At 39.8% G+C, this 72,089-nt stretch overlaps 1 protein-coding gene across 1 annotated transcript; it reads left to right on the forward strand.

The window, feature by feature from the left end:
- Positions 1-5,754: 5,754 nt before the first annotated feature.
- Positions 5,755-54,725, forward strand: LIX1 (limb and CNS expressed 1; the record flags this gene model as incomplete). The annotated part of the gene is made up of 6 exons (XM_080941584.1): positions 5,755-5,836; positions 25,743-25,906; positions 42,734-42,874; positions 45,069-45,164; positions 52,918-52,995; positions 54,438-54,725. The coding sequence occupies 6 exons, from the start codon at positions 5,755-5,757 to the stop codon at positions 54,723-54,725; spliced, it is 849 nt and encodes a 282-aa protein (XP_080797710.1).
- Positions 54,726-72,089: the final 17,364 nt, after the last annotated feature.

Consider the following 72,089-nt stretch of genomic DNA (forward strand, 5'->3'; position numbering starts at 1 on the left):
TACAAAGCTCAAGTGCAAGTGGATCAAAGATCTCCACATAAAACCAGGTACACTGAAACTATTAGAAAAAAAGTGGGGAAAATCTTACAACTCATAGGTACAGGGGGAATTCTCCTGAACAGAACACCAATGGCTTGTGCTCTAAGATCAAGAGTCAACAAATGGGACTTAATGAGATTGCAAATTTTCTGTAAGGCTAAGGACACTGTCAAGAAAACAAAAGGGCAGCCGACAGATTGGGAAAGGATCTTGACAAATCCCACATCTGATAAAGTTTAATATCCAATGTATACAAAGAACTCAAGATTTTGATGCCAGAGAATCAAACAATCCTATTAAAAAATAGGATACAGAGCTAAGTAAAGAATTCTCAATTGAGGAATATCGAATGGCTGAGAAGCATCAGGGAAATGCAAATCAAAACAGCCCTGAGATTCCACCTCACACCAGTCAGAATGGCTAAGATCAAAAACTCAGATGACAGCAGATGCTGATGAGGACGTGGAGAAGGAGGAACACTCCTCCACTGTTAGTGGGGTTATAAACTGGTACAACCACTCTGGAAATTAGTCTGTCCCTTCCTCAGAAAATTGGACATAGCTGAAGACCCAGTTATTCCACTTCTGGGCATATACCCCAAAGATGCTTCAACATATAATAAGGACACATGTTCCACCATTTTCACAGCAGCCTTATTTATAATAGCCAGAAGCTGGAAAGAACCCAGATGTCCCTCAGTAGATGAATGGATACAGAAATTTTGGCATATTTATACAATGGTGTACTACTCAGCTATCAGAAACAATGATTTTATGAAATTCCTATACAAATGAGTGGATCTAGAGAATATCATCCTGAGTGAAGTAACCTAGTCACAAAAGAAAAGTCATAATATGCAGTCACTTATAATTGGATACTAGCCTCAGAAAGCGCTGAATACCCCAGAAACAACTCACAGACCATATGAAGGTCAAAAGAAAAAAGAAAAAAAAAAAAAAAATGGTTGAAAAGTGAAAGCCTCTGTTTTTCTTAGAAAAAAAAAAAAATAAGTGTATAGCACCATCTCAGAGTGTGGTACACCTAGACCTTGAATCATCAAGAATTCAAGAGCTAAGAATATAGCCTTTGGCAATTCTTGGTATTTAAAAACCATTATGTTTAATCTTTACACACCAAGAAAACATTGTCTATTTCCATGTTACATTTTGTTCTACATGTACTTTATGTTCATTGTAACTAGTAAGATTTCAATGCATACTCTCAAACCTTTTAAAAAAAAATCAAGTACTGACAAAAATATACGCATATAGTTTTATGCAAAAATGCTTTTAAAAATCTGTACATATTGCTCTGCTTTTTTAAAATAAAGTTGAAGAAAAAGAAAATATAAACTACTGATAAAAAGAAGTGTGTATGTTAGTTAGTACAGCCTTACTGTTTGGAGCTGCTTAGACAATGCTGGCCACCTTCTCCAGAATGGAGCATATTGTTGGCGCAAGGAGAAGCTTTCTTTTTCACTTTTACCTAATCGGTGACCCACTGGTTCATTCAGTGTTTTCTAAATTCCAGTTGGTAGCCCTCACCCACATACCATTCTTATAAGCGTATAATGACTTTTTATTTAACAATAAGCATGCTACGAGCAAAGTGTTTTCCTTGCGTTCCATGTGTCCCTCTGGAAGCTTGGGATGCATTATTTCACTGAAGGCAAACTCTTTTACCTTACCGTTGGGTTCTGAGTTTCCATCACTGAGCATGGCAGTTGGATGCCATTTATTATCCTTTAATTAGTGCCCCCACAGTGTTTGTTAGAACATCATTTTCTTTACTGTAGTCTCTTACCTCGTTTCCATATTTTAATTATGCCTTTGGCATCGCCTTCAGGTAGTACATGCTCACAGTGAAAGCTGTGAGCTTTGTAGACCCATGGCTCAGGGCACCTTTGGCTCTTGCATCTCTATTAGTTGCTTTTACATCAAAGAAAGTAAAGAAACAACACAGTAGTTTTTCTGTTTGCCAATAACAGAAGCTTGACCTAAGGATTTCCTGTTTGGCTTTTGAGATAGGGTTTCTCTGTGTAGCCCTGGCTGTCCTAGAACTAGCGCTGTAGACCAGACAGAAACCTACCTGCCTCTACCTCCTGAGTCCTGGAATTAATGGCAAGTGCCACCACCACTCAGTAGACCTAAGACATTTTTATGAGCATTTAAAGAAGAATGGATAAGCAGATGCTTATAAAAACTTATATCGAAAGATTAGACTTAATGAGGAAACAGTGCTAACTGTGATGTTGTGTATTCACCTTTATTGAAATTACTGTTTTCATTTATTATATGAGAATCATAAGAAGCTATAATGTTTCTTTGAACTGTCTTGGTAAGCTTGCTCTGATGATCTTGTGGATATGGTCATAGTTTTCTTACAAATTTCTATGTTGCTCTGGCAGTGAACATCTTTATTGTATTGATTTTGGTTGTGTCTATTACAGATGAATGGTTAGGTTCAATGAGACTAGAAGTGAACTTCTGAATATCAGTCTACCTTTTGTGAAATGAATATATGACTTTCTATATGTCTAGAAAATCTGTGTTAATATTTGTGTTTATATATAAAACCATAGAATCTTAGGTTTTAGAACTTAAAGGGAATATTCAGATTAACTCCCTGATTTTATGCATGAGAAATGTAAACTCAGAGATGAATCACTTTTCACAGTTAGATGACAAAAATATGATCCTAGGCCTTATTGAACCCACATTTACTGTTCCTTCTACCATGCTATTTTTAGGGTTTCTATTTGAATATTTCTGTTTTCCAGAGTCTCCAGGCTTAAGTTCCAGCATCCACAGGTATCAGGTACACGTGTGGTGCAGATACACATACAGGCATGACACCAATACACACAAAACAAACAAATGAAATGTCTTAAAGAACTATTACACTCCATTTAAATCTACAGGAAGAGCCCATCCGTACACTGATTGAGCTCCAGGCATCCATCCTTTCTAACTTTTCTGTTTCCTATTGTCAGTGTCACTCTTTGGGGAAACCTATATTATCTGTCCTGGTTCTATATTGGGAACATTGATTGTCTTGGTTTTCAATACTGTGTTACACTCAAAGTACTTACATTCATTGTACTATGTGTCTAATCGTTGTGCAACAGTTTTTATTTTCATCCACCAAGTTATTCAGATTGTTTTTGAAATTAAGAATGACTTTTCCCAAGATAAAAAAATAAATTTTAAATCCTTGGACTATAGACAGTAACACTCATATTTTCCTGGCCTGAAATTATTTCTCAATAGTAGGTTGGTTGTCTGGCCTTTGCAAGTCTCTGGGTTTGGACTTCAGCAACATACAGATACACACACACACACACACACACACACACACACACACATGCACATTCACACCCGCACCTGTTCACAATTTGATGCAGGCCATATACAGTATACTTTGTGACCCAATTTAAGTCTCTCTACATCAGGTTCAAGCATACATATTAAATATACACAGACCTATGTATCATTTCAGTTCATGTTTTTGTATGGAACAATCCTGAATTTCTTCTTTGGGTGGCCTATATTCCCAGCGGGTATTTGCCAGGGGATAGTCATTACAATAACATTTATTATTGCTGCTACCTTTTTCTTTTCTGTTTTTTATTAACCCCACCCTTCTAAAATTAGCTGAAAAAGTTGATCACATGAAAGACATTCTATTTATACAGTCTTTAAAGAATTAGTTTCATAATAATGGAATGTGAAAATTGGAAGGAACATAAGAAAGCAGCCTGTGGTGTGTTCTGTGTAAAAAAGCCTTTAAATGAAGCAAAGAATTCCTTCACAGCTCCTTGACAACTGTAGAGTACAGCCATGAAAGTCAGGTAATTTATTTCTTCTGACACTTATTATTCAAGTGTGATGTGTGATCACATGACATGTTTGTCTCTTATGAAAGTATTATTTTACACATAATTATGGACGCTGTAGAGAGCATAGATCCGAAGGAGTCTGTTTCACTGAGTTCTTTTAGTAACTTTCTACTAAAGGGTTTTTTTTATTGCTTTTTGCTCTTACTCACTAGAAATCCTTGTCACTGTTGTTGTTGCTGCTGTTGTTTTTGATGGTGGTGGTGGTCCTAGTGGTGGTGGTGGTGTCTGTGGTGTATGCAGGTATGTATGCAGGGGCATTCCAGAGGACGGTGGTAGATGATTTCCTTCTATCACTCTCCACCTTAGTTTTTGAAACAGCATCTTTTAGGGAATAAGAAACCACCAATTCCTGTTGCAGTAAATATTAAAAGCTGGTGTAACCTTTTATCCCTTGCTTTGCTGATTCATGCGGGGGTCACCTGGTACTACAGGATCTCTAATTTGGCACTCCAAGCCACCTCTAAGAACTCAGGTGCAGTTCACTCCACCACCTCTGCTGCTTCTGTTCCAAGTGGATACCCAGGTGTGTTCCTTTCCTCCACCGCCTGGTACAAACATGACTCACATCCATTAACTTATCAAACAGGTTTATATGTTAAATTCTCAATTCATAAACCTTCTACAAAATAAGTTTACAACCAGTGGACAAAGATATAAACTACGCATCCAGAAATGCTAATTAGGCCATAGAAACCCTTAAAAATAATTATAACAACCTCATCAAACTAGAGATGTACCAAGAGAAACATACACATTGGCTTCCATGTTACTTCCAGAATCTGCCTACTACCTCCTCTTTGGCTCCTCCAGCCTCTTTCCCCGCCTACCTTTCCACTGTCCAATCATGCATTGCCTTAGCATAAACCTACAAATTTCTGCTAAATTGACTGGTAGACAGGTCCTGGGATCTACCTGTCTCAGCTTTCCTGCCCTAGTGTTACCTGTACATGCATCCATGTACATGTAGCCATGCCTTGCTTTTACATACATGCTGGGGGGATTTTAACTAAGTTCTCTTGGTCTTTCAAGAGCCCTCACACACTGAGCCATTTCTCCAGACCCTCACCCTGAAATTTTTAACAGAACAAATTATGAGTGACTGGTATCAGGATTAATTAAAGTCAATCTTTGGAATGATTTGTCTTGGAGCATAACAGAAAGAGAAATATGGCCAGTCAAACTATAAAGTAGTCCACTGGCTATTGCTTGTTACTGCTCACTAGAAGTGACTATCATGTAGAGAGGGTTCTGACTTCAGACATAACGCATAATCTAACTCCAATCATAATCTTTATAGCACGTCTTTTCCAAAGGGGAATTTAGATTATGTTGGTTGTAGTGGTTATTCAATGAAGGCCATTCCAATCCTTCCTTTGTAATGTAGGAAACTGCAGGAAGATGCTTCTTGAGTCCATATTCCAGGGGCAGCACATTTAAAGATGGAAGGCTATAAGAAATGCCCAAATGGGAAAAGCAGCACAGCATCCAGGCAAAATCTGGCTGAAAAAGAGATCTGCTCTCACGATTAGTGAGTTTCCCCAGCCCGCCTGTAGGTGGGTGTGTTTAACAGAACGAAGCCATGGGAACGGGCCTGTCAGCCAGCCTTTCAGGCTAATTAGCTCAGCATACAACAAAGATAAGTGAGCCTGAGAGGAGGCCCTGAGGGTCTTTAGATTCTGGGAAATGTCTGATTGGCAGATGTTAAAAGGGATTCTTTGGTAATCCCGAGCATCAATGAGCTGCACAAATTCAGTCCAGAGCTGGAAGAATTCAGGCATGAGGAGACTGTGCAGGAGGCTTGCACAGGCGGACCCGAGATGGACAGAACCTTGGACTCTCTGAGACACATCATTGCCCAAGCCTTGCCTCACAGAGACCCGGCTTTGGTCTTCAAAGACTGTAAGTACTGAAGGGAAAAAAAAAGACAAAAAAACACCCCCCCCCCCCCCCCCGTTTTCCGACTTTTTAGAAAATAGTCCTAAGTGTCTAGTCACATCCTATTGAACTACGATTTCTCCTAGATCTTTGTAGTCGTGTGCTGTGGGCTAAGCGGTATTTAAATTGTTCCCAACTTCAGTCAGGAGCATGATTTCATCTCACCTACTTCCACAAGACTCTGGGCTATTTTGCCAAGACAGTACCGTGTAGATGATTCCTTTTCTGAAGTCTAAAACCTGCCAAGTCTTAATGAACTTTTCCAGATGCCTTTTAAATAAAACAAAGCTGACTGGAACTCAGTGAAAACTAAAAATAACTTGGAAATGATAATAAAAATGTACTGCTTGTTTTTAATCTAGTTAATCTTCCACAACATAACTACTCGTATAAGTCAGGTACTGTTCTTTATCTGAAATTATTCGTAGCAAACAAAATTTAATTTTAACCACCGAGCTCCTAAATTTTAATAACAAATTATAATGCCAATAAAATGAGATGCCTTCTAACTTCAGCCTCATTCCCCACGTCCCCATCCCAACCCCGCATGGCATGGCAAAGTTATTTTTAAATCTTTTTTCTCAAATGATTATGAGAAATAATTCAGCCAACCTCTACAATTCCAGCCATACTATTAAACCATTTGTCATATAAGTTCGCTTCTGGAACCAATTTGATTTCTCGCTGCCGCAAAACAGACAATCTTCATAGTGTATCTTATCTACAGTGGGTGTCGGATTACAAAGGGCTTCTGAAATAGAATTGCTCTTTGGGTCTGCCCAAAAGGTGAAAATGCGTATGGAATGGTTTTAGCCTGCAATACGTTACAGCTTTCCTCCTTGTGACTCTAGTGATGTGTGTCTCCATCAAAGTATCAGTGGTTTGGATTTTTGCTTTCTGATTAGTGAATAACGGTCTTTCCCAGATGTCCTGCAGCTTATATTTCTCATATGTGTGATGAAAGAGAGAGAGAGAGAGAGAGAGAGAGAGAGAGAGAGGGAGGGAGGGAGGGAGGGAGGGAAGGGGGAGGGAGGGAGGGAGGGAGGGAAGGAGGGAGGGAGGGAAGGAGGGAGGGAGGGAGTGTAGCCTCTTTATTCTATAAAATTTCCCTCTTAGAAATTAAATTGTACCCAATCTGTCTGCCAAGGCATAAAATAAAAGCTACTTTCTTTCTTAATTAAAAAAAAAAAAATCCTTCAAGCATTTGTCAATAGGGATAATAAAAGTCACTCTGTCCTCAAGCTTAGCCTGGAGTGTCCTCTGGTTTGGTGTGTTTCTCTCAGTGAAAGAGAAGGAAAGAATGTCTTTCTCCTTCAATGCATTCAATTCTTAGTGAAAGGTAAAAGGCTTTGGCATGTCCGGAGCTTTGGATAAAGTGTAAGAACTCACATCTAGAATTTGGAGGGCAGAAGCAGTAACAGGAAATGGAGGGAAAAGTTCAAACCTGAGGCTGTATGGTCCAGTTTTTAAGCTGAACTAATTTCTTCCAATTGCACAGTTTACAAGAGAGACTAGGAGTTTTTAAAGGAGCCATGTCACCATTTTTTTTTTTTTTTTTTTTTTTTTTTTTTTTTTTTTTTTGCAAGAATGCTCTAATTTTGCTGTTGCTTTCTTCTGAGACCCTTGTAATCCACACAGAATTTTTTTCACACGGAAAACCTGTGTCATATGTCATATAGTCCATTCATTAACAACAAAGATCCCAGCATTGGCATTGTCACTGCAGACTTACTGTGGGATGAACCACTTGTTCTACAGCTGCTCGGCTCAGGGAGTGTCATCGTGAGAATGTTAGGTCCTCCCTCTCCTTTCCGGCTTCTCTAACCTGGAAATAAAATGACTAAGTGACAAATGTCTCTCCTCATCTCCGTGGAAGAGTAGAAACGGGTTCACTTTCTGAGTCAGGACATCAGATGCCTGTCTGAGGATCAAGCCATATATTGGCAACCCTGGTTGCCACACAAGTCAGTCTGGCTCATGAACTTTATTACTTTGGCACAACCTAAAAATGCTGCCACCAGCCTTAATGGCAGTTCTTAAAAGTCTTCTTCCTGTCCCCTATAGCTCATTCCAGGCTCCTCCCCTACCGCCACCCATCTTGTCTCCGCCAGGAGGAGCACATAAAAAGAATTGCTTCCTTGCTTTCCTGGAAGATGAAAAGGGACTTAGAGAAATGATAAAACGCAACTCAAGTGAACAAAGGCGTATTAAAAAGAAACTGCCGTGTTGTTTCTGAGCTTCTCTTCTGTGGATGCAAAGGGGTGTTTCCTTTACTCTTGGGACACACAGTACAAAGAGCAAAAATTGGCCTCCTGAGTCATTCATCACCGTCGGCTGGCTTTTGATTTGCTTACAAACAAGCAGCAGTGGGTAAATTTTCTCTTCAAGTTGATTAGGAAAAGCACTCTGAGAGTTTTCTAGTCTAAGACAGAACCATGTGGTAACAGTTACATTTGCTTAAGGAAATAATGTTGAACGCCTGGCTCAGCCTTCAGATGGCGTTTTACAATATGTTCAGTCTGGCATAGTTTAGATAAGCTGTTCACCTATGATGACTGCGTATTTTTAAAGGTATTGTTTTCTTTTTTAAAAGGAAAGGAATCACACAGCATTTTTCTTTACTTCCTAACGGACATTCAAATGAAAGAAGTCTGGGATAAGGTGGGCTCCCAATATAAAGTTTGCTTCCCAAGGCTGGCCTGAAGCCGATCCCCATAACAGGAGCATCTCTGCCACAGGCAGCACTGGATAGCTCCACGCGGCCGGCCAGCATCTGTTTGCAGACTGTGGCCAATGCCCATGCTTCCTTCTTCTCTGAGCTCTCTGCAGTCCAGTTTCATTCCCTGGGTTATGAGCCACATGCAAGGATGAGCTGTCTTAAGAGCAGCCCCTGTCCTGTCCTGTCCTGTCCTGTCCTGTGGAGCCTGTACTGCTATTTGTCTGCTACTGTTTGATCATTCCTTGGCTTTCTCAAAAGAAACTACTGCATGATTTCAAGATGGCTGTTTAGCAGAGACCAGGCACTACTTTTTCACATTACAAAAGGAAAAGATAGTTACCTACCTAACTGTAGAGTGCTACTTCATTCGTTTTATAGAAATTAGGTTGGTAAGTCCTCATCGTATGACAGAAACATTTATTCTTCATAGCAAGTGAGTAAATGTAGATGGTATTGTAGGTGCTGTTGCTATAAGGGACAGAAGCAAATTAACCAAGATCCCACTGTAGCAGGAACAGGAGGCTAGATACAAAGACTTTCTTCCAGCTCCTTACCTTTGGTCTCTCACTATGTGACACTGCCTCTTAGACCTGCCAGCTACCATATAATCAGGGCTGTAAGAGGAAGCAGAGAGGAGAGACAAATGAGCTTCTCTCAGAGGTGGAGGAGCCTAATAAGTAACTGGATGTGAATAGGGTAGAACAGAAATGCAGACGTGGGGGCGAGACGCCATTTGGCCAAAGGTGCACGGGTTGAATGGGAGCTGACTAGAAGAAGCAAGCTGAATCTTGTTGACACAAGAACTGGAGTTAGCTGTGCCCTTCCACTATGCAGAAGGGTGTGGCCTTATGTGTCCTGGGACAAAGCACAGATGGCATTTGCTGGATCTGTGTATATTGTGATACTTACACTAGGAGAACTCTAGCTTCTATCATTAGGAAACCATTGGCCAGCACGGGCAAGATGTAAGGTTAGCGAATGGTAAATGTGTCTCTGGAAAGAAGTTATTTGCCCTAACTGAAAACCAAGTCAAAACAGCTTTATCCAAGAGATAGTTAAAAGTTGTCTTGATTGTCATTTCAGCTACTCGAATTAGTAAGTGACAGATTAGCTATACAAAGTTATATGTTAGATTCCATGGGTATTTTTTTCCACACTCTATGAAGAAAAGGTAAGATGGAGTCTTTGCTAAATGTTGCTCAGTTAGATGCAAATTTCTCACATATTTGAGGTACATTAACTTTTTTTTTTTTTTTTTTTTTTGAAAAAACATTTCTCTGCATGGGAGGTTTTATATATATCAGATAGGTGAATACTTAACTTCAAAGAGCACATTTCTCCCCTTTGGAAAACTCAGACCAGACTACAAGGCTATTAAAAACATCTTAGTAATCATGAATCTGGCAGTATATAGCCTGGGAGAACAAAAACTCTCTCAAGTCAAGTATTTTTCCCACTCCATTCTCTTTAGTGTAGTTACTTGAAATCTATAAATTTCATGATACATTTATAGCTTTCACATTTCTCAGGGAGAAGTGGATGTGAGACACGTGTACCCTGCACACGCCTCAGTGTGCTCCGCTGTATAAACCGCCCTAAAGAAGAACACCATTTCAGTCCAGAACAATGATTCCATCTTAATTGCAATAGAGGAAATGTTGATACTTTTAGCATTAATCTAGAAATGCATGTTTTATGGAAGCCTGTTCAAAGGCCAATGTTATTTTATTTGTAACAGGATACAATGACGTTTATTTGAATTCATACTGATAAAATGCAAACATCAGCTCAGCTATCAGCAGTATAAAAAAATGTTCTCTTTATCTTTTGTCAGCAAATGCTCATTTGACAGTTTAAATATTGAAAGACAGGCCAAGGAGAAATTATTTCAAAGTCTTTTAAAGAGGGGAGTAACTTCTCAGTCACGTAAAGGCCTAATACTTTTTCCCTCATATATAAATACATTTAACAGGTCAAAATAAAATATGATAGACACTTATCCCATGGGACCTCTTCACAGGCTGATGCCCCATCTCACCACAGGCTTTTATTTTATTTTATTTTATTTAACAGTTGAGATTTGTTAGCTCGAACTCAATTTTAACAACTTCTGAAACGCATGTGCTAAGTTACAGCCCATAATAGGATACAGCTGCCCAAGGGTGAGGTTCGAAGTTATGATCTTTCTGTTTAAATGATATGGTTTTACTGATTATGTGCTACAGATTGATTTAAGGAATGTTAGACAACTTTAGAAGCCTTTCATAAAGGAATTTTTATTTAATATATTTCATATTCAAGTTTTAACCCCAGAGGCCTTTATTTCTTTCCCTCCATGTTCAAATGCCCATGTAAGTTTAGGCTGAAAAGGTATTTAAAACAAGTTCCATTTTAAAGGCAAAAGAATCCCATTGAAAATTTGAAGCTCACGGAAGAGACAATGGCTTCGTCCCGCAGTTCTCTGGAGTCAATGGAATGTTACGGTTCTAATTTCTTGTTGGCTTCATTTTTGTTCACTAATGCGGTGATAATCAGTTGGTCCCTACTTTGTCTCATATGAGCAGCTGTGAGAGCCCATCACTAGCCTACAACTCTGTTGGTACTTGTGGCTTATGCTTTTTCACCTGCATTTCTTGACTATGCTTCTGAACTATCTGTTATAATTTCCCCAGGGTGGTTTTGTCCATAACTTAGTCGTCAGTCCCAGGGCAGAGACGGACCCTGTATTTTTGTCATATGCCAGATGCCTTCTACAAGTCCAGGTACTTGGAAGGTATATGGCGGACATATTTAAACTACTGCTTGGCTAATTTTTCTTTCCTCGTGAAAGGGGAAGGGTTTTCCCATTGTCAAGTGTTCTCCTTAATCATGAAATAAACTTCTCTGCACTATTCTAAGCCTTCCTCAACTGACACAGTTTCGGAGAATAACTACATTTAGGAATAAGCTGACATAAAAATAGGCAGGAGAGATCATGAAAGAAGAGACCCTAGAGACCAAAAGGCACTTGGGGCAGTGCAGCCAGGAAGCTAGCCTCAGATTCATCCCACAGTATCAGAATTTACCATTCCTACACTCATCTTCAGAGTGCGACTCCTGCTATGGGTTACTAGAACATTCTTCTTATGGCCCAACTTTATTTGTGTCTTATACACTGACCCTATGGCAGATACTAAAAAAGCACTCTTTAAATTACTATTTCCAGGGAAATGCATTATATTCCTAAAACCATGTTTTTACAGATTTGGTTTTTTGTTTTTTGTTTTTGTAAAACTAAATTATGTGTCTGATCTTCAGCTGGCTATGCCACAATAGTGCTCCCCCCAAGTGTGTTATATACAGTGCCAGTCAATGCCCCATACAACATGGGGGAAGATAGATGCCCATGGTTGGTAAATAGATCACAGCTATGCAGCTTTTAAAATTGGATGACATCATCTGGTCCATGCTAAACATGTAAAACACACATGTGGACTCTACCAGGCAGCTGCTGCTGTTGTGATACAAACAATTTAACTGGCCTTTGTGGGTTCCTTTTGTTCCTTCATACATTCTCTTTTCCCTGTGTCCGAACAAATATATATATAACATTAATGCCATTTAACTTTTCTAATAAAAGAATTTACAGTTCAGTCTTTTTAAATTCTGAAGGTGAAAAGAAATGTCCACCCACCCCCACAGGGAAAACGAAGAAGGATATTACTTTTATTTTATTTTATTTTATTTTTGTAGACCTCCTGAAAGGTCAACTATGTAAAACAACTGAAAGGATTTCCACTCCTTCAGAGAAATGTTTGGGGTAGGGGGATGGAAGTGGAAAAAAAAAAAAAAAAAAAAAGAAAGAAAAGAAAAACCAAACAAAAGCCAGCCAGCCTTCCAGCCGCTGAAGGAGCTGGGGCACAGCCCTTGAAGAACGCCCCTGCTGGGAACAGAGAAGACTCCCGCTCTCTGTCCCACTGGGCCAGAGCAGCTGCCTTAAAAGAACTTTTACCTAAGTGGAACAGGGCCAAGGCTCACCTTTGGCTGCGGGACACAGAGGCAATGTCCACAGGAGCTCAGTGGCCTGGCCGAAGTTGAAGGGATGGATCACTGTAGATGCCTGGGCAGCTGTGATGGCTGATCAGTTTCTGGGACCCAGCCAGGTCCAGCACAAGACTCAGAGGCACCCAATTTTTTCCCCAATATATTGTGCATGCATTATAAATTAATATATCGCGAATTTGCCTTTTGCATTATTTGAGAGTCCTTTTCCTGTTTTTCCTTAATAAAATTAGAAAATCACACTAATAAGAACAAGTTGTTGGAATAATAAATACTATTTAACATTATGTAAAATGTCACCTGTTAACAGGTTTTTTTTTTAATTAAAGGTGATATTAAAATATCATAAGCATAAATCCATCTGTTTAAAAGCAGAGAATCAATCTGAAAATACATTATCTTGAAAGCTGCTTAATGACTAGTAAATGGCAGCCTTTCCAATTTGTCTTAATTGATTTTGGCAAGGATATTGTACTCAGCTAGAAATTTTCTGATATGAGATGAAAGAAATTGGTTCTTTTTTGTAATAAATTTATAACAGACTGTTACGATCCTTTGTGTATATGTATGTAAACAAATGTCCTCTTCTAAGACTTGGATTTTTATTGAATTGGGTCATGAAATATATTGTTTCTACTTTCTTGAGGCACATGAAGTCACTAAGTATTAATTTAAAATAAAAGTTTTGATGTTTTAATAAAAATAATTTAGAGACCCTCTGTAGTTTTTGCTAAGAGCAGATCCATTGTCTTTAGTATCAGAAAGTGAAAATGTAGGGTACTAATGTCTCAAGACACTGAGACACAAAACATTTAATTTTGACTTAACCGATGAATGTTCACAAAGAGCTTGCTCTCTGCAATCTCTGAACTCCTCACGTATTTGGGCAATAAATAGCACAATGAGAGAATGAGAGAAGTCTCAGACATGCAGACTATTTTTAGAGTACTTAATGATAAGGTTTCCAAAACTCTATGAGCAGTTAGCTTCAAAGATGCAATATGCAAACATGTAATTATGTCTTCCTTCAACATCTCCGGTCACAGTAGCTAAGGCACTACTAATACTTAGCACGTGTGAAGCCATACTCTGAGCCTGTTTTTTCCTTCCTTCCTTCCTTCCTTCCTTCCTTCCTTCCTTCCTTCCTTCCTTCCTTCCTTCCTTTCTTCCTTTCTCCCTCCCTCCCTCCCTCCCTTCCTTCCTTCCTTACTTCCCTCCCTCCCTCCCCCTTCCTTCCTTTCTTCTTTCCTTCCTGTTTGTCTTTTTCTTTTTGTCTGTCTTTCGCTGTTGCTGTGGTTATTGTTGTTGTTGTTGCTGCTGCTGCCATGCAGGTTTTTGTGATGGAGTTTCTCTGTGTAGCTTTGGCTGTCCTGGAATTTGCTCAGTAGACCAGGCTGGTCTTGGATTCACAGAGATCCATCTGTCTCTGCCTCTCAAATGCTAGGATTAAAGGCGTGTGACACCACCGACAGACTGCATTTTCTTTTCAAAGATATGCTCCTTTCCTCAGATGAGGAACTTCAGCTTGGGCCATTTAGGTGTCTAGCCATGACACAAACAGGATTCAAACCAAGGCTTGTCTGAGTCTGGAGCTCAGGCGTCTCACTGTTCAGATCCTAATGATAAATGAAGAGACAAAACGCAGCAAGCGTTTTAATGTAGATCGATTACTGCTTATCTTTCTGTTCACATATGAAACACACTTTATAAACCACAGAACACATAAAATCTCACTCTTCCATTCTATTCTCTCTCTCTCTCTCTCTCTCTCTCTCTCTCTCTCTCTCTCTCTCTCTCTCTCTCTCTCTCCACACATGCATGCATCTGTACCCTTGTTTTATCACCATGGTGATCTGGCTTTGTACCATGAGTCTGACAGTATCCTCCCCTTCCTACTTTCTGTAATCTTCTGATGATCATTGATGTAAGGACCATGGTATTTGAGACTGGATGTGGCTTCAACTTGCTATATAGCCTAGTCTAGTCTCAAACTTATCATCTCCCTGCTTCTGCCTCTATGATTACAGGAGTGTGATATTGGCTTAGTCACTGTTCTACTGCTAAAGAGACAACATGACCACAGCAAGTCTTATAAAAGATAGCATTTAATTGGGGCTTGCTTACAATTTCAGAGGTTTACTTCATTGTCATAATGGCAGGAAACACGGTGGCATTCAGGCAGACATGGCTAGGAAAGTAAAGAGAGTTCTATATCTGGATCCACAGGCAGCAGGGAGAAAAAGTCACTGGACCCTTCTTGGGTTTTTGAAACCTCAAAACCCACCCCAAGTAACACACTTCCTCTAACAAGGCTGTACTATTCCGACAAGGACACACTTCTTAATCCTCCCAAATAGTGCCATTCCCTGGTAATTAAGCATTCAAATCTGTGAGCCAATGGGAGCCATTCTCATTCAAACCACCACAGAGGCCATATTCTTCTTAGCATTAGTTTTTCTCTAAGGATCTGGTAGAATTTGACAGAGAATGTATCCAATCCATTCCTGGGCTTTTCTTTATAAAAAGATTCCTCATTGTTCCAGTAGTATTGGATGTTAGAGATATTCTTGGGCTTGTTTGATATTCTCTTGGTTTAATCTTGGTATGTCAAATATATCTGAAAATGTATCCACTTATTTCAAGGTTTTCAATTTTATTAAATAAGAATTTTTCAAAATATTCCCTATCTATTGTTTGGGACAAATGCTATCTGCTGTAATTTCTGTAATTTTGTAATTTATCATGCCTAATTTTACTTGTTTTCCTCTTCCCTTTCCTTAAGTTAGTTTGCCAAGGGATTTTCTACTTGTTTATTCATTTATTTGTAAAGAAGCACCTCTTTCCTCGGTCTTCTATATTTCCTTAGTCTGCTCTGATCGTTATTGTTTTCCTTTGTGTTTCACTGAATCTTTAACTCACCGGATTATTCTTAATACATTATGGAATTATTTACTTGAAATAGGGTTATATATATATATATATGTTTAGGCATTCATTGCTACAAACTTCCGTCTTTAAACTGCCTTCATTATGTCTCACAGGTTCTACCTGTTGTATTTTATAAAAAGTTAAGAGAGATGGAATATGTTTGGTGGATGTGTAGGCAGGTATGAGGGAAGGCGTGCCTCTGCGGGGGCCATGTTGAGGCATCCCTTCCCTTTCTGAGGGACCAGCCACGTGATGGTATAGTATTTATTCAGGCCATGGGGAGGGGAGTTTGAAGAAAGGCAGAGAAAGAGAGAGAGAGAGAGAGAGAGAGAGAGAGGGAGGGAGGGAGGGAGGGAGGGAGGGAGGGAGGGAGGGAGGGGGTGGGAGTGGGAGAAGGAGAAGAGGAGTAGAGGCCAACCATAAGCACAAGAAGAGAGAGAGGGGGGAGGGGAACGGAGCTCTGAGCAGGAGCAGGAGCAGCAAAAGAGAGAAGGGGGCGAGCAGCCCCTTTTATAGTGAGTCAGATATACCTGGATGTTGCCAAGTAACTGTGGGGTGGAGCCTAAACTAAATGCCAACACTACCATTTTAATTTGATTCTAGGAGACTTCAGATTCCCCTCTAATTTCTCCAGTTATCCACTGGTTTCTCAAAAATGTATTAGTTGATTTAGGAGTATTTGTATATTTTGTGTTTTCTCTTGCTACTGACTTTTAGTGTTACCCCATTATCATCTGATAATACACAACAGGTTATTTCAGCTTTTTTTGACCTGTTAAGTTGGTCTCTGATGTGATGTCTTTTGGAGAAAGTTAAAGGATATGCGTTAAGCACATTCACTTTACAGCTATTGGTAGAACAGTCTGTAGTTGTCTGTTGGGTCCATTTCAATCAGTGGTACGATTTAATTCTGAAGTTGTTTGAAATTAACATTTTTTTCTGGATGGTCTATCTATGATGACAGACATATACTAAAATTACTCACTGTCCTTTCATCCCAAGTATTGTGGCATCAGGTACATGGATATTTGGTTAATATATACTGACAATCATTCTATTTTCTTAATGATTTTTCTCTTATGTGTATTGTTTCTGTTAGGGTTTCTATTTCTGTGATGAAACACCATGACCAAAGCAACTTGGAAAGGGAAGGGTTTATTTGCTTATACTTCTTCCTACATCACAATTCACCATCACTAATTGAGAAAACGCCCAACCACCATATCTTATGGAGGCTCCCTCCCCTCTGATGACTCTAGCTGGTGTCAAGTTCACATAAAATTAGCCATTACAAATATGTAGTGACTCTCCTCATTAATTTTGTCTTAAGCTGTGTTTTTGTCAGTTTTTTATGCAGATACTCTATCTTTCAGTTCTTTGAAACATTCTTTTCTGCCCTTTCATTTTCCTTCCATGTGTTTTTGTCAATGGGATGTGTTTCTTAGACACAACAGATGGTTGATTGAATCTTGTTACTTTATCCAAAGGCAAACTTTTTTTAATTGAAGGGTAAACTTTACATTCCAAATTATTTAGGAAATTTGTGCTAATTCTATATAGTTTTCTAAAATTTGAGTGTTCTTTGTTCTTTTCGTTCTCTATCATAGTAGAGGTTTCCTGTTTATTGGACTAAAAATGTTTGAATTTTTGACAATTATCTTTGATTCTTTATTCTCCTAATTAAATTCATTCTTTCTCACGCTCCTACAAGTGTAACCATCTTTCTTCTTCATCACGATTTAGGCTATGTTAAATTTCTTCTGTCACAATGGTTTAGTGGTCGTGAATTGGTGTATCTTGTGTTTATGCCTCTCAGTTTTAAGTGGCAGCTTTTCTGGATACAGGGGTTTTGATCAGCTGCTATTACTCTCGGGGCTTAAATACATCCGTTTATGCTTTTCTGTTTGGCTTTACAGGTTCTGCTAGGGTTCTGAGATAAATCTGAAGAGTTCCTATTTAAAGATGAGTTGGTATTTTCTATTTTAAATATTCTTTCTTTTTTTTTTTCATGGCATTTCTTCTTCCGTGTAGTCTGAAGACATTTTTCCTTCTAGACAAATCTATTTAAGGCTTCTGTGTTTTTGTTTTCTTGATGGCTTTACCTTTACTTTGAGAATTTTTTTAAATCATAATTTTGTTAAATATTTTTACTATGATTAAGTTTTATATCTAAGTTCCTTCTTTTATGCCAGATATTCTTAGGATTGGTCCCTTGTTAATCTTCGGATTTTTTATAAATTATGGTCATGATTACTTCTATTTCTTTATTGTTATCTGAATACAATAATCACTCAGTTTCATCTTACTCAACTTGAAGGAATTTTTACCCAAGCTATTTCTTTTGTCTGTTATTTGTTTCCTTTGTCTGTTTATCTATTTCCTTTATTTATTTTTTCAGTGTAAAGTCTTTGGTAGCCCACGCTGGCCTCCAACTCATCCTCCTCTGAGAATGATGCTTGAACTTATAATTCCCGATCTTTATGCTCTTGTCGCCCAGTTCTGGGACTATAGACGGCATCCGCCAAGCCCCACTTTCACCCAAGTCTTAGATTCACTTCTTTGCTTCACCCTTCATCTGTTTTTCTAAATTCTCTTTGAGGTCAAAGATAATGTCTAAAGCTATACTTTTGAATTTTTTATCCAAAATTCTAACCATTTCAATATTGTAGTATCTAGTTATTAAAGAGTTATGAATACTTAAAGAAGCTGTATTACCTCCTTTTTTCATATTTTTGTGCTTCTAAATTGCAGTTTCCAAATATTTAGGATATATAAATATTTATATCTCCTTTTATATTTATGGTTTTATTTGAGGGGTCTCTTAGTGAACAGCCATTTTTTTTTTTGAAGCCTGAATCTTCATTACTACCCAATGAGTAAACACAGACCACAGTAATAGTGATTTAAAGAGAAATGGACTAACGAGGAATTTAAAAAATAATGAGTGAAAATAGTATTAATAATTAATCATAAAGTTAATATCAGTGGAGGAAGGAATGAAGAATCGGATAAAACAGTGCATTCATTACGTTTCTCATGTCCGTGAGAAAAGCAATTGACGTAAAGAGTTTCTTTGGGATCACGTGTCTAGGGTGCAGTCCACATCAAAGCGAAGGCGCGAAGGCGCGAAGGCTGGAGGCCCAGGAAGCAGGTCACATTGCATCTTCCACTGGAAACCAGAGATAGACAAACCCTGGTGCATAGCTCACTGTCTCCTCCTGTTCAGTCCAGGCCACCAGCCTGTGGATGGTGCCAGCTACATCCAGGTGTCTCTTTAATTAAGCTGCTGGAAACAGCTTGACAGTTACACACAAAAGTGTAGGTCCATAATGGTTATAATCTAGTAGAGTTAAATATGAAAATTAATATTACACAGAGAGAATAAAAGCAAATGGAATGAAGGTATAAAAAATATAATGCTAAGGGGAAAACACACACACAACAACAACAACAACAACAACACAGAGGCAAATGATTTTTAAAATTACCCAAAAGATATATGCTGATGTTCTTCTTTGGCCGAGGAATTAAAATATGGGCTATTTTGCCTTTTTTCAAATGTTTTGCCAACAGTACCTGGCGTGGAGAAAAGAATGATATTAAGTCATTTTTGCTCTAAAGTCCTAAAAGGTTGGACTAAAGGGCTCTTTTCTAGATAAGCCTTCCAGAAACACTTGCAGTGGCAGAACAATAAAACGAAAGGCTTCTGTGCCTGGCTATGGCGTCTCTGTTCTAGTGTGTATTCACATACACCTGATCTTGCTTCTCTTTCTAGATGTCCCACTTTAGTGTCCAAATGCAACCTTCATCTATGCATCTTAGTCATATAAACATATGTATGTGCCTATATCCAAGTCACAGCCAGTTTCCTGGGTTCACACTAATTACCTGGTAGTCTTCTATTTCTCCAGTGATGGGGAGAGACCTTTGGATCTTGGGAATATAAACCTACCAGTGCAGGGCCTTCTCCTGGTGGAGGATTTTACTGTAAGCTATACTCTGTGTGTGTGTTTGGTTGGTTGGTTGGTTGGTTTGTTTTTCAAGAGAGGCTCTTTCTGTGTAGCCCTGAATGTCCTGAAACTAACTCTGTAGACCAGGCTGGCCTCAAACACAGAGACTTCCCTGTATTTGTCTCTGGAATGCTGAGACTAAAGTGCTGTGCCACCTTGCCCTGGTCGGTAAGCTCATTCTTAAGATAGCTATCCACATGGCCCTAGAGATTAAGCTAGGACTTAGAGGAGCTTTAGCATCTACTCACCATGTATATCACATATCTCCCATCTGAAACTATGTTTTCACAGAGTATCAGATTGTGTGTTCCACGGCTTCTTTCGTTCTTCCGTGAAACCCCACAGAAGGGTGTCCTCCCCTTTTCTACCGTCTTATCTACTGCTGAGTGTTAAGATTCATTGTTCATTTTTACAAATCTGAGGTTAAATCTTTCTGCATTTCACCTGGTCTTTGTCTACTGTTCACGGTCCCATTCCTATACCTTTCTTCATTACCCACATTCTCCTGTGGTCAAGCACTTGATGGTAATCTCAGACTTGTAAAGACCTCAGAAACTGCCAGATATCTCTACTCTGCTGTCCAATTGCCTTCTTATGAAATTCTTCAATGAATAATTGTTTCTCTTTGTTGTTTTTTTAATTCAATGTCATTGTTACTGCTCTGAGAGTACAGTTTCTCTTCTTTCCCCCAGTACCTGTCTACCTCATTTCCCTAAGGAGAACGAAACTTAGGCTCCTCCTACTCAGACACTCTTTAGAAACCTCAACTCACATCCATCTTCTTTTCACCTTGAAATTATTTAATTACTGTGCCATGATTTTTTAAGCTTCAAATAATAATACTCACTCTATTCTACAGTTTTGTACTCTAATATTTTTTTCACTAATTATATAATGAACATATTATTTCTCCAGACAGACTGTAAATCTCTGTGGGCTGAGAAGCCTGTTTTGAATTTTCTTATACTTCAGGGTTAGGGGTCACGCATAGACTGTGACTGTGCGCAATTGCTTGTTAATTGGGATGTTCTGTTCTTTTGATCTTAGAATATATTTTCAGTAGAACATTCCAGGCATAGAACATAAATCAAATAAAGTTGGCACTCCAGACAAATGGACCTACCATCCCCATTCACAATTTCCTGGATCCATACTTAATAAAGACACAGCCCTAGTGAGGCCACAACTATCAATCACGTGCTAACTCTGATCAGGCTTCCCCTTTCTTCACTCCCTCTACCACATCTAACTGGGCAGGTTACAACCGTCACAGCCATGGTGTTTTAGAACCACTAAGGTTCATACATAAAACCTATTACAGAACTTTCCTATTTCTTCTATTCTTTCTATTTCTATTCCTGAACTCTCCAAGAATCAGGGAAATTCACTTACTTCCAAGACATTCAGTCAGTTGCACAAGTGTTCAGATTATGCAAAGTGTTATTTAGATCCCAAATGAATGTGATGACGGTTTCTAAGAATATAGCTCTATCCCAATCAGAACAGAGTTCATCCCTTCCTGGCTCCCATTATGTGCTGCGAATTAAATCACAGAAAAACTATACTTTATTAGATGAATTGTTACCACAAGACATTCCATTTTTCTAGCCAGAAGAAAGTCTAGCCAAGTCTGACTTGATAAATTTAGCCAGGAGCACCATATCCATTTTATGAGCATGGTTTATAGGGGATTAAGGGCTAAGACACAGGGCCACTAATGGAATGAGAGCTCAGGAAAGGAGAGGCATGTGGCTACACTCCGTGGATAAGGCCTGGTGGAGGTGGTGTTTCATCTGAAGTGTAGTGGGCAAAAACATTCAAGGTGGGAAGGAGAACTTGAATTAAGCTCTGGCTAGAAAATAAGTCTCATGAATTCAAAGACAAAAAGAGAATGTTCTTGCTGAAGCCAGTGGAAGATTTCTTCTGGTGAGGGTTTAAGGTGTTTCGTGTTTTGTTGTTGTTTTGCTTTTATTGTTGTTGTGTTTAGTTTCGTTTTTGGTTAGTTGTGAAAGCCTCAACACTGGACTTTATAATAAAAATGGAAGAGTTTTTGGGCATTTAATTGCTCGTCCAAAAACAGTTATGGTCAAATTTTAGAATACATTAAAAAGGGATAATGTTAGCCATGGTAATGGCTATAAACTTAGTAGCAAATCGTCTTCTTGATATACAAAACCTTCAGAATGCGGAAGAGACCCATCATTGCTTCCTTATTTAAAGCAGGGGATGGATGAACGGTTTGACAGTGTTAATGAGAGGTAAATCACTTTCATTAGTCTCAGATACTCAAAGATAATAGAAGTTAGGAAACAGAATTGGGTTGCATATAGTTTCTAGGATCACGTGGTACTTTTTCTTTCTACTTCCTCTTACAATGCTACCACAGCCACTTCTCTACAACAGTTACATCACTTAGCATCAATCGTTTACCTTGGCAAAAGCAAACATGCTTTTCTTGTTCTGACTCCAGCATCAGCCAAACTGTTCGTGTGCACTTTCAGCAGCTATCCAGCCAAGGGTCACTGTCACACCCCCTTGTCTTGGTTGTTGATAAAAGCCATTTTGCTTTAGTATCCATTGAGAGAAAGTAGAGACTAGAAGGGGAACCTTACTAGACTTTGAGAGAAATAATGCATACCTTCAAACAATGTGTCATAGAGAGCAGCTTCTCAAACTGCTGTGATGATCCCATGTGTAGTCAACTGAATGTGGAGGTGACAAAAGCCATTGTCAACAGCCAAGTGTTTCTGAGTATACAATGACCAAAAAGTAATTCAAAATTAATGCATGCTGTATCCAGGGTGTTTAGGGGACCGCTAATGTATGTTATATCACATGACATCACTGTAATCTTGGCTCTGAACATACAACATGCATAGTTCACACTGTGTGTATTGTACACCATCAGCTAAAGAGGAGATACAGGTAGAAATATGTACTGATAGCTAAGAGGTCAAATAAATGAGGCCTGAGAAATCATGAATTGATGATACTTGTCAAAGAACTTCACTGGAATAGTGCAGAAGGAAGCCAAGCTATGCATGTAAAGAACATTAAGGAAGCAGAGACAGTTAATGTAGAACATTCTTACTAGGAGCTTGATTATTTCAATAACCTGTAACCACAGATAGTTCTAAGGAAAAGTGATATATTTGATTAATCATCTTATTATTCAGTCATTGTCTCAAACACATTTGTGGTTGCTGAGAAGCAACAGAAAGTAAGCATTAAAAAAAAATAGGTCAAGAGTATGACAAAGGAAACGATACCCAGGTGAAAGAGCATGAATTATTAGAGAGCTGGGTATACACAGAGATGAGGAGGACTCGGTAGCTCAAGTTTACTTTATAACACGGAGAAGACAAGATTTGGGGCTGGGGCATCTAGAGAGTAAACTATGCAATGAATCATCATCCTCACAGTTTCTTTTGGAATAAGCTATAAACCTTACTGATGCTCCGTAAACAAAAAAAAAAAAAAAAAAAAAAAAAAAAAAATCGTGTGTTTTATAAATAGAACACCGTCAGATGTAACTGACCTTTAGAGCTGCAGACAGCCAAGCTTGCCTTCTTTCTCTCGCACTCCATACATCTTAGTTTCCAGGCACAAGAGGAGATACAGAGAGAAATATGCAAGTCTCCATGCATGTACATATGTTGCACATTTAAGGGTGATGACATCCGTAGTACCATCAAAGGGATCTTTTGTGGTTACATAAGGAAAAAGTCAAAAACTGGATCTTTTTTTTTTATTCATGCAGAAATCTAAATTTATACTCTCAACTCTTTAGCTCAAATCATTTGTTTTTGACGGTCCAAATTCTCGTGTGTATCATACATAGATAATCATGAGCCTTCAGTTTTCTACTCTAATCAGAAGAACAGTCTCATTCAGTGATGAACTTGCGGCAGGAAGGTACTAGTCTTTGCTGACTAGTAGGCCAAATGGCTACTGGTTTCCACCTTATGCTTCTGGCTTCAGAACTGCTTTTGTTGAATTCAGAGGGTCATTTGCATGTAGAGACATAAACTGGGTTCTGCATGAACCTTTGTCTTCTCAGAACTGGAGAAGAAAAAGAGATATGGGCCAGAAATAGCTAACCACATAAAAATATCTAATTTATCCTTGGACTTTTATCAACTAGTACAAAACACTATTTTAATTATATAAACAGGAAGTTCTGTATTCACCAATATTTAACTTAATCCCTTTCCTATATCAGTCCACTTGTCCTCTGTTAAGCCTACCTTATTTCAATATTTCCAAATATTGACACTTAAATACCAAACTAGTTTTTTTAAGGTATCCAATTCCTTAGGAATCTTCTGAGCTCTCCTGACCTAAGGAGAAGGTGTAAGAGCCCTGTCTTCTCAGAAACAGCTTAGAGCTGTGATGTGCAGTGCTTTTGCTATTAGATCGAACGCTGTGATGCTCTTGACTTCAGGAAGAAGTCAATGTTCAGCATTTTGAAACATCCAAAACTGCATTGTTGTGCTGAGGAAAACCCCATGGCCTCTTCTTGCTAGGCAGTCACTCTGAGATTGAGCTAATACACACTCCCTGCATTGGTACACCTTCAAAAGCAAGTGAGACAAAACAGTTCAACAGGGGTCAAAGGAAACGCAGGTGGATTGTTTCAGATAATCACAGTGAAGCAAGGAGCCTAGGTTGTGCAAAGGTGGCCCCAGGTACTCAGCCTAATCAGCTTTTCTCTTCCATTTCCTGTGCCACACTCCTCTGTTCTCTCTCTTCTCAAATCACCTACCTCCTATTTCTCTGAAACACACATGAAAAAAAACAAAAAAAGAGAATTTCCAACAAATGTCTTGAACTCTTACCTCTAGATGCATAAGCTTTGGCTAAATCCCCAACCATAAAGACTATATGATACTTCAAGGGAACCCTGTGTCCTAGTCAGACAAAAAAATGCACAAATTACCCCATGAGCAAAACCCACAGACATCCATTGTTGCCTACAAATATGCCCTGAGCTCACTAGAAACACAGGAGCCCCCTTCCAAAAACCTCAGAGGAAAGTAGACTTCAGCTCACCTCTCCACAGAAACAGCGGCCAAGGAGGCTGTGTACAGGCTGGACTGACAGCTGCCCTGGAAGCAGTGCTGGCAAGGGATCCATCCCTGCATCAGGCAAGGCTTAACCTACATGACTCATAAGGTCACGTTTGACTCCACAATTCCATTATCCCTGTTAATTTCCCCAATTCAATTTGCAGTACAGGATAAACAAACCAGCCTAATTTGATCTGGAACCTCTGCAGGCTATCACAGGTCATTTAATCTGAAACACATGGCCCTACCCATTCCCGTGTTCCAAAGGCGTCTAACAGACTTTGTCTTTACAAAGACTCCAAGTTATTAGTTTCCTCACGGTCTTTCCAACCTCTTGCTTATTTGACAATTGCCTTTGATTTTCCTTTAGATTGAAAAAGAGGGAACATAAAAGAGTTTTCTCCTTTCTAAATTTCTCTTCTAAAGTCATATAAATGATACGTCCAGATCAATATTACCTTGCTTACATTTTACATCACAGTGTGCCTTCTCTTTTCAGGGTTGAGTCTGAGAAATTGGATATGGGCTATAGATAATTACAGTTCTGGAAAAAAAAAATCTACCAAGGCAGATTTTCAGAGATGAATGGTCAGATTTTTTTAATTTAGATATTAATATAATTTATAAAATAGATTTGATATAGTTCAACCTTGTTAGAACTGGGGTACTAAAACCACTTAAGTCTTATTCAGTAAGAAATGTATGCACAGGCCAATCAGATGGTTCAGGCACCAAGCCCGACAACCTGAATTTGATTTCTGGGAACCATATAATAGAAGGAGAGAGCCAACTCCCCAAATCTGCTCTCTGACCTTCTAATGGGTGACAACACATGTACATTCCCATAATACAGCCACATTTTCTCTCATATACATAATAAATTAAAATGTAATTTATAAAGGAAATACACATGTGTGTTAAAGTCATATATTTTAACATCTTTTTCCACATGCTTAAATAAAGTGTCTTCACAGTCGAAAGCAGCCCCCAAGCTGAGCATGTTCTGTTTAAAATGGCCACTGACTCATTGCAGAATCCAGCCTTAAGCACTTGGCGGGTGTGTGTCCACTTTTCTAACTCATGCTCTCTCTTGTCTTTTGCAGTGAATGTTGTGTCAATCTTACAGGAATTTTGGGAAAGCAAGCAGCAGCAGAGAACCACGTTCTCCAGTGAGGGGCTGGTGGTCTATGAGTCAATGCCTTCCTCTGGGCCTCCCTTTGTTAGCTATGTGACTCTCCCTGGAGGGAGCTGCTTTGGAAACTTTCAGGTAAGAGCAGCCAGCACCCCCATTAGCAAAAGGTAACTGGGCTAGAGCAGAGTTACCCTCTCACAAAATGGCTAGGCGGGGTTTGTCAATATGGTGGACAAAGCTAGCGTATCTATCACATATACTGGAAAAATCAGTCTGATGCTCCAACGTGTTTATATTGTGATGTGTCCTGATATTCTCCTAAAGAAAACAAATTTTATAGAACAGCATTTTGTTTTCAAAACAGCTATTGCTCTTTCCTTCAATAAGATTCTGGAAAAACAAGAACAAAAACGTATAGGACTAGAAAACAGCAATGAAGTCTTCCATTTGGGGCATAATTTTGTTGTAATTAGGCATTATGTTCTTGTGGCATATATCTTTAGTCCAGGGGGATCTCTATGATTTCAATGTCAGCCTGACTACACAGAGAGTTCTGGGCCAGCTAAGGCTATATAATTAAACCCTGTCTCAAAATAACTAAATATTAAAATAAAACTATGTAAAGTTTACCTTACAACAAAGCAGACCTATGCTTATCTAAGACTCGACGTCTGTCTACTTGCAACCCTTTGCAAAACTTCTTTAACCTTTCAATTTTCCAAGCTTTGAGATGGGAAATATCCACAGGATTACCCAGAGTTCATAGAAAGTATATTTGTAATGTGTTAGCATAATCTATCTGCTAGATTATAGGGTATCCAAATACCGCTATTGTTGTGTTTTATAAAAAGCCAAGTATATGTTTTGTAGAGCTTGGTATGGTGAGGTGGGAGGGGTGCCTTGGCAGGACCATGCTAAGATATCCCTTCCTCCTGAGGTTCCAGCCATAGGACAGATATAGTACAGGATAAAGTGTATTTAGGACATAGGAAGGAGAGTTCACACACACACACACACACACACACAGACACAATTGAGGGAGAGAAAGAGACAGAGACATAACGATACAGAGAGAGGGAGGAGGAGGACCATCCAGGAATACAAAGGGGAGAGAGGGAGGGAGGGAGGGAGGGAGGGAGAGAGAGAGAGAGAGAGCAGAGAGAGTGAGGAGGGGCCAAACAACTTCTTTATAGTAAGTTAGGCCTACCTGGCTATTGCCAGGTAACTGTTGGGCAGAGCCTAGAAGGAATGCCAACACTTATAACAATACGTGTACATTTGATTACACTTTTTTCTCTTTGTGTGTAACTGTAGACATATTTCTAAACACTTTGATGCAAAGAATTTGCTACATTACAGTCAACATCTGGCTACCCAGCGAGTCAATAGGAAATATCAAGCAGGCTGAGGATGTGTTCTATACCCTTAGGAAATCAATGTGAAAAAAAAGTATGGTAATTATGGAGTTATATTCAAGGGTCACCGCAAGCACAAGCAAGGGAGCTTCTAAAATTACCAGTCCTCCTCATAAGTACTCCTTTAATGCAATAAAGCATCCCTCGTTCAGGGACTAGCCGTGGTGCTTCATTTTTAACATGTGGAAAAGCATACACAGCCAAGTTTCTTCTGAGCCTTGGCAGCTGAGAAGCCCAGATGAAAGTTTTCAGCGTATGCATTCGTCATGTATGAGTACAGAACTCAACGTTTTTAAAGCTATCACCATACCTGGTGTTATTTTTATTCTACCTAAATTCTCCCTTTGAATTAATTATTTCACTGTTTTATCTCATTGCCTGGTATATCTGCTTTATATTACCTCGAATCCTTTGAATAATGGTAGAATGATATACTGTTTTTAAGCTTTTGAAAATTTTAAAATATTACAGTGTGTGTACATGTGTGTGTGTTGTATGGTGTGTGTGTGTGTGTGTGTGTGTGTGCGTGTGTGTATTGTGTGTTCTCACTGTACCATGCCGATTGTGTGAAGGTCAGAGAACAGCTTGTGGGATTCACTTTTCTCCTTCCATCATGTGGGTCACTAAGGCTCAAACAGTTTTGATGACCAGCACCTTTTTACCAGCTGAGCCATGTCACTGGCCCAAGAAAGGTGTAATTTAATAAACAGACTAGCAGTGCGGTTGTTAGGGGTATTGGTGTCTGTAAATTGAAGCTGAGGTAGATATGGCTAAAGGTATCTTAGCCACCTGAGAAAGAGAAGATGCTCTCACTATTAGGAATGGTGTACGCTAAGGCACACCCAAAGAGGAAACCACAAGCACTTTCATGATTTTCAAAGTGTAAGTGTGGAAAGGACTCATAGAAGATGACATTCAGACACTTGGCCATCACATCTTTCAAAGGAGTACAGGTTCTAGTCAGAACCCTGAATGTGAACAATATATGTTTCTGAAAGACTGCTCTTAGGGCAGCATGAAAACCTTCAGAACTAAATGAAGCTGAGACCAAGCGCTCTGGGCTGTAAGTGAAGAGCTGCTATGGTGCTGACCACAGGCACAGCGTGGGCAGCCGATGACATGAAAGCACTGAAAAGTGGCTGGAAGTGGGAAGTTGGGATGGAAGCTCCATCTTAGCCTTAGCCAAGAAAGATGCGGCAGGAGTACACTCTGGAAACTGTGGGCAGAGTCAGTGAGTTGGCCATTCTGCTTAAAAGGTGTGTTGAGCTTTTTGATACTGCATTTGTTCATTAATCTGTTTTTAAAATTAGGTTGAACACATTGAGTGTTTAGGTAGCTTTGGAAAACTTTGAAATGGGGCAAAACACAGTAAACTTGTTTAACAAAATAGAATGGGCCATTGAAAAGATGAATAAAGAAGACATGGGATTTCTGATTATTAAAAAAATATGAATTTGAAAAGATAGTTGTCTCAATTTTTATGAGACAAGCCTTACAGTCATAGAAGTGTAATACAAGAATACTACAAAATATCATTATGTTTAAAAAATAGCCCACAAGGGGTCTGTAGAAATGGCTAGGTAGTCAAGAGTAGTACTGTTCGCAAAACACCCTCGTCAAGTGGAGTACAATCTGATGTCTCTGGCCTCTAAGGGCCCCTACACACACACACACACACACACACACACACACAGAGAGAGAGAGAGAGAGAGAGAGAGAGAGAGAGAGAGAGAGAGAATGAGAGAGAGACAGACAGACAGACAGACAGACAGACAGAGACAGAGACAGAGAGATAGAGAGAGACAGAGACAGAGAGACTTTTGACAACTCACAGAAATATGTACCACTTCTGGCTCGTAGAAAACTATATTATCTTTATAACTCTTCTCTAATACTATTTCCAAAGGAAAAGCTTGAGCAGAGGGAAATCTGATGGTTGCTGATCTTATTGAAGTCTAAATCCTTCTGCAGCAACAGACTATTCAGCTGCCACAGTTTTCCTCCAGTCTTTTTCTCCCAGGGTCACTTCTCTGACATGTGATACTTTGGCCTAACCTCAGCCACATGTCTTGATCTCTTCCAGTCATCACTCTGTGCCCCACCAGCCTGTGCTCCTGCCCTGCCTTTTCCATGTACATTCTCTGTATCTTCTGTTGAAAACACTCTTCAGATTTCCCAAGGCTGTCACTGGCTTCTCCATTAGCGCCTTATGCTAAGGTAACCTGTGTGTATTTTCAGTCTCTGTAGTAAAATATAAACACCTCAGGGATGGGCCCATACCCTTACAACCTTCTCAATCTTAAGCACTGCTACTTCACATGGTAACAGCCTAATAAAATTAGCTAAATCAATACCCAAATGACTAAATAGCAAACTCCAAGAATAACGTAATGTCATTATTTTTGTATGTAATCAATAATCTGCAGATATCCCACTTAACTTTTCAAGGTGGGGCTATAAAGGCTCAGTAACCCTGAACCTTTACATGGTTATGTCTATGACTTGTTTATATCTTGTTTACCATTATCTCGTTCATATCTATGGCTAAGTTGCTAAAATTGAATAAATTTGAAATAATTGATCCAAGACCCCTTCATTCTCTGTGAATATTATGACCACAAACTAATGGTGGGTATACTTGTATCCAGGCATGCATTATGTTTATGGTCAATAAATGCACTCAATTTAATATATCTAAAAAGGAATGCATTTGTCATATAAAGTATATATAAAGGATATGCATCTAAGAATTCTAGTGCTCTTTTTTTGTCTACCCTGAAAGTTTGAACTTTCCCTGTTGTCTCATAAATTTTGACTCAAATGATAGGACTTCCCTTAGGTGGTAGATCCAACATTCTCCTTGTGGTCTTGAAAAATAAAACCGACAACTCCTCAGCAGGGAGGTGTCTGGGTAACTTCTTTGATCATCTCTCTCTCTCTTTTAATGTTTAAATCGTCATGGTTTAAGGTTCTCCGGAGACTTGTTAACACCCTTGCTTTAAAAGATCAGAACTTCCTGAAGCAAATACATTTTGAAATGTCTTTGGGTGGGTGACAACCAAATCTAGCTCCTTAACCCACCTGTCTCTCCAAAGTATGATTAGAGGAGGAAAAACCAGGAAAGAAAATAAGAATAAAAAATGTCTCTAGAGATGATACCACACACCTTTTCTTTGTCCATTCAAAACAATCTTAAATGCTTTCTGACCTTATAACACTTTATCATGTTTTGCCAGCTGCTGGCCTTTAAGCACATATATGCTTCGTCGGGCTATGCCTTTTCACATAACCAAATGCCACCCATGTGCACTGCAAATCATCTCATGATGGGTTATTAATGCATTCCCATTGCAGAAGCATGGAAAAACCATTATGCAAGAGCAGGCTTCATGCCAAGCATGGACATCACCTCAAGTGTGCCAAGTAACAGGAAACACTTAGAGCTTGCGCAGGGTTAAAGAGCTAACCCCTCTGCTTCCAGAAGTTTCATGAAAGCTGTGAGAAATTACACGCACTCATTCTTGAAAGTAGTGGTATTCAGAACAACCCTTAGGCTTCTGCCTAGTAAAAGGAAAGCTGTCCAAAGCTTTGATGGACAAAAGCTAACACTGCTTTTTATGCAAAGTACCTCTCATTGGACTAAATGGGAAGCTTGTGGCCATGAAGGCTAATTAAGAAGCTTTCAGTGAGGCTCTGACAGAGCTGGACCAATACAGATGTGGTTGTGCACAACCAAACATTGGACTGAGCGCGGGGACCCCAATGGGGTAGTTAGGGCAAGGACTATAGGAGCTGAAGGGGTTTGCAACTTCATAGGAAGAACAACAACATCAACAACCAGTCCCCCCAAAGCTCCCAGGGGCTAAACCACCAAACAAGGAGTACACAGGGAGCACCATGGCTCCAGCTGGATATGATGCCTTATCTGACATCACTGGGAGGGGAACCCCTTGGTCCTATGGAGGCTTGATGACCAAGGATAGGGGAATGCTAGCTAGGCTGCTGAGGCAGGAGTGGATGGGTGGGTGGGTGGGGGAGCACCCTCATAGAGGCAGGAGCAGGGAGGAAGGGATAGGGGGCTTGTGGAGGGGAAACTGGGGAGATAACATTTCAAATATAAATAAATAAAATAACCAATAAAAAAAGAAAAAGATAAAAGGAAGCTTTCAGTTAATCTTGACACTGAAATCCTCCCTCAACAAAATCCAAATAGATGGAGAAGGGATGGAGAGAGAGCGAGAGAGCACTGTAGTTCTTCCTTTAGATCAGACCTGCACATATTACTACAGTGTGGAAAAAGAGAAGTGAAAATATGATATTAAATATAAGAAAAGAAAAGAAAACAAAATAACCTACTGATAAAAAAAGTTTTCCCAAGAAGTCATATTGAAGCACAGCAATACCATTCCTTATCAAAGAAAGCATGAGTATTATAAGTAGAGATCTGTGCGTTCAGAATGTGTTTTCATTATGCCATTTTTTTGTGAGAATGGGATGCGTGCCTCACAAAAGGCAGTTAATCCTTTCCTAGACACACATCACATCCATGAAAACCAGCAGCATCTTCCTCATTCTACCCAAAAAACAAACAAGGTCCCGACTCATCGTCCAACCTTCCTCTAAATTCAGAGGGAAAGGCATTCAAGGTTTCTAACAACCTATTACTGTTTCCAAACTCAAAAGAAAACTTGAGTGTCTTACTTTCTATTTTTATTTTAAGAGCCTGTGATCCAATTTCTTTTTAAAGATCATAAAGTGGTCTCCGTATAGAATTGGCTAGGATAATGTGGAATTGAGGATTTCATTCTTATCACCAGTAAAAGTAAAATTTCCTTTGGTATAAGGCTATATTATGTAATTGTTTACATATGTGCAGTGTGATTACAGAAAAATGTAAAACACTGGTGTATTGTTTGTTATATTTTAAATGTAGGGTGTTTGACTTATTGTGGTATTTTCTCTTTCTTAACTATTTGGGTGCTGTTGTTAAAAATGTTTCACAGCAAGTACTCAGGATGTTCCATGTTATGGTGTGATTCTTAGAGCAGTTGTATAATTCCAGTTGTACACGAGGTTGCAGCATTCAGTATCTCTACCAACGGATTCTTGATTACCTCCCCAACCCATTTTTAACTTCTGTCTGGTGTTGCTCCTGTACAGTAGGAAGCTGAGGAGAAAACACTTGGAGCAGAGGTGTCCTTGCAAAGCGTTGTCTTCATTTAATGAACTTTAATGATTTTGTAGTTCTGCTTTTCAACGTTGTTCCTTATGAAAACAACTATGAAAACTATCTTTACAAGAACTGTTCTAAACACAAGGAAAGGAGGCACGTGAAATGTTTTCTTTTACCTACTTAAGGTGAAAGCACACATTACCTGTATAATCAAACACAGAACACATTTTATACTTTCATAAATTGCATGTATTCTCAAAAACCCAAGAAACTAAACACATATCTAAGTCACAAGAAAATCCATTTATGAAACTGAGGTTTTGCCCGTGACTGAGAGAACATTTGATCAGTTCATATACTTGACTAAGCAGAATTGCAATACTGGGTTTTTTTGTTTTTTTTTTTTTTTTTTGCTAGTAATCAAATAAGCCCTAGTCTTAAAATTCCATTCTCTAGATATAAGGGAAGTTCCTGCCATAAAATCAAGACTGTTGTCCAGCACCAATACTGCTTCAATCCTATACATTTCTGTTTGAAACAATTCTTGGCTTTATTCCTGCCTTTGTTACTAGTCTCAGGCACACCACACACTGTGCAGTATGACAGCCCCTAAAGGAAGAATTTCCTGCTGGAAATCTGCACAGACAGACATTCTGCCATGACTAATGAGACCCGGGGACAGTGCGGATAGTTCTGACCCCATGCCGTTTGAGAGGCCTGTCAGCTAACCACCAGTCTTCAACAACTTGCATGAAACTTGGGTTGTGTATTATTTTTATAAGATCCTTTATTCTTCAGCCTTCTTCCTTAATTCTAACCTTCTTCTCCTGTTAAACAAAATGGATAGAGATGCTTGACTTCCAGGGAGAACAGTAGCATATAGAGAAAAGAAAGCTTACAGAAGGTCCCACAACAAAACAAGGATGTCAGGACATCTCCACAGGAGTCGTGCAGCCCTTGTAATACACACTGTGGGAAGATGTTCACTGTCCCCCTTGCTGAGAGGGGAAGACTGACTTTCTCTTCATGACCTTCCCCCATCCCTCTCATGTAATCGACTCACACAAAAAACTACTATAATCATAAGTAAATTTTTAGAAGAATTCTTTTTTTTGTAAGTGTTTGTGTGAGTGTATGCTATGTGTGGCAGGTCCCTTCTAAAGTCTGAAGAAGATGTTGGATCCCCTGGAACTGGAGTAACATGTAGCTGTGAGCTATCTGATGTCAGTGCCAGGAACCTAACATCGTTCTCTGGAAGAGCAGTGCATCCTCTTAATTGCTGTACCATTTATCTCTCTAGCCACCAAAACTTTTGAGCTTTGATTAATTCATCTTGTCTTTAACTTAACTTGAAAAAAGATGAAGAGACAGAGAGAGAAAAAAAAGAAGGAAGAAAGTCTGGGAGGGAGGGAAAGAGGAAAGGAGAGAGAGAAGGAGAGGGGAAGGGAGAAAGGAAGGGCAGGAGGGAGAGAAAAAGAGAAAGAGGAAGGGAGTAAGGGAGAAAATCTTGAAGGAGTATAATACAAGTTAAAGGTATAATGATTCCCGGGGACTTTGGTCTAGGTACATGTGTAGAATAGCATTTCAAACAGAGGTAAATGAGGAGGGGGGCAGGTGGTTTATATTATGAAAATAACATTCTGGTTCACCATATGCCTGAAATATTCCTCTAAGCTAACAGGAACTTGTGAATTTTTCCTGAACACTGGACTCTCAAACCAGTCCCCTCCCCCACACCTAGCAACCCCTGTTCTCAGTACACACAGAGCTCAGAATTGTTCCCCACATTCTTGCCTCCAGCCTGACCTGCAGATGCCATTAACCTGAGTGATGGAGACTCAAAGGTTGCCCTTTTCACATCAACATTTGGAAGAGGCAGATGCTAATATATCCACAACCAAATATATTGGAACACATGCAAATGTTCATGCTCTGACCGGAGAGGTCAAAGTGTTAAAGAACCGAGAGAGCGGTGGGGTCTGGCTTTCGGAATTCTTTTTGTTGAAGGCTTGCTCGCTGTCAGGATGGAACTGAGGTGTTAGTGACACTCACCAGAGCCCACAGGCCATACACGCAAACTCTGCACGTCTCTTGCAGAAACTTGGACTACAGGTTGCAAAGGCAAAATGTTCTCAATCACATGAAAGACAGACATTACAACATCTAAGATTAGGACAAGAATTCTCACCTCTTGCAGTCAGTTTATTTGTTTTGTCACTTGCAAAATCTTAGCCTGGGAGAGGCCCTTGGGCACAATGCACTGTTGAGTGAGGCCTACCTACATTATCACTAATCTGTCTTTAACCCCACCAAAGATGCACCTTTAACTTGGGGTTTCCTATCTTTACAGTCTGTAACACTTGCAGATAAATTACAGCTATTCAAAACCTTACCATGCCTTGTAGCTCCTCAGCTGCTGTTCAAAGGCGCTAAGTAGAGTGGACTTAGTTTAGCCCTATGGATTTCAGATAAGAAGGACCTCTTTTTAGTCTTTAAAGCACATGGATGAATAATTCTGGGAAGTCTGTTAATATGGAGTTGATGTCTTTCCACATGCTTTCCAACAGAACCTAGCATACGTAGGATATATGTTCAATAAATTCTTGGGTATAAAAATGATGACTTGACACATGTATTCTGTTTGTTTCCCAGGACAAGTTATAGATGAAAATTAATCCATTGACAGATTCTATGAAAGCTATTCATCATTCTGAATTGTGTCAGAATGACAAGAAGATATCCTAGAAGGAGCACATCTCTAAATAGTTTTAAAGTGTTGCATAAATTTCTAAAAATGATACTAATTTCTTGTTAGGCATTTCTACTTAAAATTTGCCTGTGATTACCAAATTTTATTTAAGTTATTCTAAGAACATCTTTGCATTAAAAAAAAAGAAAGGAAAAAATAACATGATTGTCTACTATTTGATTTGAAGATAGCCTATAGATTAATCTTAATGATACCCTGACATTGTGTTGTTCACAGAAGAAATTAAAAACAAAACAAAACAAAACAAAATCCTCCTGAGAATAAAAGCAGAACTTCAATGTAATTTAGAAAAGCCACCAACTTTTAGAAGGTCTATCAAAGAACCTTTTAAGCTGAATGTTGCCTTACTTGATTCTTATAGAGAACAGTTCCTCTATTGAGAAACTAGCATCGTCTTATGTTCACAAAAGGGGATTTACCCTGAAGACAAGCAAGCTTCTACACAGAATGACTAAAAGCATAATGTCGACATATTTTACTTGAAGTTTTAAATAAGGTTCACGAACTATTAAAAGTCTAAGGACCTACAAAACGAGATTCTTCCACTGCCGGTTAGAAATGAGATAGGTAGACACAGCTGAAGTGGCTTTCTTTTAAGAATGGGTCTAGGGACTTCAGAATCATCTGGAAGGCTTATTAAAATGCACATTTGGGAGCTGGGGAGTTGGGTCAGTTGATAAAGTGTTTGCTACACAAGCGTGAGGTTATGAGTTTGATTCTCAGTAGCCACATTAAGAAAAAGTGAGGTGTAGAGACATGTGCCTATGATCCCAGTACTGTGTTCTTAAGCCTGCTACCCAGCCAATCTAACTAATTGGTCACCTCAGAGTTCAGTGAAAGATCCTGTTCCCAAGGAAGGTGGAAGGCCGGCCAGCAAGATGGCTCAGCAGGTAAAACTATTTGCCTGATGCTGAGTTCCTGGGACCCATGGTAGGAGAGAACCAACTCTCCAAATTTTCTGCTTACCTCTAAACATATTTGCCCAAAGACTGTCCTTCAGGCACATTCCATGGTGCACATATGCCTAAAATCAGAACTCCCCACTCTAGATACATACACGCATAGTATGACATATATGTATATTATGACTCATCCATCTAAAGTTATTTTGACTCAATCAGTTTAGTGCCTGGAATTAGACATATTTAACAACTGGTCAGTTAACAGCAACATGAACATTCAAGGTTTTGAACTACTGGACTTGAGGTTTTGGGTAAATTCAGTGGAGATCTTCATTGGGCTATCTGTTGGGTACTGGTGATTACCAGATGACCTAAACTCCAAAATAAAATACAAAGCCAAAGGATTTGGGCTTGGGGGAATTTTCTTATCCAGTAGAATTTAGAAAGTTTAATGGAAATGACTTTTACTCTTGAGTTACCAAACACTTCTTACAGTTGTTGTACAATAGCACTCAACCACCATGATATCTCTGAGAGCATGTCCAGTCAGAGACAAAATTATATGAGTTCTCTTACCAAGCCATAGCTGACCCTTCTATCTCTGCCTTGACCAGAAAAGCAGAGACCAGAAAAGAAGATGTTAAGGTAGCCATTAGCACATTGTTCTCAATAAGCTATATTTTTTGTTATAATGTACTGTATTTTCTTCAGTTTTTCTTTTAAGTAAAGTCAAGTTTGGAATCTTCTGTCAAAGTAACCCATAGAGTTTCAAGTAAGAAGTATGTCTGCAGTACCATATGGCCTTAAGGAATGGTATGTGATCTTGACTAAATTTAGGTTAGCCCTCCTATGAACTACAAGATAACCTACTGGTCAGATATACTTGGGGGAGAATTTTTGTTTACTTTTAAAATCAACAATGCCCTGGAACGCACAACCTTTGCAAAAATAAGGGTAATAAAACCAACCTCATAGGAGTGTTATAATAACTAGACATCATAATACCCATAAAGAAGTGCTTAGCACAGTGCCCAGATACTCAGGGTCAGCGATAATGTCTCTGCTCTTGAGCCCTCGCCACGAGTGTGCTAAGAAAATTCTAAATTACCTGAAGCAAGCAAAGCCTCTGTAATAGTTACTACCTTTTGCTGCATAATAAATTGTCTCAAAACTTACAAACATGCTCAGGACCCCAAAATAAATTTAGAAATCTGAGAATTTCTAACATCTGCTGGAGGTACCAGTCAGGCTATCAGATGCTGTTATCTGAAGGCTGGGTTGAATTTCCTTCCAGACTCACCACTGTAGTTATTGACAAAAAAACAAAACAAAACAAAACAAAAAAACCTTTTTTCTTGACCCCATGTGTGTCTTTCCAAAGGGCTACTCACAAATATCATCTAACTTTTCCTCATACAGGTAATCAGAGAAAATGAAACCAGGACCAAGTTGAAAGCCATGGTTTTATTTTTTTATTTTTATTTATTTATTTTTTTATGAACCAGTAACAGAAAAATAACCCGTTTCTTCTGTTATGTTCCACTGACTAATACTGAGGTGAAAATATTAAATGCTGAGGAAAGGGATCATTAAGAGTATTTTTTGGCCCATCATTTCTCAACCAATACCACATATTCTCTCTCTCTCTCTCTCTCTCTCTCTCTCTCTCTCTCTCTCTCTCTCTCTCTCTCTCTCTCTCTCTCATATGTGTGTGTGTGTGTGTGCTTGGGGGGGGTGTTGTAGCTTAACAGGGAGGAGAGGTTTTGTTTGTTTTTGCTTTAGTTTTAGAAGACATTAATGATTATAATGACTTACAATCTACCCACAAATAAAAGGCAGCTGAGTAGCTAAAAAACATCTGAGTGGGGTCTGCTGGCCACTCACAAAGCATCTAGTTTCACATGCCTGTGAAGTCCGCAGCTGACTTTGCTAAAGATCATGCCTGTTGAATATTCAAGCTCAGAACTTTCACAGAGTGCAGAGGATGGAAGCTGTCTCTGTGTATTAGCAAGTAAGACTAGAGAGCACATAAGGCACAGTTTACAGATCTGTATTTATGATGAGGTCTGGTGGAAAAAACAGCAAGAATAAAACATACGGGGAAGTCTAATTCCAGCAGGGAGCTGCTTTGAAATAATCATACTCCTCTTACCCCACTGATGTCCCTGATAAGCAGTTTGGAAAACCATAAAACACCCTGTAACTTGCCATATTTTATTTTCTTACAATGGCCCCCACTGTTTGTTGGTGACTCTGAAAGTGCTTGCTCTTACAGGAGCATCTGGACTTTGGTTTTGACGCACCAAACAGACGGCAAATGAGCTAAGTTGCTTGCCCAAGTACAAGTTCCTATGGGGGAAAAGTCCTCCTTAAAGCTCTCAAAACCAAAACAGGCGGCAGTTTCTGGCTTGGATTTGTCGTTTCAGAAGAAAGCAGCTGGCTAACATTCTAGGCATTCTGAGGAACTTGTCTTTCAGAAATACAAAGAACAACAGGAGGAAAGTTCTTTGGCGGCTCTGAACTGACTTTATTTTATGTGCTTATTAGCAGGCTCACTTTCTCCTCATTGGAAGGGAAAGGCAAGCAAGCAAACAAAAAACCAGCAGTAAATTGGAATAATAAAGCAAGTAAAGGCAGGTGTCTGGTTTCACATCCTGGTATTAGCTGAGTTTCCTGCCTTCATTTTTTTCATGTTTCCCAGGTAAAGGCTCTGACTATAGCCTGCCTGCCTGCCTCTACTTTGATCTGTGAGGTGGTGCATACTTCTGCAAATGTACATGCTTCTTTTGATCTAGTACTTAGCTGCTCTTACTTAAATGGATAACTTCTTTTAACTATGTAGTGTTCTGTCTCTCTCACATACACAAAGCTGGCTTAAACTGATACTATTTACACACAAAAAAGAGTGCTCTGATCTCACTTTTATTTCCCAAATTCTAAACTCCTAACGCTCTGTTGTAGATTTTGTAAAGCCAAGCTAATATTAAGATGAGCTCCTGTTACAAACGTGTAATATTGGCAAGAAAAAAAAAATGGCAAAAACCTTTGCTTTTTTTTTACTCGGAAGGTAGCTTTTCAGAGGTTAATAAATGTAACATTGTTTTGCTTATACATTGGCAAAAATGCTCATATCAGGGTCTAACCATAGGAGCCAATTATCCTTATGAATTTTCATCCATGCTTAACATAGCCCTGGATCACATTACCATAAAAGTATATAGGAACGGCACTTTTTAAGATTAAGAAGAATATATAGTTAGTCTTGGAAGAGCTTCTTACACATTTTATCGGGTGATTTGTTACTGTCTAGCCTATACTTCAGCCTGTTATCCATTCAGTAAATCATAATAGGGCAGGGATGCAAAGAAATTACATCACAATCAAGTAAGAGGGGAGGAACACAGAAAAATCAAGGCATGAAGGTAGGAGCCAAGAGGCAAAGACCAGCAAACAATTACATTCAAATATGGCCAGTGCCTTCAGCCCTGAGAGTGGACGATTCCCACAGGGCCAGCAGTTAAGCATCACTGAAGGGCAAACTGACTCAAACCTTATTAATGTCATTCTTTATATTTCTGGCCAAGACTACAGCACAAAATGAAACTATGTATGCAGAAACTCTCTGATGTAATATAAGTATTCTAACCCTTGGAAGATGCGTAAAGTTTGAAGGATTTGCTGCCTCAGCCTATACCAAAAGCCTTCTTTCGTGTCATCTGTTGCAGTAAATATTAGATAAATAAATGTTTATCTCTTTATCGGCCCTGAGTGTGACACCTGCTGCTTGGTCCAAAACGCCACCTGGTCTCTCTTTGACGGAGAGACTCCATTCCCTTGGTGGTTTTCTACCACCTGTTCGCTGCCTCTGTCCTGGGGTGTTTCTCTACCCCAAAATCCCACATAAACACAAGTCTACAGCCTGATAGCTTTTCATACAGGTTTATATATTCAACTCTCAATCCACAAACCCTCTACACTACAAGATTACATTAAAGAGACAAAAAAAACTAACTGCCCTTCTATATGAGATATTAGACTTGTAAAATCCTTAATGTTCATAGCTGTTTGGTGCCAGTTAAGCCCACCTGAATCTAGTTGGTCTTTGGGAACCTCCATGTTGCAATGACCTCCCACCTCCGTTTGACCTCTTAGACTTCTCTCCATCTCCCTCGTCCCACCCAGTCATTGGCTTTCCTTTATTTTACTAATTAAAATAGGAAGGTTCAGATGAAGTCACCTCTTGAGCATGTGACTGAGCAGCCCTTCTTGGGGAAGTGGAATTAACATTAAAATATGAACAGCCTTAGGACAACTTACAGTCATCCAACACGAAAGAGACCCAACATGCCCCCATATATATTTTTTTTTCTACATACAGTTTAGAACTTCAGCTCTATCCATTTAACGGTATATTGGTCATTTCCCTTCACTATACCAAATATCCGAGCAAATCTACTTTAAGAGAATAAAAGTTCATTTTGCTTATGGTCTCGAAGATCTACATAGTCTCAAAAAGTCCATAGCCAATTTGCTCTTCTGCTTTGTGGCCTATAGTGAATTAGAACATCAAGGCAGGAAGCATGCCTGATTGGTAATCAGGTGGTAAAAAGAGAAAAGAGGCGCTGGGCTCCCAATATTTCTTTCTGGGGCATGTCTCTGATGGCTCAACTTTCTCTTCCACTAAGCCCCATTTCCTAAAGTTCCTACCACAGCACCATAAGCTGTAGTCCAACTTCAAATCTTCTCCCTCCGTCCCTCCCTCCCCGTCTCTTTTTCTCTGTCTCTCTCTCTCTCTCTCTCTCTTACACACACACACACACACACACACACACACACACACACACACACACTACTGCCCCACTGTTCTAACAGTCCTTATGATTACTACCTTTTCCATGCCCGGACTGTACACAAGGATCCTGGCTTGGACACTGAAGATGTTGAATCATACAAAAACCATAAGCACAAAAGATCTGAGTGAGGTCTAAAGAAGTGATCAATTGTTAACTGTATGATTGTTACACTAGAGCACCCTTACTATTTGGAAGGTTTGGATGCAAGTGTGTAAGTGTCTGGGACCAGGGCAGAAATCTGATCACAAAGATTCTATTTGTAGTAGTGGGGAGGAAAGACTGATCTCTAAATTATATAAGTGTGTAAGTGTGTAAGTGTCTGGGACCAGGGCAGAAATCTGATCACAAAGATTCTATTTGTAGTAGTGGGGAAGAAAGACTGAACTCTAAATTATATAAGTGTGTAAGTGTCTGGGGACAGGGCAGAAAGGTCAGTATAGGGTGAAAAGTATTGAACTCACACAGAAAGATTTGGGGTTTCCTGTTAAGGGAATAAAATTTTTGAGTCTGTGAAACTAAAAAAATGAAGTGTGACCCTTGGTACTTTGCCTCTCCATTCAGGCCATGCATCATAATGGCTCTGAAGGCTTCACATGTAGTAGAAACTGTGCATGTGGAAAAACAAACATCAAAACTCAGATAAACTAATCTTACAAGACGGCGCTGCCTGGCTACCTCACTGACTTGTCGTGGGCCTCAGCTTTTCTTCATGAGACTAGTGTCCCACTGGAGGCTTAGTGCCTATAGCTCAGTGCTCACAGGAATCTCTTAGAGAATGGTAATCACACCTTAAAACGCTGTGAAGGCATGGTCTCATTCTAGCTCTTGTAGGCCTCCCACCTCTCTCTCTGGACACTCAAACTCCACACCACACTAGAACCTGATGAATAGGAACTTTTAAGTGTTACCAAAAGAGACTAGAGAATGGGCTGGAAGTGAGAAGTCCGGGTGAGCCCGTGTGAACAATGAGGGAAACCCACTAGGAGGATGGAGGCTAATATTACGTTGGGAGCATGGGTAAAAATATATTTTACAGTCTTGGGATTCAAACCCAGGGATTGTGCATGCTAAGTACTCTGCAACTTAGCTAAAGCCTCACACTCCCTCTGTAGCTTTGTTACCCTCAAATCATTATCTCCCCCTTCAGCCTTTAGAGTACTACAATTGCATGAGGCTTGTCACTTTGCCGAACTTGAAAAAGAAATTACCTAATGAGTTTTTGAGTACAGGCTGTCCGTGACCCCTAACTTTGAGGAAACCAAATGGCTTTGGTTAAGTCCGGTTAGTTTTTCCAAACTTAACCAACTAATTTTCTATCCAAACTACGTAAGCTAAGTGTAAAGGTCAATTCTCAAGAAAATCAGGGAACTATTGCTGGAAAAGGGGTGGGGAACCAATGGTGGAAAATTAAAAGCAGTGGGTATTGACAGTAGTACCTTTTGCACTAACTTACACATTCTCATCAGTACCACGATGTTGAAATATGTATGACCAACATGCTTCCATAGAGCATGACACTGTATCCAGTACCATGATCATGCTTGGCTTTCTCCATAGTCAATTTCAGATTCAACCCTACTATTATTTTACTAAGAAGGACATTATGCACAGAAAATAATTAATTAGCTCAAAGGCTTATATAGTTACGAGTTGAACAGCAACAGTCTGAGTCCAGAACCCATATAAACGTACACGTGGACACGCGCAGAGGACGGCTGCAGGGTTGGAATGTGGACATGCGCAGAGGATGGCTGCAGGGTTGGGATGTAGACATGCGCAGAGGACAGCTGCAGGGTTGGACTGGTGAGATGCTGACTTCTTTAGTTAGTCCTTCTCCTTTCTTCTCAAGTGTTGCTTAAGTAGAGCTGAGGCCAGGCGGGATGCTGCTAAAGTGGCACTCATCAACTCCCTCTTCAACGAGCTGCCCTCCCGAAGGATCACCAAGGAGTTCATCATGGAAAGCGTTCAGGAAGCAGTAGCCTCCACCAGGGTGAGTACCGAAGGAAGGGAGGAGGTGGCCTCTATGAGAACATGGGGGCATTTGAATCTTGGGAAATACTAAGGTAAGCAAATTTCTCATTTCAACAAGGTGCGGGTTAAATTTTGTCCAGTGACCTATTAATGCTCTGCAAAATGGAACCTTAGGTAGGAAACAAGGAAGGTGGAGCTGGCTGCCCACTGTTCATCGTGCTAATACTCTTGACAACCCAGGATCAAAACTAATCACGTTTCAGACTGAGGAAGATCACATGATCAAACGGATTCCAGTGTTTGCTTTGTGAGGAAGATAGGTATTTTTTTAGGGTCCAAGAATGTATGCAATGGAAGAATGGCTTATAATCTAATGACAGATTAGTTCTAATTTTCCCCAGACTTATCTGATTATGGGAATTATCTGAAGTCCTTACAGTAAACACATATTCCCCAGCTAGTGTGCAGTCTTGCAGTTTATAGTGTTAAAAAACTGGGGGCTGCTTAGACAGCTCTGTGTTAGAATGGCCATGGTTCTTAGCCATTTACATCTTCCAGTAAGCTTGAGACTTTCCGTGACAGATACAATTAAATGGCTTGAAAGAAAAAGGACACAACAACATGTGTCTTAGAAATCTAAATAGGGAAATTTCTTAGCCATCCATAGCTGGATGTTTACTTGTCCAATAAATGGCGGACAGTTCCTGCCCAATATCTGTAAGCCACAGAGGAATCCTGGGCCCCACCTAGAGCAGATGTTTTTCTGTGTGTGTTCAAAGGCAGGAGTTTGAATTATAGAAACTTTATTACTTCTCCCTCCCTCCCACCCTCCCATTCTCCCTCTTCCTTCTCCTTAACCTCCCCAACTAGGCTCAGACAGGATCTTACAACACAGTCCTCACTACCCTGGAACTCACTATGTAGACTAGTCTGGCCTTGACCTCACAGGATTCGCCTGCTTCTGCTTCCTGAGGGCTGGAATTAAAGGCCATTTTGTGACCCCACCCTCATCTTCCTTTCTGCCTCCGGAGCTGAATTGAAAGGCTCAGTTTTTACAGAGCTGCTGCTGCTGAAGGAGATGCTGAGACTGTTAGGGACTCTTTCCCCTTCTTAAGTGCTCTTATCACTTAGAGAGATGGGACGGCAGGACCGTAGGACTGGCTGCAGTGAGTAGCCTGGCTGGGAAAAGAGTGGAGAGTTCTGCACTATATCTGGTCTGAAGATAAAAGGAAGCCTTTATTTTGACCTTGTAAATTTCAAGTGCCTTTGAGGAAGAGAAGTTAAGAAAATGATGCCTGATTTATATACATGTGGAATTTACTCAGGAACAGGAAAGGGCTCTCAATGTAAATGTAACTTGTCATTTTTCATGGACATTTCTGAAGAGAAAGAATATATATGGCTTGCAGGCTTCTAGATGGATCTCCCCTAGGAAAGCTAAACGGCCAACATAAATATTTCAGAAGCGGTGTGTTAATGTTACTGCATTCAGAGCTATACATTTGCTGCTGTCTGATGCTGACAGTTGTTCGGTCTCAGAACCTTGCTGTTGCCCACAGTCCTGGGACTCCAAGGTCATGGGGTACTGAAGGAGGTCTGAATGCCATTCCAGAGCTTTTGTTTGCTGCTTAGTGCTATTTCTACAACCAAGCCGAAACCAAATTTCATCTCTACCCGTCGCCTGCGTTGCTTCTTAAAGATTAAGTGGTCTGAGTATAAAAAAATATAAACCAGCCGACAGCCGTGTCGTCAGCAGCAGCTTATGAAAACTTCCCTTTAAAAGACACGCAGGAAGAAAAGAATGGGCTGTACAACGGCACAGTTGTTTTAAGTTCTATTACACTGTCTTACCTGATCGTCCTTGAAACCCGGGTAAGGTCAATATTTCGATATTTCAGTAACCTACAGTGACAGCCATGGAGGGCAGACACACAAGCATTAATATAGGAATTTATAGCGCAAATTAATATAGCAAACATGTAGGAATTCCTACTTTGGGATCGTCATCCTATCAGCCGTTACACAAAGTGCTACAACTTGTAGCCACAGTCAGGCTGATTATGAAATACTCTTTACTTGAGTCGTGTGAGACTCAGTGTCTTATCCAAGATGTATATCAACACCTTTAGGTCAATAAAAGGATTAGGCCCTGATCCTTTAAAGGCGGGAAGGAATTTTCAGTGAGCGTTTCTTTGTTTGCTTTCCTTCTCAAGGGCACTTTAGATGACGCGGATGACCCCAGCACCAGTGTCGGAGCCTATCACTACATGCTGGAGTCAAACATGGGGAAGACTATGCTGGAGTTTCAGGTGCCTACGTCCCTGCCACTCATTTGTTTGATGATCCATTCTGGAAGCGTGGGAGATGTGCAACTCTTTTTATCTTGTGTATTTATTTTTAATAATGTGTGTGTGTGTGTGTGTGTGTGCGCGCGCGCGCGCGCACCGCGCGAGTGTACACATAAGTTCAGGAGCTTGTGGAGGGCAGAACATCAGATCTCTCTGGAGCTGAAGTTATAGGGCACACACTCAGCTACTGAGCCATTTCTCCAATCCCAAGACATGCACCTCTCATCACTAGCACTAATACTTTCTGTTCCAACCTTCTGCTTTGAAAACTTTTACTCTTTTAGAATCCAGCATGGTGACTTCATGTTAGCCACATTCAGTAAGCCAAATCAAATTGCAACCATGGTACATTGCTCTCATGAAGCTCCCTGGCCCAAACTTCAAGGCCTCTGTCTTAAAACAGAAAAGGAGAACAATAGTCTATTTTTTTTCCAAACAAAACTAACCCAAAACATAGAAGAAAATAATAAAGAAAGGGGACAGCACAGGAGAAAAGACACACCCATTTAAAACCTCGAAGAACCACACACGGCGGGCGCCTGCCCCTTTCTATCTCCTAGAAACAGGTAAGGAGTGTTTTGCACCTTAGTAGCACTTCACCAGATCTTCAGGACGAGACCCTCTTTAAACTTCCTTAATTTCCAGAAGTCACAGATGAGGGTTTCCATGGAAGCGTTCTCTAAAGCATTACTTCAGTTCCGATGTTTCTACTGAAACACGTGCCTCCCCCTCCTGGGAAGAAAACCAACATTAGCACCATCAGCACCGGGTCATCCACATCTGACGAGCAGTGACAGCTGAGGAACTCTGTTGCTTACCACACACAGTCCTGTTTATGATTTCCCACTTTTACACTGGCATGAGAACAATACAGCTCCTTGTCTCTTCAGTTTATTGCTCGATAAATCACAGAAGATATTTAATACTTTATTGTAAGCTGTACTGTACACACTTGGGCTTCCTGATGTTTAATCACCGTTGGCCGATTGCATCTGTATTCATATTATGTAAAATCACATTAATAACAATGGTGTCAATAACTGATATTTATATTTTGGGGACATAATATTGAGTGTTGACAATTATTACTCTAATTTAACCCTTACATCAGCTATATGAAGTAGTTATTATCCAAGGGTGACAATTTTTACTTAAATGGCTGAGTTCCTGGTTTCAGACCTATGAAAGGCAATCTCTCTTCATTTTTTACATATCAGATTCTCATATTCTGGTCTGGGCAGATGAAAATTCTGCTGGGATTTGGGCCCCTCTACACAGCCAAGCTTGAATGAACTGAAATGTCTGCCACCGAGGACACCAGTTAGAATTAACATCTTCTAGTACAGGTCCCACACTGCTTCCATTTTCTTAGGTTTGATCTCAACAAGTAATCAGACCTACAAAATGTGCGGGCCAAGAATGTTTATCAGGGTAAAACTTGATCGTTGTGTTGCAGCTGAGAAAAGTTGCCACCACCTTTTCTCTGGAGTGGTTGAGGACACGTGGACGGGACTGGATGGATTTAGTCTTACTCTGTTCTCTTCAGTAGATCCGCTTCTTCACTTGTGGATAAATCTGAGCAAATGCCAGTAATACTTCCCAGTGCCAGGGAGAAGGTGAAGTAGGACCCAAGGAGAAGAGTCTAGAACAGCCTGGCATATGGTAAACACTCCATGAATGTCAAGGATGACTCTGGAGGATGTGTTACTTTAAAACACCAGAGGCTACCTGATGGATGGATCCCCCACCCCCACAACACACACACACTCACACACACACACACTCACACTCACACACACACACACACACACACACACTCACACACACACACTCACACACACTCACACTCACACTCACACACACACACACTCACACACACACACACTCACACTCACACACACACACTCACACACACTCACACTCACACACACACTCACACACACACTCATACACACTCACACACACACTCACAAACACACACACTCACACACACACACACTCACACACACACACACACACACACACACACACACACACACACACACACGTGTTTATGTAATCACGATCTTCACAAGAGATTAGGTAACTCCCCCATCCCTTAAAATAAAAGGGAGAAATTATAAAGGGTCTGTATTACCCCCCTACAATCTAACCTCAAATATATCTATACCTATTACTGTCACCCCTGTACAAAGAAGTTGTACATGATTTAGCAGAATTTTAAAAAATGATTGTGAGCAGGGGTGGCTTAGTCTGCCAAAGCTGGTGAGGCAAAAAAAAAAAAAATTTTTTTTTTAAACTATTTTTTCTTAAAACTTTGTCTAAATACTATGAAAGACTGTGTGGTCCATAGTAAGGTATTTAAATGATATATAATCACATAAATCACACTTTGGAAATGCTTCATAAAGAAGGCTGGGAGTAGGGTAAGGACAAAAGGAAAAGATGGAAGGCAGGAAAACCCAAATCCTCGCGTCACGAGAGAGGACCCAGGGAGCCAAGCTTTTCCTTCCGTCTGCCTGCTGTGGCCCAGCACGTTCCCTGGGGTCTGGGCAGATGTTATCAGCTTGTGTCTACTCATAAAGGGAAGTGAATACAGACTTCTGCTATTTCTGCAAAGGCACAAATCAGTGCCCCCTCCTGGAGCGGGGGCGGTTCCAGAAGAGTGTTTGGATCTAGGAATGGTTGACTATAGCGTAGAAAAACAAAGCCGGTGTCTCCCGACTGCCCTTGGGTTTTCGGTGGGCCAGTCCTGCTGCGAAGAGGAATCGCAATAGGCTTCAGCTTACCTTCCTTCCTGGGGAGGGAAGGAGCTGCCTATTGTGAGGTAAGCTTGTCAGAGAGAAAACTGCCTGCTGTTAGGGGGAGGGACAGGAGCCGCAACCAGCGGGCGCTGGGTCTTGTCAAGGTCAGATTCTGGGCAGAATTTGACTGAAGCTGGTTAATATATTTATTCTGAAGACTAATGCAATCCAAGGAAGTTGTTTATTTACATCTGTGCTAAATTCTCCAGGTCGACTTTTAAAGTCTCATTCCATAAACAAATTTCCTCTTAAACTCATTTTCTTGGGTGGGGAGATGGTGCCCACCTGTTTTCCAAGTTCTCCATTTACAGTGTTTGTTTTTCTTATTTCTGATGAATCACAGAACCAAGTCAGCCTCCCAAACTTCCAGGGGAGGCGGCTCAGAGTCGCTGAGAAGCCATTGTGAAACCAGGCAGGCTTTCGAAGGACAGAGCCCAGTTGTCCCAGGATTAAACGGAATGAATGACAAAGGAAAACCCGGAGCGTGGACTATGGAGTCCCACTGCCCTCTTTTCCCCCTGGCTTTGTATCTGTGAGGAATTGTTCTGTCCATATGTTGGGCAGTTTGTTAAGTAGGCTAACCATGCAGGGGTAGGAGCCTGGCTGAACTGAAAGAAACTTGAGAAGCTAGCTCATCGGGGCGAGGCAAGATTTAAACAGGGTGGGGTTATTCATGAAGGTTCTGGATCTTTTTAAAAAATTTGTATTTTGGGCCAGGCATTGTACTGGGGAGGGAGCAGCAGGCAGATGCTTGGGCTGCGTGCTGAAACCTTGTCAAGAAAAAAAAACTTTTTTTTCTTTTCTGTGTTTTGTTTATTAGGATGGCTTTTTGCATTCATTTCGAACTTAAATACATTGTTGTACAATATTATCTATCTTAATCACTGAGCTTTTAAAAACATCTTTGGATTTTGAGCCAAGATTGATACAGCACTTGCCCTTCCTTGTCTGGGCCTTTTCTTGGGTTTGTCTCAGCAAATTGCCCTGGGTTTGATTTTTACTGAAATAGTTTTTGAGCAGAGGCCCTGGCATTTTTATTTTGCACTGAGCCCCAGCAAATTATATAATTGGTCTTGATCAGCAAAGCAAGACTAGAAAACAATTCTTTACAGAAGTCCTCTGAAACAGTGCATCGATTTCCTTTTAAGTCAGACAGCATGGGGGACAGAACTAAGTACTATCTTAAACTCACAAAGTTGTGAAGACACCAGTAATCCCAGCACTCAAGAGGGAGGGGCAGGTGGATCTCTGATGAGCCTTGTCCACATAAGTGACCTCCAGTGACCTACATAGTGAGACCCTGTCTTGAAAAGGGGGGAAAAAATCAAGACAAGCCTAGCAAATAAAACAACAACAAAAGAGAAGTTGGTCACACAAGGAAATGGAACCGAAGTGTAAAGAATTAGGTATGTCTTCTACAATGGTGGCAGATGTTGCTACGCAGCAGGGCAAAAGCTAGGCCAGGATAGGAAGAAGGTGGACGAGAAGGTGGTCGCTGTTAGGATTCTCTGAACTCCAGCCCACAGTTACCTGGCATCATAAAAGGAGCTTCTTGCTTGCTCCTTCCTTACTCTCTTGCTCTTACCCCTTTGACTCTCCTCTCCCCAACCCCCCCCCCCACATTCTCATGGCCAGCCTCTACTTTTCTACTCCTCTTCCCCTCTTCCCTTTCTCTACCCTCTTAACTCTCTTCCCCATGCCCTTAATAAACTCTATTCTATACTGTCCTGTGGCTGGTCCCTCATGGGGAAGGGATGCCCAACATGGGTCCGCCAGAGGCATCCTCCTTGCCCCCATAACCTCAGAATCCCTCCATAGAGCATACCCCCCATTTATCTTTTTTCCTAACAGTCACCTTCCATAAAGAAATGTAAGAACCAGAGCTACAGGAGAAAATGTAAGGAAAAGATGACGGGGCACCAATGAAAGGAAAAGTCACGGGGCACCAATGTTGTGAAAAGATGACGTCCTGGGTTTCAGCACTAATGTTAGGGGAAGGATAAAGAGAGTGGGGGCATATGGCCCATGGAGATTCGGCGAGGCCTGGGGGCAAGGGAAATGCTCCTAAGGGTCCCATGTTGGGAATCCCTCCTTCCTGAGGGACCAGCCACATGATGGTATAGTACAGAATAGAGTTTATTCAGGTCATGGGAGAGTTAAGAGGGTGGTAGAGGCAGGGGTGGGGGGGGGAGTAGAGGAGTAGAGGCCGGCCATGAGCACTTTGGGGGGGGGGAAGGGAAGCGGAAGAGGAGGGATAGAGTTAGGAGAGCAAGAGAGCCAGGAGGCAAGAGAGGCCAAGAGAAAGAGGAAGGGGCAAGCAGCCTCTTTTATAGTGTCAGATCACTGGGGCGGAGCATACCTGGCTACTGCCAGGTAATTGAGGGGTGGGGTTTACAGAATCCCAACAGGAAATACTTTTTAGATAAACCAGAGCAGTAGGGAGGTGAATGACCTTCCTCCCAGAGTCAAGAAGAGTTCCAGCCTTTTTAGGAAGCTTGTGGGAGCTGAGGGTTGCAGGAGAAAGCTTTCTGGTTCTGTTCACAGTATAACCACAGGTTGTAAAGTCCTGGAAGATTCTCCAGGTAGATGGGCAACAGTATATCTACAAGAGCAGGCATTGGTACTGAGATCAGAATGTGGTCTCAAGACCCTGAAGAAAGTAAAAGTACCCATCAACAACAAAAGCTGTCAAAGAGGAAATCAAGAGTCCTATTAGCAATAAGTTACTTCTCAGTGTCATATCAGGGAAATGCTAAAATGGGTACTAGAAGCTGCAACCCAAGTCCAGCCTCTCTTTTAGCTGCCAAATTTACGTAGGGACTGTGAGTATATATCAATGGTTTGGGGCTTGCCAAGCATGTACAAGGTTCTGTGTTTGATCCCCAGAGCTAGAAAAAATAAATAAATTTAAAACCAACTGCAGATTCAGGATAGACAAGGGTCAGCTGAAGAAGTAGAGTGATTTCTTTTTCATTAAAAAACAAACACAGGGCTATAGAGATATCTCAGGCCGACATGCTTACAAACAGACAAGAGGACTTTCATTCTGCCCTCCGCGTGGACCTAAGAAGCCAGACATGGTGGTTCAAGCCTGTAGTCTGAGCAGGGAAGATGGAGACAGGAAGATATTGAGGGCTTGCTGGACAACCTCGCCAAACCAGTGCCCTCCAAGTTCCGTTACTGAGCAGTACACCCACCATTGACCTCCGGCCTCTACACTCATTCATGTGCACACAACCATCCACTTGTAAACGTGTGTACACACATGACACACAAATAGAAATATAATAAGTGCAAATTTCAAGTAGATGTTTAATGTGAAATCAAAGAAACTTCGAATATGGGCCTTTTGTTACAACATAGAGCATAGAGAATTCATGTTCGTTTGGTGGCTATAGTATGTATGGGTTGGAAGGGAGCCCTGGGGAAGGCAGCAGACACTTACTCTCCTGAGAAACTGGGGATACTCTGAATGGACTGACAGGCACAATGATGAGAGCCCTATTAGGCAACATTTAGTAGTCTGCTGAAGTGCTCTGACTTCTCCCAGTTCCTGTAGTGATGTGCTGGCATCATGAAACTGCATGGGGCCCAAGAGAAGGACCATATAGGGAAAGTCTCTGGGCATTTGAAGCAGGCTGAAGATTTCCAGTGTCCTAATGTGCTCACAGCTGGCAGATTCCAGGACACTGGAAATCTTCAGCCTGCTGGGCTTCTCTCACCTTGACATCAGGCAGGGAAGTGGGAAGAGAGCTGACAGGCCTTTGCTGTCATACAACCAAGGTGTTCATATTTTGAGGCATTCTTAAAGCAGAGAGGTTTACTTCTATTTTTAAGATGGTGAAGATTCTCTCTCCCCTCCCCAACCCCTCCCTTTCTCCCTCTCTTTATCCTACCCCCTTTTCTGCTCTTTGAAAAAGTTAGGTGAATAATATATTTCAACTTGTTCACATGGAACTTTACCAGGAGTGAGTCTACTTTGTTTGGTCCATTTTGGGTCAAATATTGGAAGAGGCAAATGGACTTCTATAAATTTTACTTAGTGATATATGCATATTTATTTTTCAGTTGAAATTTTTAAAATTTCACCTGTTTCCTTTAATGTCACTTGGTCACATGATTTAAAAACCAGAACTCTTTTCTCTAGAATGCTGGGAAGAATCCCTCCCCTTTCTCTCATGTCAGACATGTTACCAGATCACTTTTGTTTATTGTTTTGGTGCTGGAGATGCAATATTGCCTCTCATGCTCACTAAGTTCATGTTCTGCCACCAAGTGAGACCCTTGGACTCTCTATTACCAGGCCCCTTTGCATCTTTTAAGAACTCTTATAGGCATCGACAGGTAAATATGTATGTAGGAATCTTCTATTCTTTTAAAATAAAACACAAAATACACATTATTGTGTGCTTTTCTCCTATTTTAACAATAAACGATAGACTTCTTTGTTTTATAGCTTAGAGGGTGTTTCTATCCATTTTGTATGCAGTGTCCAGTAATATGGACAAATCATTCTTTAATTGTTTTCTAAAAATGAACGTTTGAAATGTTCTCAGTCTCTGCCTATTAAAAATGATTATAACATATACATAAATTTGTGTGCTAGCTTTCCTACGTTCTGACCTCCTTAAGTAACTTTTGGTGTGTACAATTGTTTTAACGTGTGTATGTTTAGTGTTGAAAGACACTTGTGGATCACTTAGTAGTTTGTATTGCCTATAGGATAAAGCAAGGGGATGGAGATTATACATCAAGGGCCTCAAGGCTTTATTCCTTGGAAAGTCGCAAGGTGTATGCCAATATCATATATCATGTTTCCTTTGTTTTTGGGGGTCCGGCTTATGACTGCTTATCTCTTACTGACATGTACTTCTGCTCTAAGATCAATGACAGATGCTTGGGTTTTGTAGGAACTAATGACCATTTTCCAGCTGCTTCACTGGAACGGAAGCCTGAAAGCCCTCCGTGAAACCAAGTGCTCTCGACAGGTGAGACATTCAGGTTGACACGGGTTAGCAGGCTGAGGACAAGGTCAGGAGCTTATCAACCCGTGAAAGGGCTTCTTGGTTCAGACGCTCCTGTCTTCATTGTGCACACGCTGACTGAACCCTCCTCTGTTCATGCACTTCCTTGTTTTAAATTTGTATTTACCTGCAGAGTGAAGATTAGGGACAAGCGAGGAAATACTGAGTCAGAGGCCTCGGCACACTGAGACTGTTGGCTGTGCATAGGGTTCATCTGAGCATCCACTATACTGAAAGCAGAATGAAGCAACCACTAAGACAGTGTTGGATGCTCAATGACACACGGACGTACCTATGCCTCCAGTGTCTTCCCTTAGATCTGTGCCCTCTTGTTCTCTGATACAGAAAGGAAGAGAATGAGCTGCTTTCAAAACCTCCTCACTAAACACAGTCATGATCCATATACCAAAAGGTTATTTCTCAACCACTAAAAGTTCCTCAAAAGGATCATGAGGTTGGACACCTTAATATGATTTAGGAGTTCCCCTTTGCTTTCCAGAGATGGCTTCCTTACTTAGAATAAGAACACTTCCTGTGTTTAGTACTGAATGTAAACCGTCCTGTGTGTTTTGTACTTTCTCCATGTTGTCCTCTGAGATGTATCCTTTCTCTAGGCACTATTAGAACTTGGAAGACAATAACTGCTCCTTGAGAATTTCCTAAGAAGAAATTCATTTTCTGTGAAGAACTAAACCTCTAATAGTCAGCAAGACAAGGGTGTTGGCACTGCATCCCCAGTAGATTTTAGTTGTTTTTTGCTTAGAAAGTCTGGCTCTCAAATTGTCAAAGATGAAAAAGAACTGAGTAGCTGACAATGACTTGGGCTATTTCTTTTCCCTTTCCTTTGATTTTATTAAAGTCTTTTGAAATGTGTTGGATTGGTTATAAACACTTTTCCATGATTGTTTTTAATTTGTTAAAGTCATAAAGACCATATGTTTTTGAAAATAAAAATAAGCAATTCATCCAGTCCCCATGATCAAACATGTATATGACAACATGATAGATTGATATTTTTTCAGAGGAGAACTGAAAGGAGTGGCTAATCTTTCACTGTTTGCAAAAGCAAGACATAGTATATCACAAAGGTAACTTTATAATTCCAGTAATGACAATCGCCCGTTCTACCATATATATTTGTGAGGACAGGCTTGTATTTTCTTTTTGTGAACAGTGCTGTATTTTCTAGTGTTAGGGCTGAGTTAGCCTGGAGTGACAGGCTTTGCAAGACCAGATTAGGTCATCATTTCCCTTTCAGAAATAGGTTAATGGGATCTGGTTTCAGATTTTTAAAGACAGAATTAGTTGTCTGAAGGCTATGTGATTGGGGACGTTGGGGAGGTCTTGTACACACGCACCTTTGTTTCTCTTTATTGATACTCTTAACTTTTGTTTCTTGGTTCTAGGAGGTGATCTCCTATTATTCCCAATACTCTTTAGATGAAAAGATGCGTAGCCATATGGCCCTGGACTGGATCATGAAGGAACGTGAATCGCCAGGAATTCTCTCTCAAGAGCTGCGTGCAGCCCTGGGGCAGCTGGAGGAAGCCAGGAAGGCTGGACAAGAGCTACGATTTTACAAAGAAAAAAAAGAAATTCTGAGCTTGGCTCTGACTCAGATCTATAGTGACCCTGACCCTTCTTCCCCTAGTGATGACCAGTTGAGCCTCACGGCTCTGTGTGGCTATCATTAGCAAGGCCAGGTCTCTGGTTTCCTGAGGACTTTCACATCAGCACTCCACTTGACACAAGTTGTTAGAGATTTTACCATGATAGTCATCACCTGAAGGCTGTTCACAGCATGGGAGGCTAGGGTTGTTGACTGGTCCAGACACCAACTTTCTACTTCATGCATGTTTCCCTTTGTGGCTCTACTTCAGAATGAAAGAAGGACAATGCTGCTTTACAGAGTATCCTTCAGGGTTTGATCTGATCTAAGAAGCCTAGTTGACATGTGCCTTGCTAAATTTTATGCATTGATTCACACCACAGTCCAGTATAGCAGCCTAAACGAAAGCAGCAGCCAGGACTAGGGAAAGGATGATGCCAACTTTCTGTTTTTAATGACACAGTTTCCCTGTGAGCTCTGGCTGACCTGGAACTAGCTCTATAGACCAGGCTGTCCTTGAACTCAGAGATCTGCCTGCTTCTACCTTCTGAGTTCTGTGCTACAAACACCTAGCTTAGAACCATGTTTTAAATACTTAAGGTGAAATAAATCATACAGATGATTTTTTTTAAAAAAGTACAGCAGTGAGCATGTTTTTGAACCCTCCTGAAAATTACTGCATTCTCTTCATATATTTTGAAATTAGCTTTAATAACAATTATCACATATCTTTCTCAGACAAAAGGAAATTAAGTACATAACTGCTCTATCCCAATGTCCTTAAGAGGTAATGGTGTGTAATGTTAGATGGATTTCATTTTAAAGTGATATTTTAAACAAAAATCACATCACTTCCCATAACGAAGCTAAATGTCACCAGGAAGAAACGTTAGATTTCTGTAATCTTAAGAAGGAATTAGGATTTTTTGTTTGTTTGTTGAATAAATTTTTTAGTGAAAGAAATTTCTATTTAATTTTTTTTTCACAAAATCTCTATCAAATTCAGCACATTTCTACATGTTGGTTATAGGTGGTGAATCTTTACTGTATTTGGCAATTCCACCTTAGGAGAATGATATCTGATTATATACATGAACAGGGCTTGGATGGGTCAATATTAAGCTTAACTTTTGTTTTATAATCATGACATGGACAAATTCTCTGAACTGACAATTATGTAGACTGCTCTCTCTTGGAATGTCACCAGAAGCTTCAGCAAAAGTAACAAAGGGTATAGCCGTGGTTGTCCCTACCGAACAGCAGATCAACTTCAGCCAGGGCATTGTGCCCACAGAGCATCACACATGTCTGCACCATTGCCACAAAGGAACACAGGAGAGGGGCAAAACAAACACTGCCTCATGTCCCGCTCTTCCTACTGCACTGTGGAAAGGGACGGGAGTAAAGGAATCTCTGAGAAGATGGAGCCCTGAAGATGGTTGCTATTGTTGCTATGAACTCCCTGAAAATTGAGTAAAAGCCACAGACTAGCTTATAGCCAAGTATAACAATTTAATAAACCATATGCCCTGCCCCCAAATTTATGAATTAGCCCAGAGCATCATCGACTCTTAGTTTGAAGCTCGCGATTTCAAAAGCTTACATAGTCTTACACTCTACAACAGAGATCTAATAACCCATAGACCATATTTTTAAGATTACTAGCATCATTCTGAAATAAAGAATTGCATTGTTAGGGCAATAAGTTTAATTTTTTTATAAAATCAAAACATGCCTTGTTATGAAAAACAAAGACAAACTAGACACTAAGCGTAGGCAACCGAATCAGAATATTACAGATTTAATAAAAATCATGATTCCTTCAATATTCTGAATTTGGCTACTCATTTTTTTTAAGATTTTTTTATTTTATGTATATGAGCACACTGTAGCTGTCTTCAGACACAGCAGACCCCATTACAGATGATTGTGAGCCACCATGTGGTTGCTGGGACTTGAACTCAGGACCCCTGGAGGACCAGTTGGTGCTCTTAACCGCCGAGCCGTCTCTCCAGCCTGGCTACCCATTTTTTAAAAGCTACAGTTCATGAGTGCTTTTGTGCTTAACATCAACCACTTCTAGAAAAGGAAGAAAGTGAAATCCTTGGTTGAATTCTTCACTGGTAGTTCTGGTCACCTCAGTGTGGACATAAACAAAAACAAAGTTTATAACTCTCCTATTTCTTTGGGGAAAATATTTTCAGAGAAAATAATTGTTGTAGTTGACTATAGTCTGGATGTTTCAGAGTTCTTACACTTATTTTGTAGTGTCTTTCTTTGGAGACAAAGCCAGACCATCAAAGTTTTTCTTACCTTTCGCTGTGTTCATAAGTGAACACTAGCCCAAACATTGCCAACTTCTGGTTTTGTGGTATTTCTAAATATTCAAACCATAGCCTTCTTCTTCCCTAAAACTTAGAGCAAATGGTCTAGAGGGTATGTAAAATACCCAAAGATTTATTAAAACTAAACACGGTCAGACAGTTACACATGAAATCAGACTTTTTGGGTGTATGGTCCAGGCATCATTGCAGATATTTCATCAGACAGTTCTAATATACAGCAGTTGATTACTATTGTCTGCTTTCTCCAGTCATCACTGACTCAAGTCCACTACCTAACCTGTAGAGCCACTGCTCCACTTGATCTTGGACACAAATTTAGATTTGGAACTCTTCTATGCTACAGGAATAGACATTTTTCCTTGAGCATGTTTTCTCTGTAATGCAGAACCAAAAGAGGAAAAGTATACACACAGTCACACAGACATAGACATACACACACACACAAGTAGGGGTTCAGTTTACATTATGACAGCTAAAAACCAGAAAAGATGAACACAGGAAGAAGCCATTGCAAAATACAACCCCAAAAGACATACTTTCAGCGACATGCTCCACCCAGTGTTCATGACCTATGTACTCCCAACACTATTATCATATTATAAATCCATGAAGGCATTAATCCATTAATTAGATCAGAGCTCTCATGGCCTAGTTATCCCTGGAAATGCTACCACAGACTCATCTAGTCTCCTAGATGTTTTTCAATGCAACTAACAACTCATCTGATGCAGATTCTGCCCCAGGGTATGTGTGAACTCCTTTTTTCATATACTGTATGTGAACCATGTCCACAGAATCACCTGAGATCCTTGGTGTGTTGCAGAACTACTGAGCAACTCCTAGGCAGTTCTAGGTTATTTTAATACTTTCCACGCTTCTGACCACACTCCCCAGTCTTTGATATCCCATCCGAAATTATGGAATACATCCTTCACTAAGCAGTAGAGCCCTGACCTCTCAGGTAAGAATATGCATAGAAGCATCCTTCTGGAAGCTAGAAATTAGAAGAAGGGGCAAAGAGCTATGTTTTTCCTCTCAAAAGAACACCTTGGCACCAACATTTGCTGTTAGTTTAAAGCACCCTGCACCCTATTAGGAGCCAAACCATTACAACCTCCATGTATTAGCTTATTAAAAAAAACTTATTTCTTTCAATCTAAGTAAACCTTGGCCATACCTTTGTCTGAGAGCAAAACTGGTGTAGGAAAGTAAGCAGAACTTGACTCTTACAGCTTTTAATTTTTAATGAATGCTGGTTTCCAGTGGGAAATACCAGACTGTAATTTACAGGCAGGTACTAATGTCAGCATGAATTGTTTCATAAGTTCATTTGTAAACAAATTAATTCAACTTTGAGGGTGGTGTGTGTGTGTGTGTGTGTGTGTGTGTGTGTGTGTGTGTGTGTGTGTGTGTGTTTAAGAGTAAGGCCAAAATTGGTTTCAAGTTTCCCAGATGAGACTACCTAGCTCTAGAGTACCAAAAATGTTGATCCATGAAACCTGAGTCTGATAAACAAAGCAACTGGGCTTTAGCTCAATGGTTGAGCACTTGCCCAGCATGTGCAAGGCCCTTATTCAGTGTTCAGATCCAAAAGGTAGGACAAGGGACAGCTGTGAGTATAGGGCCTTACACTAAAGCACTTCCCTGGGGGTAATTTCTCATTTCCAGATTGATTCTTTTTTTCCTTTTCCTTTATTTCCTACCCCCATCTAATTATGGTCCCTTCCATCAAATTTCTGAAAACAAGAGAATGGTTTTTTCTACCAGAAAAACAAACCAGGATTTGACATCTTTACATGGTTTCTCATGGCTGTGCACACTCATACAAATGATTGCACATGTTTCAGGGTTGCTTTCTAAAATTCTGGGTCCATATTTACTGTGGTTCTTCTTTCCTGATGCAACAAGATGGTAGCCATCTGAGTAAGTCACCCGGCCAGTTCCAATCCAAGAACCAAGTACCATCGTGATGCTCTTGTCCCGAGTCTGTTTCTGAGTTGATGGCTGTGCTCAGACATGTGTCACCTGTCTGTCTCTCTAGAACCAGTGGTCAAGTAAGGCCCATCTAGACAATTTAGAAATAGTGGAAAAGGAAGAGGGCAAAGTATGGGTTCAGTTACCAGAGGGGAAAAATGGCAATTTCCCAAGATATTTAAAAACTATTTCCTTCTCAAAGATCTTCAAAGACAGCATAAACAATAGAAGAAATGCAGACTCTTCAACCAGAAATTGGGAAAAAGACTTCTGGGTAGACAAAAGCAACAGATGTGTACCATGAATATATTTTACTATTTCCAAAAAATCAAATTCTTCCTTCAAGGACAAACTGCCACTTCTAAAGATACTCAAAAGAATGTTCTCCCCAGAGGGAAAATCTAAAAATGCTTCCAGACCAATCACATAGGAACACACAGACAGACACCCTGAGGACTCCTGAAGGGAAACTTGTTCATTTATGTGTAAGAACTCTGTTGCCCACAAGAATCTAATCATTCCTATTACTCTGTAGTCACACTTCATATATCTTCAGAACTGATGAACTGGTGTTATGCAAGCGAGTCAGAAATGTTCCTCTAGTCTGTTTCTGCTGGGCACTGGCTTTCATTATCAGTGGCTGCTAATGCTCCCAAATGAATGGAGAAATTGTTAACCCAACAAATGCAAACAGTTGGAGCAAAAATCCACAGTTCAATAGCCCAGATCCTTTATTCATCCCTACTTGAGACTGAGCTACTTAAAAACTTTCAGCATGCTTTGCCGACCCATAAGCTGTGACTGAGACATAACATATGTGGGAAACATGTTATTCTGGAGTGATCTACTGTGTCTATCCAGGCATTGTACTAGTCCCATGCATGATTTGTTGATGATACCAGGAAGCAGATAATAATATTTGAAGGAAGATGGTTTCCAAAAGGAAAAATTTGAAAACTCAGACGATCTATTGAGATTCCAGAGTGCTAGGAAAGCTAAAAAGTCAAGACTACATCTACCTAAAACTGGAAAGAATGAGATGTTTTACCCTTTCAGCTAATAAGTAAAATGATCTGGGCTATCTATATATATATATATATCTATATATATATCTATCAATATATCAATTTCCCTATCATCTATTTATTATCTATCTATCTATCTATCTATCTATTATCTATGTATCTATCTATTATCTACCTATCTATCTATCATTTACCATCTCTACCTAATTGCCTATTGGGTAAAAAAATTTTGATCACAAAACCACTAGTGCACATAAATTTTTAAAAAATAAGAGAGAAAACTTCATGTATCACAAATGCCAAAATATAGTTCTTTTTTTATAAATGATGACATTTGTTAAAGATTAGGTAAATTAAGACAACTTTCCTTCAACTTTGCCTTTTATTTAGTGCATTCTTATTGGCAACATGTTTGGGATCTTTTTTTTTTAAATTCTTTCATGTTATTCAAGAACAGTATCTTCTTACCCCGTTACCAGCTGTCTCTGAAAAGCCAACAGGGCTTGGCTCCCACCTATGGAAACAAGGCTTAAATGGGCGGTGTCTACCTCCAGGCAACCTCACCCTGGACATTGTAAGATTCACATTTGCTGGCAGTAGGATTTACACGAACAAACAAACAAACACACCTCAGAAACTATGCATTCAGTTAGAAAAGAGTGTGTGGGAGTAAAAACAATGGGTTCAGCTAAAAGTCTTGTTATGCAAATGAAGGAAGTCCTGGGGGGTGAGTGACCAACTGTACTATTGGGTTCAGAAAATGACACCTAGGTGCACAGTGCTTTGACTCTTTGGAATTCTTTGAACTTAAGTTCTAAAATTTCACCCATCTTCTGCCTTTTTTCCCTCAGAGCACGAGGAGGAACTTCCTCTGACATCCTCTTATTTTAAAGGTAAAGATAAAGGAACTCTGCTCTTTTTCTGTCCCCTAGGAATCTCATCAACCAAGGAAAGGGAGCCACCACACCCGGACACATTGCCATTGGCAGGCTTCTCTGGGCAGTTTCTATTTCTCAGAGTTTTCACCTTCATCATCAGTCTTTATTTTCCACACCTCCCCTTTCTCTCCCCAAATTTGTTACCACTACCCAGCCTGCAAAGTGCTTCAACCCTATGCTAGTCTGTAGTGTTCATAATGAAAAGGATTGTTTTCCTGTTAATCTCTCTCCAATTTGTTTCTTGAATTTAAATTTTAAAATTTTAAAACAGAATGGTTTCTCTTCCTCACAATACTTAATTGGCAAAACAGAAAGCTTTGGTTCTAAATCTACAACCTTATTTTCCCATGAGCCTATGAAGACAATTCTTTGCTGGACTCAATCTTCAGTTTCTTTTCCATGGTGTCTAGTCACACATTACATTTATTTGATCCAAATTACTTCGTAGTCATGTTGAGAATTAAAGATCTGTAGGACTAGTCAAAGTAATTTGCCCTTGAGGTAATAAGGACATTCTTATTAACATTTCTTCCCCATAAAGCTAATCTCCATTTCATTTTCTCCCTCCCTTTTCCCCTTCTCCTGCTTTACTTGCTCTTACTGTTGTATTGGCTTATTATCCATTATTTGCAACTAATATTACAGATGTGTAACACTTCACAACCACCAGATTTGCTAGAAAAAATATGCAAAGCTTGAACTGGAGAAATGGCTCGGAGGTTAAGAGCACTGACTGCTTTTCCAGAGGTCCTGAGTTCAAATCCCAGCAACCACATGGTGGCTCACAACCATCTGTAATGGGATCCTGATGCCCTCTTCTGGTGTGTCTGAAGACAGCTACAGTGTATTTACATATAATAAATAAATCTTTTTTTAACTTTATTTTAAAAAACAAAGATAAATGTACAGATTTTTAAGCATTTTTGCATAAAAGTATACAAATACATTTTTAAAAGGTTGTAATTAAGTATTTGTGGGTACATATACATACACATATGTATATATGTAACAATAATATAGGAAAAGAGGTTATTAATTTAAGGAGATAGGAGAGAAACTGGGAGGAGCTGTAGGGAGGAAAGGGGGATGTGATACAATTCTATTTTAATTAAAATATATTCTTTTTTTCTTTTTTTCTTGATCTTCACACAGTCTGTGGGTTGTTTCTGGGGTGTTCAGAGCTTTCTGGGGTTAGCATCCAATTATTAGTGACTGCATATTATGTCTGTTCTTTTGTGACTGGGTTATCTCACTCAGGATGATATTCTTTAGATGCATCCATTTTCTTGAGAATTTATAAATAAATCTTTAAAAGAATAATATGCAATGTTTTTCTTTGCTCAGGTGGTTTATGTAACTATGAAACTGAAAGTCTTTTATATCCAATTATATCCAACATATTAGTCCTTTGCATAGACCCTGCCAGCTTCTCTGACTGGATAGCAAAAATACTTCTTATATTCAATAGTAAGAAAAAATGGCTACCTTCCATTTTTCTGTTTAACTTTTACAAATGGGGAGCTTAGAACAATAGTACATGTTCTAATACTGTCTGTTTCTTTCTACACTTGAACCAAAATCTTAAGTAAGAACTTCCCCCATTCCTGCACCAGGTTGAGAAGTAAGGACTTTCTCAGTGGCCAGTTCTCAGATGTAAGCCATGAGGTGCTCCAATGGGTGCAAAATGGAAGTCCTGAAATTAGACACAAATTTGAATCTTCTTTTATTTCCCAAAGAAGGTAAGCACTCCATTGTGGGAAACACTCTAGCTTAACAGAGTTACGAAAGAAGAGACCCCGCACTCGTACAAGTGTTTTGGAAGGTAAATGTCAAAGTGAATATTTTGGAGTCAAAGAACAAAAACAGTTATCTTAATAGCGTTCACACTTCTCCAACATCAGATCGATTATAATTAGTCTTTGCCAATCTGATTCAGGAAGTAATGATCCCCCAAACTGGAGTTCCTTCTTTTGTGACTCCTGCTGAACTTGAATGTTTCCCATAATGAAGTGATTGCCTTCTTTCTGGGCACATCTTAATTTGGTTGTTTATAATAGAAAACGTTGAGATGTTCCTCAGCAGAGGTTAAGATGGTCTATCTTTCCCTGTATTGTCCATCAAGTCCATCAAGGTAGTTCATACAAGACACCGTACCTAGTAACCATCCATGTACAGTTTGCTTCTGTGACTACATAATAGAGTTTTAAACCGTGAAGTAAACAGTTTCAGTAATAATTTGGTATGAATTTGTTCGTGTGCATCTACATGTTTGCATGTGTATGTTACATGAGGTCAACACTGGGAATGTGTGTGGAAGGCTGAAGTTGTGAGTTCTTCCTGGTTACTCTCTACCACAAGGTCACCCAGATGAACCCAGAGCACACAACAGGACAAGTCCAGCTAGCTAGCTTGCTTTGCTTTGAGATTCCTGTCTCGACTTTTAGAGAGTTAGAATGAGAGACTGGCTGCTGTATATGATACCCACCCAGACCTGAAAATCCAAATTATTCCTCATGCCTGTGCAGCCAAGTATGTTGCTCATTTTAGCTATACCCCTAGCCCTATTCGTACTTTTTATATGGCTACGTGCAGAAATGTTATCAGATATATTGGATAAATATATTTTTAAATTTAAAAATATACTTTAAAAATACATTGTGTCTATTTATTTTCATTTTTTAAGAGATTTATTTATTTGTTATATAAGTACACTGTAACTATCTTCAGGCACACCAGAAGAGGGCATCAGATCTCATTACAGATGGTTGTGAGCCACCATGTGGTTGCTGGGAATTGAACTTGGGACCTCTGGAAGAGCAGTCAGTGCTCTTAACCACTGATCCATCTCTCCAGCCACACTTATTACTATTATTAATTTATTTTTGCCTGAATAATAAGGGAATAAGAAAACAAAATTTCTTGTTTCTGTGGTCAGCCACAAACTGGATTCCTGATGCTCACTAAGTTGGTTCTTGTAATGTATCCCTCAGCAATTGGTAACAGTGGACGATTTAAATTTCATTCTGTGGCTGAGGATCACCTAAAGAAATGTTCAACATCCCTAGTCATCAAGGAAATGCAAATCAAAACAACCCTGAGATTCCACTTCATATCAGTCACAATGGCTAAGATCAAAAACTCAGGTACAGCAGATGCTGGTGAGGATGTGGAGAAAGAGGAACACTCCTCCATTGATGGTGGGATTGCAAGCTGGTACAACTACTCTTGAAATCAGTCTGGCTGTTCCTCAGAAAATAGGACATAGGACCTGAAGACCCAGCTATTTGATTCTGGGCATATACCTTAAAGACACTCCAACATATAACAAGGACACATGTTCCACATGTTCATAGTAGCCTTATTTATAATATTCAGAAGCTGGAAAAAACCCAAATGTCTTTCAACAGAGGAGTAGATACAGAAATTGTGGTACATTTACACAGTGGAGTACTACTCAGCTATTAAAATCAGTGACTTTATAAAATTCATAGGCAAATGGATGGAACTAGAGACTATCATCCTGAGTGAGGTAACCCAGTCACAAAAAAACACACATGGTATGCACTCACTGACAAGTGGATACTAGCCCCCAAAAGCTCTGAATACCCAAGAAACAATTCACAGACCTTATGAAACTCAAAAAGAAGGAAGGCCAGAATATGGATGCCCCAGTCCTTCTTAGAAGGGAGAACAAAATACTTCTGGGAGGAAATATAAGATCAAATAGAGAAGCAGGGATTGAAGAAAAGATCTACAGAGACTGCCTCACCTGGGGATCCACCACATATGCAGCCACCAAACCCAAGCACTATTGCTGATGCCAAGAAGTACTTACTGGCAGGAAAGAGATATAGATACCTCCAAAGAATCTCTGCTAGAGTCATACAGATACAGTTGAGCATGCTTGCAGCTAACCATTGAACTGAACACGGGGATCCCAATGAATGAGGTAGAGATAGGAATGAAGGAGTTAAAAGGGTTTGCAACCTCATGGGAACAACATTATCAACCAACCAAAACCTCCAGAACTCCCAGGGACTAAAACACCAACCATTGCGCACACATGGAGAAATCCATGGTTCCAGTTTCATATGTAGCAGAGGATAGCATCAGTGGCTGGAGAGGCCTTTTGTACAGTGAAGGCTCATTTTCCCAGTGTAGGGTAGTGCCAAGGCACTGAGTTGGAGAGGGTGATTGGGAGAGGGAGCACCTTCATGGAGGCAAGTGGAGAGGGAGATGAGAGTGGGGATAACATTTGAAATGTAACTAAAGAGAATATCCAAAAAAATAAATAAATTCCTTTCTGCTTGAGTCTCACGTTTTATGAAAAGTACATTTAAAAGGAGAAAACGGTTTAATAAATGTTAAACTACTTTATCTCATTTTTTATAGCATTTTTAGCTCTGGTTTGTGTTCATATTACTTGCTATTCTATCTTAGTCATTTAATGTTATTTCAGGTACACTTTTCCATTTGTTACTGTGTTTAATTAACTTGTCCTGAGTAGTGAGTAATCAGCAAGTTTATTTGTTCTTCAGAGGAACTTAGTTTCCAGTCTCTGTTTGCAGGGGCATCCTCCCACAAGTATCCCATACAAGCACTGTCTCTTTCTGATTTACATTTTCAACTACTAGTCCAAACTCTCATATTAGATATTTTCAGTGCTCATTTTATAATATTTTTTCACATCTAAATTAACTTGATAACGTTTTCAAATCTCAATATTATTTAGAGTGAAACTAATACCAAATGGTTTGAATAATTTTAAATGCTTAACATGTAAAAAAAAAATTCTTGGCATATATTACCAGATCAGATTACTCTCTAAAAAGTGAACTAATTATAAATGTAACATTTGTGGTATAACTTCTCACAAAGCCACCATTTTATGTCTGAGAATTATTGCGATTGCTGTTCTAATAGGCAAGTTTTTTTTTTTTGTTTAAAACAATATATATAACATTATATATATATAGCTATGAAAACCAAATATGTTAAATTTTAAAATCAACCCTATGGTCTGATAAAGCATCTACTCAGGAACTCATATTACTTTGTCCTTCTGGTTTTCCATAGGCAATAGTGAATTTTCATTCAACCAAAAAGGAAAAAGATATCTATTATCATAAATCATATAATATCTGTTATCATAGAGATAAGAGGCCATTACCATCTTTATGCAAAGACAGACTTACTGTTAACAGACTCACTTTCTAACAGACTTACTGTTAGAAAGTGACCACATAAAACAGTATAACAATCCTCATCTCCACTATTTCTGCCATACAGAGTTTATACACATGTATTGTAGTTCTCTGTTCTAAGCTAAACCACCCACTGTGTCTCCTTCCCTTCCCTTATTGATAAACCAGATTTTGCTGCAACGGAAGGACAAGGAAGATGTGTGTATTCTGTAGCTCTGCCCTAGAGAGGGTGACTTTGTCTCCATTAGAGGTCTGTGGAACAGAAAGAAACTCAAAGCACAAACATTAAAGACCCCTTTCAAATAATACCAGCAATTTCTCCTTTCTGAGCCTTCTGTCCTAGCACCCGTTAACTGGGCTTTGCCATTGTATATTTTTGCTTCTAGTCTTTGGTTCCCACCAAGCCATTATGCTGTGTTTTGGAATAATATCACACAGATGTTCCGTAGTCTATAACAGCCTTTGTTAGTGTTCTCTTCCCACCAAGGGAAAGGGGTGGACTCTGAAGAGCCAAATAGCAACAAGGAAAGAGAAAAGCTCACATGGGGCCCATGTGCTGGTTACATACTTAGTTTCCTCAGGAAGGTTGGCAAATGATATCTTGAGCCAGTGTATTATTAAACAAATGAGCCTTTCACCCTCACAGTAGACTCCTTGACAAATTCATTTGGAATGCACCGAGGAATGAAGAAGGACAGCTGTGAGATTCCTGCTCCTCTTCTCTCATTTCCTCCCTTACAAATGAGTCCTGATCGTCTTAAGCTTTAGCTGAACTTTGAGTGTAAAAAACAAAGTCACCTTTTTATACATAGGAAGAGGTTGTCCGTGTGATTAAAAAGAATTTAAAAACCTCAGCATGATGATACCCAAGCAGAGCAATCTGACCTAAAGCTGGTACCAGAAAACCTTTCCAGTGAGGTTTTCCCAGAGTCTTCACCCTCCTGGCAGATGAACTTAGGCTTTTATTTGACTGTATTTTTACAATTTTATACATAGGGGTTGTGTTGTCGATAAATGATTAGATTTGATAATTGCATACGTAAGGGTTGTATTTATAGATACTCAGGGTTGAGCCAATTCTCCCATAGTCCCTTATGTTCTCCATTTTGTCTTCACTATGTCCTAGTCTCCATCCACCCCGAAAAGAAGCTTCCTCGGCTTACTACCCATTGCTGTAGAGACCACATACCCTAGAGGAGGACCTACTACTCTAATTGCTCTCAATCAACACAATTTCTAACAATATTCTAAGTACTTACACCAGCAGAATAATTTTATTCCTCAGAAACATAATGCATTACTTTAGACAAATATTACCCAGCACAGAAGGCAAACAGTAGCATGACCTCTGTTTAGAAATGTATGTGACTCTTGGAGCTGAAAAGCGGCATCACTGGCTGAGAGGGCTTGCAGCTCTTGCACAGGACCTGAGTTCGGTTCCCAACATCCACACTGGTGAGGTCACACCTTCCTGTAATGCCAACTCCAGGAGATCCGAGGTTGTCTTCAGGCCTCCAATGGCAGCTGTACTCAAATGTTCACACTTATATACACACGAATAAAAACAAGATAAATCTCAAAAAAGAATTTATGTAACTCCGTTTGTATCTTAATTGTGATCGGTTACTTATCCGTATCTATACAAAGAGTTCCTCATTTGGCTGTTTAAAGAAATTATATATTTGAAGATGGAGAGGGATCGAAAGGCATACTTAAGTCAAACTGAAAACTATTTACATCAGTTACTATAAAGTAACCATGATGAAACAATCACCTATAGCTTAACATTTCCAGTCTGTGAGGTTTGTGAAATATTAATTCAGCCACGCTCTAATTGTGTACTGTACAAATACTTAGAACCTTTCCCCATAGTATCCTGAATCTTTCCTAATTACATTAAGAATCTAATTTTCATATCTTTTGGATTCTACAGAATGCATTTACCCAGGTGCAGTGGCATGAGCCAGTTGCTTAGGAGGAAGAAGTGGAGAGATCACTTAAGGACAAATGATTCACACCAGCCAGGGCAACTTAGTGAGACCCTATTCTCACTAAAAAATATAATATACAGTTTAAAGTTCATTTTCTATAACTTGTAAAATGTATTGTACATGGGCCGGAAGTATATTTTGGTGGTAGATGGTACATTTAGTATGCATAAGACTGAGTTGGATTCTCAGAAGCTGTATCTCACATGTACACAATGTACAGTTTTAAAATGACTTTCTCTGGATTTTTAATTTCTACTCTATATATGCATACTACTACTTCACTTGGTTAGGGTCAAATCAGAGATGTAATCATAGATTGTTATCAACGGGCTAGGGAGTAAAATCAAATTCCTATTGTAAACATGGATGATGTTCTTGTAAATGTCATTATAACAAGTATTCTAATCTCAGAGTTAGGTATCAGTCATGAAAATAATTTAAAACAGACGTCTCAATTTCAGTGGGAGGTGCTCTGCTTTTCTTAGCAAACAGATTTGAAGAGAAACTAAAGTTTCTGATTATGAAAGATGGAAGAAAGAATTAAATGCATCTGGCATGCAGTTGGTATGTAGAAAGTTTGCTGACGTTTTCTGAGCTATCTGCTAAGATTTCATAGCTGATCCACTCAAACCCAACATTTCTTTTTATAGGTCTTCCCCTGTAGAAACCAGACTTAGAGGTTCCTGGTTTAGCGGTTAGAGGCTTGTAATTTTCTGTTTCTACCCCTGTGTTATGTGAGTTTGTAAAACACAAACACTTATTTCTCTTACTGTGTTTTACTAATGCTTTTAATTGTCAAGAGCACTTGCCGTTCAATAGCTCTGTGCCGTAGGAACTATTCTATCTCCAATGTATAGAGTACAAATTCAGTCAAGGAGATTAAGTGGCTCGTCCAATAACAAATAATAAAATAAGATGGTAAGTTAGAAGGATCTGAGTGTAAATCCTTCCTCATCAACCAGTTCAGTATTCCTCAGACTTTCATGGGCATAAGAATTGCTGTGGCTCTTCTGAAGTCCAGTCTGAGTCAGCAGAACTTGATGAAACACAAAGACATGAATTTGCAAGTTTCCAAGTGACCCTGACAGTATCAGTCTAAAGATCATTCTTAAAGTAAGATTATTCTCAACTGCATCTGTCGGTTTCATGTCTCTGGCCTGCAGGGAGGCCACTGGGCCGTGCTATAAGCTTTCTGGTACGTATGTTTAACGTGGAGAGAATCACATCGACATGCTGAGACTTGCTCTGACCATTCCTTGGAGCCGTAGGACTTACCGAAGTTTCTGGTCTCCTGTCAAATCCATTCCCTATCACCAGTAGAGAAACGGGTTTACACACCATTTTCAGTCTTTTTTCAACTTATTTCCTTCAGTTTCACTCACAAACTTTAAGAACAGAAGCTGGTGTAAAACTCTGTTGCTTCTGCCCTGGAGATTTTTCCCAGCATGAAAGCTATTGACAGAACCTCAAATCCTCAAGACAGCAGTTTTTTTTTTTTTTTTTTTTTTTAATCATCTATGTATCTAGTTTATATATATGAGTACACAGTCTCTGTCTTCAGACACACCAGAAGAGGGCATCAGATCTCATTACAGATGGTTGTGAGCCACCATGTGGTTGCTGGGAATTGAACTCAGGACCTCTGGAAGAGCAGTCAGTGCTCTCAGCCACTGAGCCATCTCTCCAGCCCAGTATACTTATAAAGGAACATAAGTAATGAAAAACTATGGTCACACCATGGAGACCATAATGTCTTTATAATACTGATGGAGCTGTAAGCTTTGTATAACTTACATTATAATTTAGATTTTAACTGCCATATAGTGTAACTTTTACATTCATGTTCTACAGATAACAAAACTAAACCTAATGGCTTTATGTGATTTACCCAAGGTCATATTGTGTGTTGAAACACGGTCCAAAAATGGAGTCACATGAGGAGAATTCTGAGTGCTTACTTGTGAGAAAACTCGAAGAAAAAGGGACAAAAGTCTTGTGACCTCAGTTTCTTCAAAATCACAAAACTCTTCTTGGAATGTGTTTTTATATCCCTCACGATGTAGTGGGTATGAGTGAGCTTTTTGAAGATTATTCGTTACAGCCGGCTATTGTTATTTGTTTATATGCCTCTATGGAAGAAATGTTTTTGTCATGTGTGATTTGTCCACCACACGTGGTGGTTCGCGATTGTGATTGTGTACTTTACTCACGTGACTCCTCTTAACCTTCAGAGTATAAATTGGCTGACTTTCTGAATATAGCGAGCTGTTAAATGAGACTTTACTATATATACATCATTTATCAGGTCCATTCTCCCAGGTCCCAGCTCCATGTAGAGTGGTAAAGAATGGATAACAGAAAATAGATTGGCGATTTACTTCTTAGCCCAGTAATTACTTCTACCTTATGTAACTTGGGCATTATGTCCATCTATACAAGAGCCAGGAATAAAGCAAGACTTCCCTGCTGTGCATTGCCTGCTCTTGAACCCAGCACAAGTTTCTTAAATAATTTGTTAAATACTCAAACTGAAGATATTAACCTTTCAGATTTCTTTTTCATGTGAAATGTCGGAATGTTAAGACAATAAGAATACTGTATGATGTATAATAGTTAATAGGAAAATCCATGATTAACCCCCAACCCCATTAATAGGAAGTAGGGCTAGAGGATTATCACAAGTTTGAGGTTAGCATGGGTTATACAGTGAGTCTCAAGCCAGTATGGCCTAAGAGATGAGATCATCATCATCATCATCATCATCATCATCATCATCATTATTATTATTATTATTATTATTATTATTATCCATAATACACTGTCACTGTCTTCAGACACAGCAGAAGAGGGTGTCAGATCTCATTACAGATGTTTATGAGCCACCATGTGGTTGTTGGGATTTGAACTCATGACCCCTGGAAGAGCAGTCTTAACTTCTGAGCCATCTCTCCAGCCCAAGAGATTAGATCTTATCTCAATTTTTATTTATTTTTTGTAAGTTTAGCAAGATTATCAGGGCCAAAACTACCTAAGAAAACCCCAGACTAAAAGTGCATCCTCTCTTACTCCAGTTGGTACTCCTCGTGGGTTCTCTCTCAATGTTGACATTACATTAAAGTCATCGCCTATGCATTTTAAACCTTTCTAGAGCATGAGTTCTGCCTTATTCATATGTAAGCACTGTCCTACCACAGTCCATAAAGCTCACTAGGCATCCAACACATGCGTGTTGGAGGTCAAGGTGTGAGCAGTGCTGTCCAGGAATGGTGACAAGCGCTGACTCAAGAAAGCTGCCGTGTTCTACGCTCCATTCATTACTTCCTTAATTTAATAAATAGTCACAGAGGAAAACTGGGGTAGGCACAATGATAAACTCTATATTCGAGGATCTCAAAGTACAGTGGCAGCCACACCCAGCCAGGTTGTGTGGTGACGGTGGCATATGGGTTCTATGGGAAGATAGAAAAGACAAGGCTGAAAACCATTAAGGAAGAAAGTCATACCTGAACTGACGGTTTTTATTTTCCGTCTTTCTCGGTAACCTGGGTGGATCTGGAAGTTACTATTTAGCCAACAGGGTCCTGATCTCATGGTAGTCTTCCCCCTCATATTCCCCACCCCACCTACCCCAGCATGACAGGTATCAGCTCTGTTGTCTTAACGAGTAAAGAGGAATCAAGGATGAATTAAATACAAGTTTTCAAAAAGTCCATCGGGACTGGAAAGGGGTCTTTAGAGCATCAGTAGTATTAGATGGGGTTTTTCTGGGGAAAACACACGAAGAAGTGTTTTCCTGAAGTGAACAAAGGTGAAAGAATGTTCTACTAAAGCAAGCACGTGAAAGGACACGAAATGAAGAATTCTTCCCCAACAACATAAATATTTCGGCCTGCCTTACACTGCATAGTTGAGTTCCTTTTATCTGGTCTCCATAGAGAGAAACACACACACACACAAAAACTCCTAACGGAG

This window comes from Micromys minutus, assembly GCF_963924665.1.
Source record: "Micromys minutus genome assembly, chromosome: 30".
Classification (NCBI taxonomy): domain Eukaryota; kingdom Metazoa; phylum Chordata; class Mammalia; order Rodentia; family Muridae; genus Micromys; species Micromys minutus.